We start from the raw sequence: 72,089 nt of genomic DNA on the forward strand, positions 1-72,089 counted from the left end.
CCATGGAAATAGTGGATGCATTGGTTGTCACCTTCCAAAATTCTATAGATTATGGAACAGTTCCTGCAGATTGGAGGGTGGCAAATGTAACCCCACTATTTAAAAAAGGAGGGAGAGAGAAAACCAGGAACTACAGACCGGTTAGCCTAACATCAATACAGGAAACTTTGGTTTATCCGAAGGTTGTATGTCCGGAATACTCGATCTAACGGCAAAAATCAGGAGCCGTTTTCTATACGTTTTTTTAGTTCTCGTTCTTTTTTTTTCCCAGTCAGGCACTGCAAGGTCTGTAGCTATAGCAACAGCTTCAGCTAGAGATGCTTGCAGCTGCAGCCGACTCTTTAGAAGCTGTTGCTAAGCAACAGTGTTTGTTGTCAGATACGGAGATGAAAACCTCCGTATGCTTCAACATTAACTTTGTATGTCCGGCAGTTTTGATAGATTGGCAACACGCCGGTCCCGTCGGTGCCGGATATCACAAAGTTTCCTGTAGTAGGGAAAATGCTAGAGTCTATTATAAAGGATGTGATAACAGGACACTTAGAAAATATCAACGGGATTAGACAAAGTCAACATGGATTTATGAAAGGGAAATCGTATTTGACAAACCTACTGGAGTTTTTTGAGGATGTAACTGGTAGAATAGATAAGGGAGAACCAGTGGATGTGGTGTATTTGGATTTTCAGAAGGCCTTTGATAAAGTCCCACATAAGAGGTTAGTGTGCAAAATTAAAGCACATGGGATTTGGGGTAATATACTGGCATGGATTGAAAATTGGTTAACAGACAGGAAACAGAGAGTAGGAATAAATGGGTCTTTTTTGGGGTGGCAGGTGGTGATTAGTGGGGTACCCCAGGGATCAGTGCTTGGGCCCCAGCTATTCACAATATATATCAATGATGATTTGGATGAGGGAACCAAATGTAATATTTCCAAGTTTGCTGACGACATGAAACTAGGTGGGATTGTGAGTTGTGAGAAGGATGCAAAGAGGCTTCAAGGCAATTTAGACAAGTTGAGTGAATGGGCAAATACATGGCAGATGCAGTATAATGTGGATAAATGTGAAATTAACCACTTCGGTAGGAAAAACAGAAACATTTAAATGGTGATAGATTGGGAAATGTTGATGTACAGAGGGACCTGGGTGTCCTTGTACACTAGTCACTGAAAGCAAACATGCAGTTAGGAAGGCAAATGGTATGTTGGCCTTCATTGCAAGAGGATTTGAGTACAGGAGCAAGGATGTCTTACTACAGTTATACAGGGCCTTGGTGAGACCACACCTGGAGTACTGCATGCAATTTTGGTCTCCTTACCTAAGAAAGGATATACTTGCCATAGAGGGAGTGCGGCGAAGGTTCACCAGACTGATTCCTGGGATGGCAGGACTGTCGTATGAGGAGAGATTGGGCTGACTAGGCCTGTATTCACTAGAGTTTAGAAGAATGAGAGGGGATCTCATTGAAATGTATAAAATTCTGACAGGGCTAGACAGACTGGATGCAGGGAGGATGTTTCCCCTGGCTGGGGGTCTAGAACGAGAGGTCACAGTCTCAGGATACGGGGTAGGACATTTAGGACAGAGATGAGGAGAAATTTTTTCACTCAGAGGGTGGTGAACCTGTGTAATTCTCTACCACAGAAGGCTGTGGAGGCCAAATCACTGAATATATTTAAGAAGGAGATAGATAGATTTCTAGACACAAAAGGCCTCAAGGGGTATGGGGAGAGAGCAGGAATATGGTATTGAGATAGAGGATCAGCCATGATCATATTGAATGGTGGAGCAGGCTCGAAGGGCCGAATGGCCTACTCCTGCTCCTATTTTTCTATGTTTCTAAAAAACCCTAACAGATTTGTCAAACATGATTTCCCTTTCATAAATCTGTGTTGATTCTGCCCAATACAATTTTTATTTTCTAAGTGCCCTGTTACCACGTCCTTAATAATAGATTCTAGCATTTTCCCTTCGACTGATGTCAGGCTAACTGGTCTGTAGTTCCCTGTTTTCTCTCTCCCTCCTTTCTTAAATAGTGGGGTTACATTTGCTACCTTCCAATCCACAGGAACCGTTCTAGAATCTATGGAATTTTGGAAGACGACAACCAATGCATCCACTATCTCTATCGCCACCTCTTTTAAAACCCTAGGATGTAGGCCATCAGGTCCAGGGGATTTATTGTCTTTCAGTCCCATTTATTCCTCCAGTACTATTTTCCTATTTTTCTACTAATACTAATTTCTTTCCGTTCCTCATTCTCGCTAGATCCTTGGTTCTCCACTATTTCCGGGAAGTTTTTTGTGTCTTCTTCCGTGAAGACAGACACAAAGTATTTGTTTAATTTCTCTGTCATTTCCTTATTCCCCATTATAATTTCTCCTGTCTCAGCCTGTAAGGGACCCATGTTTACTTTTGCTAATCTTTTCCTTTTTACATACCTATAGAAGCTTTTACAGTCTGTTTTTTATGTCTCTTGCTAGTTTACTCTCATATTCTATTTTCCCTTTCTTAATCAATTTCTTGGTCCTCCTTTGCAGAATTCTAAAATCCTCAGGCTTACTATTTTTGGCAACATTATAAGCCTTTTCCTTTGATCAAATACTATTCTTTAACTTGTTAGCCACGGCTGGACCACTTTTCCTGTGGGGTTTTTGTGCCTTAAAGGAATGTATATTTGTTGTAAATTATGCATTAATTCTTTAAATGCTAGCCATTGCTTGTCTACCGTCATAATGTAGTTTCCCAATCTACCTTAGCCAACTCACCCCTCATACTTAAGTAGTTTGCTTTGTTTACATTTTTAAGACCCTAGTTTCTGATTTAACTAAATCACTTTCAAACTCAGTATAAAATTCTATCATATTATGGTCACTCTTCCCTAAAGGCCCCTTTACTACAAGGTTATTCATTCATCTTTTCTCATTGCACAATACTAGATCTAAAATAGTCTGTTCCCTAGTTGGTTCCTCAACATACTGATCTAGAAAACTATCTTGTATACATTCCATGAATTCGTCCTCCACACTATTACTGCAAATTTGGTTTGCCCAGTCTATATGTAGATTAAAGTCCCCCTTGATTACTGTATTACCCTTGTTACATGCACCTCTAATTTCCTGATTTATACTCTGCCCTACATTACAACTACTGTTTGGGGGCCTATTAGCAACTCCCACCAATGTTTTCTGCCCCTTGCTGTTTCTTAGTTCCACCCAAACTGATTCTACTTCTTGATTTTCGGAGCTAAGATCCTTTCTCTCTACTGTCTTTATCCCAGCCTTTATTATCAGGGCTACCCCTCCTCCTTTTCCATTTTGCCTAACTCGTCTAAAAGTTAAGTATTATGGAATATTTAGTTCCCAATCTTGGCCACTTTGCAACCACGTCTCTGTGGGGAAGCTAGATAAACACATGAGGGAGAAAGGAATAGAAGGATATGCTGATGGGGTGAGATGAAGTAGGGTGGGAGGAGGCTCGTGTCCACGCCATAACTAAGACCGCCTATTACCACCTCCGTAAAATCGCCTGTCTCTGCCCTGCCTCAGCTCACCTGCTGCTGAAACTCTCATCCATACCTTTGTTACCTCTAGACTCAACTATTCCAACATCCTGGCCGGCCTCCCATGTTCTACCCTACGTAAACTTGAGGTCGTCCAAAACTCGGCTGCCCGTGTCCTAACTGGTACCAAGTCCCGTTCACCCATCACCCCTATGCTCGCTGACCTACAATGGCTCCCAGTCCAGCAACGATTTTAAAATTCTCGTCCTTGTTTTCAAATCCCTCCATGACCTCGCCCCTCCCTATCTCTGTAACCTTCTCCGGCCCTACAACCCCCCGAGATCTCTGCGCTCCTCTAATTCTGGCCTCTTGAGCATCCCTGATTTTAATCGCTCCACCATTGGCGGCCGTGCCTTCAGCTGCTGGGCTCTGGAATTACCCCCCTAAACCTCTCTCTCCCTTTAAGATGCTCCTTAAAACCTACCTCTTTGACCTGTCCTAATTTCTCCTTATGTGGCTCGGTGTCAAATTGTGTTTGATAATCGCTCCTCTGAAGCGCCCTGGGACGTTTTACTACGTTAAAGGTGATATATAAATACAAGTTGTTGTCGTTGTGTGGCGCATAAACACCAGCATGGACCTGATGGGCTGAATGGCCTATTCCTGTGCTGTAAATTCAATGTAATATAATCTATTGAACACCTTCCTCTCACTGACCTCCTGCTTGAGAACAGCCAACTGCTTGGTGATGATGCAGTCTCTTTGTTGCCATGGATCTTACACCCAATCAGATGCATTTATAGCCTTTCTTTTTCCCTTTACGTGCTCTTCTCTTCTGAGAGCACTGACTGATGCTGGGTGTAGTGTATGTAACCGTTCCACCTTTAAGAGAACTATTTTAAGGGTTGCACTACTTTATCTTGGCTGCTGTATACTGTAATACTGGTGGTGGCCACACCGGTATATAAGTGCTGCGTAATGATTTATTGGGCAGTTCCGCCCTGACCTTCGACTAGTAAAGACCTGTTAAAATTTACTCTTGTGGTCTGTGTAGTAATTCTCACTATAACACACAGACTTAACAGTGGCGACGAGTACGATCTTACCCTGCGGCAGAGATACATCCAAGGCAGTTGACGGGCGTTGAGAGGAGGCATCCGCCCTCATCATCCTGCTGAGAAAAGACGCAGGTCTGAAGAGCAAAGGAAGAGTCCTGAAACGAAGTCTTCCATCAGCAACAGGCAGTGATCATCCCTTCTATCACGGTGGTGGGTAAGCCGATCAGCGACGAGCAGCAAGTCGGCCACGTTGGCTGTGAAGTAGGGGAGGGAAAAACGGAGGATATAAGGGCGGAGAACTCGACCACGGCCGGGGAAAAGAGCCGGACAGAAGTCGGGGCCAGAGGCGCTGAGACTGGGGCAGCGTAAGGCACGGAAGCCGCGGTGAATGCAAACGCAGCCGGTGTGAGAGACCGGGCTGCAAGCGGGCTGGGAGACGCAACAGCGTCGAGAGAGAGCTCGACCGCGACCGGTGAAAAAGGCCGGGCAGCTACCGAGGCCGCGAGGCGCAGCGACCGGGACAGCGTAAGGCACGGGAGCCGCGGTGAACGCAAACGCAGTCGGTGCGAAAGACCGGGCTGCAAGCGGGCTGGGAGACGCAACAGCGTCGAGAGAGAGCTCGACCGCGACCGGTGAAAAAGGCCGGGCAGCTACCGAGGCCGTGAGGCGCAGCGACCGGGTCAGCGGAAGGCGCGGGAGAAAATTAAAAAAAAAAAAAAACGCGGAGAACTCAGCCGCAGCCGGGGGAAAGGACCGGACTGCAAGAGGGGCTGGGAGGCACGATTTGAAAACCGCTGGGGAGGGCAAACGCAGCAATACGGCAATCGTCATTACAGCCAGCGGGGGAGAAAGGCAAACGCGGGAAGCCGCCATTTTCGTAGGCGGGGGAAGAAGACAAGCGCGGGAAACCGCCATTTAAAAAAAAAAAATAAAAGAAAGATTTCTTTTTGTTTCTCAAGAAGATTGCGAGGATGCCTAAGCGTGGTAACATCAACGATTTCGATCCCGATGTTGAAGATTGGGCCATGTATGTAGAACGCATAGAGATATATTGTAAGGCAAATAAAATATCAAATGAAGATAAAGCACTAACCTTACTAAACTCAATGGGTGCGAAGACATACGGGCTATTGAAGCATCTTCTATCACCAGCTAAACCGGCGGATCAGACTTTCGCTAATATTGTTGCTGTTCTGAAGAATCATTTGAACCCCACACCGCTGATGTTAGCAGAACGATTTAAATTTTATGCGAGAACGCAACTGAAAGAGGAAAGCAACGCGGAGTATTTAATTGAACTGCGTAAGCTAGCGAAATGCTGTCAGTTTGGGGAAAGACTGACAGAGGCACTGAGAGACAAATTCGTGTATGGATTGTCGAAAGAAGGAACACAAAAGCGGTTGCTTGAAGAGAATGATCTTACACTTGATAAGGCTGTCACTATTGCAGCATCGCACGAAGCCGCAGCGAGAGGCACTGCAGAAATGCAGCTGAAGGCAGTGGTACTCAGCGTAGATCAAATGGCTTTGGGTACAACGAAATGTTATCGTTGTGGAAAGACAACACACGATCAGAACCAATGCTGGTTTAAAAACCAGGAATGTAGAAAATGTGGCAAGCTTGGTCACATAGCTAAAGTATGCCGGTCAGGAAAGAAGACCGGCAACAAAAAGTCACCGCAGGAAAAGTACAGAAAGGTACATAAGGTGGCTGAGAAGAGTTCGGATGAACAGAATTCGGATTCAGACTCCAACAGCAAGGAACTGGGTAGTCTGAGAATTCACAATGTGAGTAAGGAAGCTGACCGACAAACTATCTGGGTCACACTGCAGATAGCAGGAGTCCAAGTGAAGATGGAATTGGACACCGGATCGGCGTTGACGGTCATGAATAAGCAAGATTACAAAAGGTTATTCACACATATTCCCCTACGGGATACGGAGATAGTATTAAAGACATACACGGGGCAAAGAGTATACCCCATCGGAAAGATAAAAGTCAAGGTGGTACACAAGGGCAAAGAACACCAAGGAATGGACATATATGTACTACCTGAGGGAGGTCCACCACTTCTGGGACGGGAGTGGATCAGGAAAATAAATATGGACTGGCACTCCCTAAAAGCAATAACGGTAGATTACGGAAAAAGAAAAAATGTCAAACCTGCACGATTGTCCAGAATATTGGATGAGGGCATATGCAGCAGTGACAGTGACAAAGCCGAGAGTGAGAACTCGGTGAAGACAATCAGCTCAGACTCTGGAACTGATGATGGTAAGACCAACCCATGTGCAAAAGACAAGTCTAAAATGGACTTGCAGACTAATGATGGAAAAACGAAGGAGTGCATAAATGCTTCAGAAGAGAACAAAGTATCAGAACAGAATTCCACTGAACAACAACAACATAGTTTGACAGAGAATTCTGAGTCTGTCCAGTCTACAGACATGCACATTTCTGAGGAACACCGGGCTCGAACTCAACTCAATTTCAAACTACAACAGCAATTAGAACAAATGATTTGCCGTTTTGAGCAAGAGATGAATGCAAAGAAAAAGTTCTTTGACACAGAGTTGGAGAATCTGGGAAGACAGCAGAAGCAGCTGATTGAGAAAATGGATCAGGAACACACAAACCGTCTGCGCGATGAGGCCAAACGAATCAAAGCTGAGCAAGAAAGGGAATATGTCAAATTCATCGATCAGTTGAAAGCTAAGAAGAAAGAGCACCCTTTTGTGAGCAGTGTCAGCAGTAATAAGCCACTCAGGGAATTGGTGGCAGAGGCAAAAGCTGAAGTGATGGTGGAAATAGAAGACAATAGAGAAGAAGCAGAAGATGATGACTCATCTGAACCATTATCACCCCTACCAGGTCACGCACGTGGTCCCTCCGAACTGAGCCAAATCAGTCTGGAAGCAGAAAAACTTCCCAAGGTACTCGAGCCTTTAGAAGTCAACAATGCTGGTTCTGAAGTTACGAAAGTTCAAGCTGTTAAGTCCAGTGAAGGACTATTAGATGAGTCACCCCAGCAACGAAAACCTACTACACCACCGAAAACTACTACACCACCGAGGCGTTATCCGGACCGAGTCAGGAAGCCTCCAGAGAGACTGAATCTGTGAACTGTTTTTACATGAAGTTGTGTATATATGTTATGATGTTATGTTTAATGGGGAATATATACTGTTAAGCTAAAAAGGGAGGATTGTAGTGTATGTAACCGTTCCACCTTTAAGAGAACTATTTTAAGGGTTGCACTACTTTATCTTGGCTGCTGTATACTGTAATACCAGTGGTGACCACACCGGTATATAAGTGCTGCGTAATGATTTATTGGGCAGTTCCGCCCTGACCTTCGACTAGTAAAGACCTGTTAAAATTTACTCTTGTGGTCTGTGTAGTAATTCTCACGATAACACACAGACTTAACACTGGGGTACATTCTGCAGGGAACAGTGCCCTTCAATAACCCACCTAAGTGGACATTCTTTGCGGGTGAGCTCAGTCAGTGAGGAAATAACAACAGAAAATGCTGGAAAAACTCAGCAGGCCAGGCAACATCCGTGGAGAGCGAAACAGGGTTAACGTTTCAGGTCGAAACCCTTCTTCAGAACTGAGAAAAAAGCAGGAAATGAAACAGATTAAAAGGCCAGTTTGGGGGCTGGGAAATGGGGGAGGGGATGAAATAAACAAAAGGGAAGGTCTGAGAGGTGAAGAGACATTAAGAGATATTCAAGACGAGACGAGATGGTAATAGGACAGGTAAAGAGACAAAAGATGGCTCTAGATGAAGTGTGAAATGCGCTGGCAGAATGAGAGACAGCTGCCATGTGGGAGAGAAAACAAGGAAAAGGCACAAACCCAAGGTGTGGATAAAAAATATATAAAAATATAATAGGGGCTGAGGTTATGATCTGAAATTGTTGAACTCGATATTGAGTCCGGAAGGCTTTAAAGTGCCTAATCAAAAGGTGAGGTGCTGTTCCTCGAGCTTACGCTGAGCTTCCGTGGAACAATACAAGAGGCCGCGGATGGTGAGGTCTGAGTGGGAATGGAGCGGTGAGTTAAAATGACAGGCGACCGGAAGCTCGGGGTCCCCCTTACGGACTGAACTGAGGTGTTCCGCAAAGCGGTCACCCAATCTGCGTTTGGTCTCCCCAATGTAGAGGAGACCACATCGTGAGCAGCGAATACAGTATACTGGATTGCAAGAAGTACAAGTAAATCGCTGTTTCACCTGGAAGGGGTGTTTGGGGCCCTGGACAGTGGGAAGGGGGAGGTATAAGGACAGGTGTTGCATCTCCTGCACTTGCACGGGAAGGTGCCGCGCGAAGGGGAAGGGGTGCTGGGGGTGATAGAGGAGTGGGCCAGGGTGTCTCGGAGGGAGCGGTCCCTATGGAATGCTGAAAGGGGAGGGGAGGGGAAGATGCGTTTGGTGGTGGGATCAAGCTGGAGGTGGCGGAAATGGCGGAGGATGATCCGCTGAATGTGGAGTCTGGTGGGGTGAAAGGTGAGGACAAGGGGAACCCTATCGTGGTTCCGGGAGGGAGGGGCAGGAGTGAGGGCAGAAGTGCGGGAGATAGAATGGGCACGGTCGACGGCCATGTCAACCATGGTAGAGGGGAATCCTCGGTTGAGGAAAAAGGAAGACATGTCGGAAGAAAGTTGGACCACGGAGGGACATTGCAGCGAAGCTCGATCTTCACCTCATCTCGTGTCTGTACGTGTGCTCCGTCCAGCAGGGTTTACTGGATAGTGACCAGAGCCGGGAACCCGGGCTAATCCTCCTCTCCCCAACCCAGGGATGCTGAACAATGACATAGAAAGAACTTGCATTTCTATAGCGCCTCTCACAACTTCAGGATGTCTCAAAGCACTTTACAGCCAATTAAGTACTTTAGCGCAGTCACTGTTGTAATGTAGGAAACGCAGCAACCAATTTGCGCACAGCAAGATCTCATAAGCTGCAATGAAATAAGTGACCAGATAATCTGTTTTAGGTATTAGTTGAGGGATAAGTATTGACCTGGACACCGGGGAGAACTCCCCTGCTCTTATTTGAAACAGTGGCCGTGTTATTTTTTAATGTCCATCTGAGACGGCAGACAGGGTCTCAGTTTAACGTCTCATCCAAAAGACGGCACCTCCGACAATGCAGCACTCCCTCAGGACAGCTACTCCGACAGTGCAGCGCTCCCTCAGTACTGCCCCTCCGACAGTGTGGCACTCCCTCAGTACTGCCCCTCCGACAGTGCAGCGCTCCCTCAGTACTGCCCCTCCGACAGTGCGGCGCTCCCTCAGTACTGCCCCTGACAGTGCGGCGCTCCCTCAGTACTGCCCCTCCAACAGTGTGGCACTCCCTCAGTACTGCCCCTCCGACAGTGTGGTGCTCCCTCAGTACTGCCCTTCCGACAGTGCGGCGCTCCCTCAGTACTGACCCTCCGACAGTGCGGCGCTCCCTCAGTACTGCCCCTCCGACAGTGCGGCGCTCCCTCAGTACTGCCCCTTCGACAGTGCGGCGCTCCCTCAGTACTGCCCCTGACAGTGCGGCGCTCCCTCAGTACTGCCCCTCCGACAGTGCGGCACTCCCTCAGTACTGCCCCTCCTACAGTGCAGCGCTCCCTCAGTACTGCCCCTCCGACAGTGCGGCACTCCCTCAGTACTGACCATCCGACAGTGCGGCGCTCCCTCAGTACTGCACTGGAAGTGTCAGCCTAGATTATGTAGACCGCCTAGTTGGAATATTAGCCAGATCAGATCTGTGCTGTGGGCCTGTGTGGGTCAGTACCACACTGGGCAGTGCAGAAAGAATGGCCGATGAAAGCTGAAGAAATAGTAATTGATGACCAAATGGTTTAATAGAAAATGTCTTTCTTTTAGGTGGAGTGCATGAACCAGATTTTTAAAAATATATAATTAATACATACACCTAATAATTATGCTTTATTAACAGCATGCAATTTCATTATGTAGTTGTAGATCCTGTGCACCTTCCGCCCACACTCCTTTTTTTTGCGGGGTGGGGGGGGGGGGGCAAGTGGCTGGCGCTATTTTCCCGGCGTGGCGGGACACCGTGGCCTTCGCCTCTCTTTGTGTCTGCGCTCCGCTGAGCCGCCGCACCGCGCGGAGGGAGCGGCTGGGCTGAGGGCGCGGTGCCCGGCACTTGTTGCGGGGAGGAGGAGGGACGGGGGGGGGGGGGCGCTCCGTATCCTTCCGCCGCGCTGCCTCGCCCCTCCCCTCATCTGCGCATGCGCGCGGCCGCGGCCAGCGAGGGAGCCGGAAAGAGAAAAAAAATAGTGCGGAACCGCATTACCGCCGGAGCCCAGGGGGGGAGGGGCCCGGCACTACGCTCTCACCGTCCGCCATTTTGGCAGCTGCTTGGCGGCGGGTGAGTCGACGGCTTCTCCATCGCTCTCTCGCCTCCGTCCCTCTCACTGGTGTCTTTTTTTAAGCGAGTTTTTTTCCCTCCCCCCCAAAAAAATCTCCTTTTAGCGGTTTAAAAAACAAGCCTCCACAAACCTCCCCTCCTTTTCCCTTCCCGGAGAGAAAAAAAATCAACGCAAGCTCAAACCCCCCCCTCAACACACACTCACAAAAAAAATCCCCCCGTCGAGCGCATCAGCTCCCCCGCCGGAGAAGATGGAGGACCGCGAGGACCTCGTTTACCAAGCCAAGCTGGCCGAGCAGGCTGAGCGCTATGACGGTAAGTGATGGGGTGGTGGTGGGTGATGTTTAGTGAAGGTTTTTTTTATTCTTTCCCCCCCCCTCTCTCCCCTCTCCCCTCTTCCCTCACTCTCTCTCGGCCGCCGGCTCCTCTGGCTTCACAAAATGGCGCCCGGGCCGGCGGCCGCTCGCTGCCCGCACTCTTCCCCCTTCTCTCTCTTCCTCTCAACCCCCTCAGGATTACCCCCCGTGTGTGTGTGCGTTAATGGGGGTCTCTTCCCCACCCCCCGGGGGTTGGTGGGGGGGAGAAAGGCAAGACAGTGTGAGGTAAATCCCAGCCGCCTTTCTTCACACCGACCCCTCCCTTTTACACCATGGAGAGAGGGAGAGGCGCATCCGCTGCGAGATCCCCCCCCCCCCATCCTCTTCTCGCTTTAAATTTCTATCTTAAATGTAATTTTCTCTTAAAAAATAATTTCTCTCCAGTTACCGCCTCACAATCAGTTCAGACTGATTCCTTGCCTCCCCTGCAGAATGGCATTGGATTGCCCCCTGGACCCAGGGGGAGTTTGGGGTTAATGGAAGGAGGATTATCCCCCCCTCATTTAATTTGTATTTTTAAAGGGTTTTAATGGGGTTTGTCTCTTGAGACCCAGTGAATGGGCCAAGCCTCAATATTTGAATTTATATTTTTTTATTATATAAAATCAAATTTCCAGCTGGAAATACAAAGGTTGGGATATTTTAATCTTTACAATTTAGTGTGTTTTTTTTTGTTATCTGCCCAATGGGATTGAGGGTGATTTTTCTTTCATTCTGCTGAGGCGGAAGTTGCAGGTCACCCTTAGCGCACACATGCTGAGAAATGAGGCAGGGTGGAGGCGAGGAATTCCTCTTCTCAAACCCAACAAGATGTTCATTTTGCTTCTCATTGCGAAGGTTTTTTTCCCCCCCTGCCTCCTTTGGCTCATGTGTCGGATGGATTTTTATGTGAAGGTTTTGGTGGGCCATTTGTTTTTTTGGGTGCGCTCTAACCTATTTTTAAGTGTTCTGCAGTTGCAATCCTGCATATGTACAGCTTTGGAGGTAGAGTTGTGACAAGAAAATTTAATCCTTCAATATTAAAACAATTTCAAGTTATTTGAGTCTGGAACATCTGTGATCACATTACTGTATTTCTTTGATGTTATCCTTTAGTATCTCTCCCACCCCCCTCAAAAAAACTGAACCCTATCTTGCTTACCTAATTGGTTGTTAATGAATTCTGTTCATAATTGAGAAAAAGCACGACTACTGTCATTTTTAAAATCAGTTCCCTGAATCTAGACATTCAAATTATTCATTAATATACCGTTGGTTATAAATCGAGCAGTGTCATGCTACTGTTGCAGTATATTCATTTTAGTGCCTCTATGGTACAAGGCCAGGTTTTTTTTTGGGAGGGGGGCTTGTTCCTGTTTGCAGTTACCAGGTAGGGAGGTTTTAGCAGATTACTGTAATTTACTGCATTTGTGATGTGACATGTTTGCAACTGTATTGCAATGACTGCAATGGTATATTGTAATATTCCAAAATCAGCTGTGAAAGGATCACATTTTTTAATTGTAACAGGGACCTGTGCCTTGTAACTCTGTTTTGAGAGAGCGAGAGACTCCCTAGGTGCTGGCCTGTAATTGTACATTTAAAAATCTTAAAGACTGAGACTGGCAGCAGCAGAGTGTTGGGGGCCTGGTTTCAAGTATTCAGACTGAACTGTGGGATTTGGAGTGTTTTTCTCTCAAATTTTAGTGCTTTTGGTTGGTTTCACTAAAATTCTCCTGCATATATTTTGTTCCTTAATTGTGCATTGTTGGTAGAATTGCACTATAATCTTTGCCAGTGCTACCATTATTCTGCTACGTGGGCGGCATAAGCAGAGTACAGCTGCATCTACCAGGCCACTGTTTCCCAGGCAGCGTGTGGTACAATGGCCAGAAATGGGATCGGTTTAAGATTCTTCGAAGATGTCCCTTCTGAAGGGATGAGGATACCTGAACAGTTGAGTCTTTCCCATCCTGGTGCATTATGCTGACCAGACTAATAAGATTGCAGTGCTTCAGACATGATCTCATTGAGTATTCAGTGGCTGAAGGAAATCTTAAGCTATAAATGTGATTTAACTAAGTAAGGTCTTTTAACAGAAGGAGGAATGCTAGCTTTTTCCAGCAGGACCCATCTGTGTGTTAAAACTATCTAACCTGGGGGCATTTTAGCAATTCCACTCTGCTGAAATGCTGAGCTAAATCCAGGTTTCTCCCATGTTAGCTAGCCTAAAATTTCTGTTTGAGACTACAAAGCTATGCCCTGTTAACAGATGTTGTCAGTACTTTGGTGTTGTAGATTTAGGTTGGATAACCTGCATGAAATGATGGGGAGGAGAGAACTAGAACATTTGTGTGGTAAACCCTTTTTTTGCAACAAATAAAACTGATTTGTAAACAAGTCTTCCATGTGTTTTTTTTAAACCTATTGTAGCAATAAAGCTGTGACTAGAGCATTTGTCACCCTGTTTTTGAAAATTTTTCAACATTTAAACAATCAGTGACCAACTGTTGGTTCAACCACATACTCCATTGTGAGGGGTGAACATGGAATGGGAGGTTGAATTGTTTGTTGAAGAATTTTTTGGATACTTCTGATCTTTGGACCAGTCAGTATAGATCTTCCTAATCTGTTTGCATAGACTCTTGTTTCTATTCTGTCTTTTCTGCAGTTTCAGTCCTATCTGCTTACTCATTTTCTCTTTTTGTTCTGGTCATGCTCCACGCCCTTTACCCGCCCAACTCTCTTCGCCCTCGGCCATTTAGCAGGTGTGACCGTTGCTAGGAGTTGGCAGGTCGTGACGGCTCATCAGATTGAAACATGCCATAGATGTGTGACTAAGACATCCTCAGTTGCTGCCTGCCAGTCATGTGGGCGGGACTTCTGCATTTTCATTCCAATCATTGACTCAGTTGGTGCTCAGGAGTACAGGATTTGTTTGGAACATTTGACTTGGTGTGTTTGAAGGATGATGTGGAACCTCACAACTGTAGAGTTTTTAAACAAAGTTTTAAAAACTTGATTCCAATTTTCCTATATACCCACAGCCAGACCCTCTTGGTACACTGGTCAAATGGCCTAATCCTGTCTCATTTAAGTCCACGTGCTGCACTTTCCAGCAGGGACATTAAACGGTGATCAGAATCGGGAATCTACATCGCCGAGAGGGCAATTGTCGCACCCCAACTTCTGGCGTAACTAGGATCAGCTAATTACGTACAGACTGGGAATTGCAGGTGGCACCTTTTGCTTATGCTGTTGTGAAGAATGAATGAAGTTTATATTATATAGTGTAGTAGTATTACATCCTCAACATCCTGAAGTGCTTTACAACCAATGACTTGCCTTTTGAAGTCCAGTCTTTGTTAGTGTAGGTAAGTGGGGCAGCGAGTTTGATACAACAAAGTCCTGCAACCAGCAAATAAATGAATGACCAGTTAATCTGTTTTTGGTGGTGGTGGTTGAGGGAGGAATGTGGGACCAGACACTGGGAGAACTCCCTGCTTTAATTGTGCCATGCCCACCTGAACAAGCAGGTGGAGCCTTAACTTAAGGTCTCATCCAAATGATGGCATCTCCAACCGTGCCGCACTGCATTGGTGTGTTTGCCCAGAGCCAGTCTGCAGTGAGGTGCAGTCTGGCAACCTTCTGACTGACGGAGTTCTACCAACTGAACAAGCTGACTCTGGGGATGCCTTTACCAAGCATGCCATCAGGGGGGCTAAAAAGCTGCTGTTTTAATGGAAAATTGGTATAATGCAGATGAAGGTTTATGCTTTTGAGTCCTTAAGTAAAACGACAAACTCTTCAATTGGGAAGGGTTTCTTATATAGTTTAGGAGGCTTTGATAGGAATAATTCCTGGGCCTTAGTTATAACAGTGGCACTTGTAATTGATCCAAGCCATTTATTTAAAATATTTCCTTAGCTGAAATAGTTGCCAGCATGGTGGAATTTTCCAGTTAAATGGCTAAGCGACTATTATCCATTTACTATTGCTGCTTTTTTGCATGTATATAAACCTTAGTGCTGTGCCTTGCTAAGTTTCCAAATCACCATAGAGTTTGGGTCATTTTGATCCTGATTATAAAACACCAGCTTCTGTACCCTGTAACTGCTTAATCTAATGTGAGAATCTAGTCATCTGTTCACTTCTAGTTAAATATCTGACACCAAACTCTACCAGTTAAGTTGATACAGGGAATCTAGTGTCAAAATTCTTCAGATTATTAAAAGTACAATATAGACAATAGATTGACACCAGAGAGGCTTAGATCTGGCCTCGTTGTCTTTTAATTAATAGGGTAGGTTCCAGCGTGCCATGATCTTTGAGAAACTAAAGTAAGTGTCAAAGTTCAGTGCAGGACATTAAGGTTGAAAAGGAATGAGATAAATCAGGAAATGGAGATTAAAGATTTTAAATGTTTGAAGATTGTAGGAAGGATGAGAGACTGACAGGTAAGAAGTTTCTCAGTTTTTTGAATCCTGAGAAAGGCAGGAGTTAGTTTCTGCTTGAGGTCAGAGGAGAGATAATGAAGCGATAGATAGTGAAGGGGGGGAATAGAGTCATCCAAGGTAAGAGGTGGAAGCCCTTGGTTAAATTGGCGAGAGGCATGAAGAGACTACTTTGGAGAATCGAAAGCATACGGATTTTCACTGCTTATGTAAGGCCATTAAGATTTAGATGCAGTGATTCAACAAGATTGGAGGTTGTGAGCACTGAGGAGATGCAATCTGAAGAAAGCTGATGAATGTAGAGTTAAATTATCAGAAGCATGATCGCATTTGACAGAGGGACGTTCAAATAGTGGGAGAAATCCAAGCCCTTGTGGAATAAGTCATCAAAACAAATTGATAAAATGAAAGTTAGATCAAAGATTGTATAGGACAGGGATAAGTTTTGGGGCACATCTAGTGGACAATCGGAGGGATATGATCAAGGACAGAGTCCTTGGTGTCCAGAGAGATGATCTGCCCGACCTGTTTGGGATAAAACATGGTCGTCATGGCTAAACAGATGGAACAATGGAGGTAGGTTAGCGTTGGAGAAAAGTGATCGAATGAGACAGCTTGATTTCGTGGGGTGGGGAAGAGCTAACAACTGTACCATTAGGATGGTAGAGGGGTGTGCAGTCCCAGAATCAGAATTGTGCAAAAGATGTCCATTTGGCCCATTATACATGCTAGAGCTCAGAATTGTCTATCTGGTTGTGCCCATTTCCCATACTGTTAAATTTTTCTTTCAAGTTTTTATCCATTATAGATTCTGCTTCCACCACTGTTTTTGGTTGGACATTCTACAGCCTAACAACTGAGTTTTTAAATTAAAAAAAAAAAAAAAAAATCTAACCCCTCCCTTCTGTTCTGGTGGTAAATTTATGCCTGATAGTTACCAACTAGTGCAAGTAGCTTTTCCTGCCCTTATCAAAATTCCATAATTCTTCCTCCTAACCTCTGCTTCATATTTATTGCTTCATTCTCTACTGAATGATTCCTAGTTTCTATAATCTCTTATAAATGTAATTCAGAGTATTGTGAATCTCTTTGGCACCCTTTCCATGGCATTAATGTCCTTCCTAAAGTAAGATACCCAAAACTGGCTGCAATTCTAACTGCACCCGAACTGGCTATTCATATAAGGTTAGTATTATCTCTTCTGTACCATGTGCCCCTATTGAAGTTAGGAGCCTAGTGTTTTGTATTTAACAACTTCTGCACCCACCCTTAAAAATGAGTGTCTGAGCTCCTAGGTTTTGCCAATTCGTATATATGCCGTCTGCTCATTCTTCCTCCCAAAATGTACCCCCTCGCCTTTCTACACACTGAATTTCATCTGATGTCTTTTTGCCCGATATATAAACTTGTGCATGTCCTCCTGAAGTTGCTTACAAGGACTCCTAGATGAAAGCTGGTTAAGATGCTAATTGGATATTCGTTTTCCCCCGAGACAAAGCAAGCAATTTGTTAGCTCATTTAGGTAATTGGGGATGAGGAACCCTCATCCCCTTCTGTTAAACCTTTTTTATTTCTGTGAGGAGGGGGATTTAAAAAAAAACAAAGGGAGAAAGAGGGCGCTTTTGGGTACTGGGATGCTGCATAGGATAGTCGGAGAGGATGATCTGCCCTGGAAGGGTTCTAAGTAAGACGACCCACTGAAGTGGGGTAGGGTGCTCACTTTTTTATATCGTAACCTGAAAATGAGTTTTACTGATGGAATTAAGTGAATCTGATCAGTTGCTCTGTATCTTGCATCTAATAACTTGGTCTGCCATCCGAGAGATTGCAGTAGTACACCTACGAAATGCGCAAGTATCTGGTCTAGAGTGATAATCGTTGCATCATCCAAAGTAGATACAAGACAGTGAGTCGACTTCCGTAAAAGTAAGATGCTCTATTCATGTTGTAACATGAAAGGGTGCTGGCAGATAATTGTGCCGTGTGCCCTGCCTGTTGCATCATTGTTGTCCAAATAACTACTTGGTGAACAATTAGTGCAGCTATATGGTTTTCACCCGATGGATCAGTTTCCCATAGCGCTACCAGTAGTTTCAGACCCCTAATGGTTAGCTGGTCGTGCTGCGAGCCATGCTTTGGACCACAATGCCTCCAATGAAAGCAAGCCTTCTAATACCTCAAACAGTGGGGTAGAGTGGAAGAGGAAAATGAGGAACAAAGTGGGTATTAGGATAGAAGTGAAGTTTGTGTGGCTAATGGGGAAGAGGAAGAGATGCTGTGTGAGAGACTAACCATCCCAAGATGTCTCCTTGTGGGACTTTTAACAGCCTGAGAGCTGGTAGTGGCATTACCCCGGGCAGTCCGAGGATCTACCAGATGGCAGGTGAGTGTTTCGGTGCACCTGTTGCCTAACTTTGTGTTCTAATGTAGAATGCTGTTTATTGGCTGCATCATTGCAGCTTACTATTTTTTACATTTTTATAAAAGGTTGCCTATTCCTTTTATGCCAGTTTCTCCCTTGCCCCCAAGAGTGCCTCCTACTAAAGGATGGTCCCACAGTTGCCAATCCAGTAGTCTTACTAGTCTAGATAGTGGGGGCTTGGGAAGCTTTTTGATTGCCGGCATCACAACTGAGCCTGGCTGTGTGCCCTTCCATCAGAAATCGCTGAATGACTATCTGGATCCTGGCTGACTTTTCTCCTCTCTCTCGCTTTCTCTCTCTCTCTCTCTCTCTCTCTCCACTGCCTCAGCAACCCTTCCTAGCCCAGGGAAGCCTAGGCTAAATATAGTGTCCCTTCCCCCAGGGGCTGAAATTGGCTAACTGAGCAAAGCACAAATAAACTCAGTCTGTGTGCTCCTGTTGCATGTTGATTTGACCATTTAGGAAGCCTCTTATCTAGGCTAATCTCTGCTTTTTATGAGCTTATGAAAAAGAAAGGATAGTTGGTTTGGAAACTATTTAGCTTTGAGAGCCGTTGCCTTATTGAAGCTAATCATTCAGGAAGGAGACTTGGGTATGACCTCTCTGGACCAGATTGTTATTAGAAAAGGGAAGAATGCGGTTTCAGTGTTCCATTTGGAGCAGGGAGAAGGCGAGAATTGAGGCCAACATTTCCTGTTAAAATGCACACTTCAAATTGGATACTTCATTATGTTTGACAGTAGAGATTCTGCTACTCTGTTAAAATTCTCCCACCTACAGTTGTAGGCAGCTATTTCTGTGGTGTATTTGAGCAATTTTCCAAGTTACAAACAACACTGATCTTCCTGTAAATGAAGTATTGGATGCAGGGTGGTGCTACACCAAGACCATTTTGAAATTAATGTTATTGTGTAACCATGCTCAGGTATTTTATATAGTTACTAGTCCATGATTGTAATTTCTGAAAGTATTTAGTCTAGAAATGAAGTTCCACCATCTTTTGAATTTGGATTTGTTCTATTTATAATTCTTACCTCAACATTACTCTGAAAGGCACGCCGTCTTTTTAAATGCTTCTGTGGGGGGGGGGGGGGGGTAGTTTTTTTTGGCTGAGTTGGCATATTAATATTTGCGATTGCAATAAATGTATACTACATTTTCAGCCTTTTGTACCTGTAGCCACCACAGCATACTGCACCCCTAGGCCTTGGTTAATCCCAGTCCAACTGGCTACAAGTTGTGCAAAACTAGCTGTCATTGCTTCCACCCTAATATTAGGAGTCTCCTTAACCTGAGATCAGGAGCTTTCTGTGTTGGTATCCGGTATAAAACCTGTACCCGAGCACTCCCTGATGCAAGCATTTAATTCTACCACCTAATCTGTGTACAAACAAGCCTGTTAAAATTTCAGCCGTTAATTGTCCCACTTTTGTATTGATGCATAATTAAAATAGTAGATTATTCTTAATTAATGGCTATTTTGCATTTTCCCAGAGATCATTATCTGAGCCCTTTTTTGGCCCTGAATACCCCATTAATAGTTTCTCTACTATATAACTTGTACTACAATATCACATGTATTCTAACATTTTGTGCATCAAACTTCAAGCAGTTTCTTTTCCTCTAGCAATTGCTAATGACTATTCAAACTATTTTTCCAACTTGAAGGAAACTCATAATGATGTGGGCCTGACCAGAAGTAATAGCTGTACTTTCAGAAGGGGCGGGTGAGAGAAAGTATGAGGGCAGGACATAAAGTACATTTTGGTGAAACAGTTTACCGATGAGAGGTGGCCACTTGCTCCATCCAGCAAGCCTGCTCCCTTTCAGCTGATCTCAGCCATTTTATCCCAGGGAATTCAAATTATTCAGCCATGGCAGTTTCTAAACTCTTGGTAAAGTGGGCTAGTGGATTAACGTGGAGCTGGTAGGAAGAGGCAGTGTTTTTTGGGATTAGGGATATGGAAATGGGCACCTTTACAGAAGTGGCTAAACTTTTTGTTCATTTGGTTAAAGGCATTTCCTGAAAAATTTTGACTGTATATAATCTGAAAGCGTGCAAGTGCTTGGAGCTATGACTGTAAAAGGGGAGTGCAAGATCTAAGGCTCCCTTTAAAGTATATCCAAGATGTTGCAATTGATTTTTTTTTATTTGTAATTATCCTCACTTATAGTTTCCATGCATCATTCAATGTGCTGCCATGCTCCCTTGTTTTGAAACTTTACAAAACGCATCCATGTCATATTAAATTTACACTTGGATCCTATATACTACTGATATTTTAAAATGTGAATTTATTTTAAAGCTCAATCCAAACTCCTGAGTGATTCTGCTTTAATTAGTGACTCCCTTTTACAAAAGCGTTGGTTATGAATATTGCAGTGATCTACCTAATGAAAAACGTACCCACAAAGAGCAATTAGACAGCTTATGGAAATCCATTAATAGTCTAATTGAAATGGTGGTGGGCATTGGAATTGAGCTTTAAGCATCAACCTTTCTTTATAAATGTATCTGGTGTTAAGCATGTCTTTGCATTTGAAATGAGTGGTGTACATCACTAGATGCAGCCTTTGAGTGGTAGGATCACAAGCTGGAATGCTTATCAGGGAGTGATCAAATGTTGGTCTAGTTTGCCTTTCAATTTTGCTATCTAGTATAGAAACCTGCCAAGTTACTGATAAAATGTTATCTTACCATAAGCTTTACTGTGGCTCTACTATGATCCAAATCCTTGATGTACACAAACATATTTTTAATCAGTTTAACATGCTTCTGTTCTTTTAATGTTGATGCTCTTCCAGTTTCTGAATTCAAACATCAAATGATTCAGAAACTCCTGTTGCTGTAGTCAAAAGTTTGCTCTAATACAAGCCTTGGAACCCCTACTACCTGGGAAATGTATTTTCCAGATGAGCATTCTTACAATGTCAACACCCCTTACAGCCAGCAGAAACAAACCTAGTCGATCAGTCTGAGCTGGATTCAAACCCAGTTCCCAGAGGTGGTGAGCCTTTCTATTGCAGCCAGTCCCAATGTTTCTTTAAAAATCCTTGCTGTGCTCAAACAGTTTGTGATGCCATCAACTAAGAAGGAATATTTGTGCGGTAAAATCCTGCACATTCAAAACCAGTTCAGTGAATTGGATGTGTTGTAAGTTTCTAGGGTCTGCCTAAAGGATGCACAGTGCTGTGGGTCTGTTTGTAACCGTGCTTGGCTGTAATTGTAAATTTAGTCTTGCACAGAAAGTGAACAATTTGAAAATCATCATTTAAAAACACCCATTTCTAGCTGTAAAAGCGAGTGCCAATATACCTGGATGTTTGTCATTCAGCAGCCGCGACACATTTACTTGTAATTGCATGCAAATATCTCGCGGTTATACATTTAACCAACTACAATCAGTTGGACCCAGCTGCAATGGTCTTGCAGGTAAGTTATTTCAGTCAATGTTACTGGGCTTTTTAATGGCGCAAATCACATTTAAGCCAGTACACTTCAAAGCTGTGTTACTTTTAATCCATCACCAAAATGCTCACACCAATATTGCAGTAGTATTGAATTGCCCAAAATATTCTCTCCAGGATTAACCCAACCCCCAGGACCCATTTTTTCCATGGGATGCTTTTCTGTGTTAAAGTCACACAAATTTCATGTCCATTTTTTCTTTTGGACTTCAATAAAGCTTAATCGATCTGAGATTTTCAGGCATAAGAACATAAGAAATAGGAGCAGGAGTAGGCCAATCGGCCCCTTGAGCCTGCTCCGCCATTCAATAAGATCATGGCTGATCTGATCCTAACCGCCAAGCCACGATCACAGAACCATCTCCTGAATCTAACAGAATTAGACACACGAAATAGGAGCAGGATCAGGCTACACGGCCCCTGGGCCCGCTCCGCTACCCACAGGGCCATGACCGATCCGAACCTAGACTCATGTCCAAATTCCTGCCTGCTCCCCGTAACCCTTAATTCCCTTTACTTCTAGGAAACTGTCTATTTCTGTTTTAAATTTATGTAATGATGTAGCTTCTACAGCTTTTTGGGGCAGCATATTCCATGGACCTACCACCCTCTGAGTGAAGTAGTTCCTCCTCATCTCAGTTTTGAAAGAGCAGCCCCTTATTCTAAGACTATGCCCCCTAGTTCTAGTTTCACCCATCATCTGGAACATCTTCCCCGCATCCACCCGATCCAACCCCTTCACAATCTTATATGTTTCAATAAGATCGCCTCTCATTCTTCTGAACTCCAATGAGTAGAGCCCCAATTTACTCAACCTCTCCTCATATGTCCATCCCCTCATCCCCGGGATTAACCGAGTGAACCTTCTTTGTACTGACTCGAGAGCAAGTATGTCCTTAAGTATGGACACCAAAACTGTACGCAGTATTCCAGGCGCGGTCTCACCAATATCTTGTATAACTGAAGCAATACCTCCCTATTTTTATATTCTATCCCCCTAGCAATGAAAGCCAACATTCCATTGGCCGCCTTAATCACTTGCCATAAAAGCTGTGACAAACACCCAGCAGTCTTCAGTTTGACCATACAAATTTAGTATGCTTGGAAAGAACATCTTTGACTTTATAACAGTGAAGTATTGTCTGCTCATGATATACAATTTTAGCAATACTTGCAGACATCCCATCACAAGAGCCAGTGAAGTGGCAGTTTATTGACACCATTAAAGGTGAGGGCCATGTCTATGCAGTGCCTGGTCACAGATGTTTGTCTGAGAGCAGGCTGTGTGCTGGATGGACGAAGGGAGTGAAAATTTTATGGGGGGCAGGGATTGGGAGAAAGGCAACTTAAAACCAGAAATACATAAGAACATAAGCAATAGGAGCAGGACTAGGCCATTCGGCCCCTCGAGCCTGCTCTGCCATTCAGTAAGATCATGGCTGATCTTTTACCTCATCTCCACTTTCCTGCACTGTCCCCATATCCCTTGATTCCCTTAATATTCAAAAATTATTGATCTCTGCCTTGAATATACTCATACTCATGAAACAGTTGTAAGAATTGTGTTGTGAAACTCAGCAGCTGGTAACAATGGTAATTGTAAGTTCTGATCTCAGTGAAGGCTTGTAAACAAAATGGCAGACAAATTTCTGTAAAACCTAATTAACTTGTGGCTTAAATATTATTACTAGTAAAAATTGATTTAATAACTTCTTTTGATCTTAATTTTGTGAATCTTTGTTAATCCATCATTTGTTAAAATAAAAAATCCTCCCATGAAAAATGGCTTTTTGTTTGGAGCTTTAACCCAGATTGGGGGTGGAAATAACAAACAAATTTAAAGAAATATACAGCAAATTAGTCAATTCCTTCATCGTCGTTAGGTCAAAATCCTGGAATTGCCTACCTAACTACAGGAAACTTTGCTATCCGGCACCGACGGGACCGAGCTGTTGCCGCTCCCTCAAAACTGCCTGGCAACAAACACTGTTGCTTAGCAACAGCTTCTAAACAGTCGGCCGTACCTTGGAAGCATCTCTGTCGCTTAGCAACAGCTTCAGAGAGACTTTGCAGAGCCTGACTGTTGGAAAAAAAAAGCCACGAGAAGGAAAAAAACCTACGAAAAGAAAAAAAACCTAACAAAACTGCTCCTGATTTTTGCCGGTGGCTCGAGCTTGCCGGACATTTAGCCTCCGGATAACAGTTTCCTGTACTGTGGGAGTACTTTCATACGTACTGGAGCGGTTCAAGAAGATGGCCCACCACCACCTTCTCTAGGGCAATAAATGCCAGCGCCGCCCACATCCCAAGAATTAAAAAAAAGTTTCTGTAAAAAGATCCAGTTAATGTTTTGGCTGCATATCCTGCAGTTTTTTTTTTGACATTTCAAGGAGTTAATGTTAATTTGAAAACTTTGAAACTCGTCTCTCCATCCTCCCAAAGAGCAATCATTACAGAAGCCATTAAGGTAGTGATAGGCCAATAGACAAAATATATAAGTTTAAAATTCAGAAGAATTGCACTTCCAGTTTGTGACCGGTTTAATGTATCAAATGATGTAGCCATTGTATAATGTGCTTACGCTGAGCATCAGGCAGTTATTGGAAATACAGCTTCGTTTCCCAAAGATGCGTGCTGCATCCATGCTTTTATAATGCGTTCACTGAAAGGGAGGCGAGATCTTGAAAGTTGAGATTGAGCTAGATTTGGGAGGAAAGTAGTTGTTTCTAATTGAAGATTGTGAGGTATCCCATTTGTTGGTATTTTTAAGCTCTTCTCCCTCAAGGTGGTGGTTGTTGCTGGCAAGCAGTTACACATTTACCACCAGCATTGTCCTAGTGGCCACTCCATGTGTAAGGCCAAAATAATTGCAGACTATCCAATGGTACAGAGCATCACAGTGGAGCCTGATATTGGGTGCATTTTCCAGCAAGAGTGACTGATTAGCAATTAGGAGCAGGAACTCTGTTTGTTTCCCTCCACAGCTTTGGAGCACTGAGGACGATTTGTAGAACCCTCAATATTGCCTCAGTTGAGATCAACTAACAGCGCAGTCTACAAATTGGAGATTAGGCTTTCTAGTTTGTGTGGCGTAGTGCTACACTATGCAGTGTCCAGACACTGCTGGGCTATCAGAGGAGCTGTTAAGCACATTTGAGTAAGAGTTCTGTTTGCTATTGCTCTCTGGAGCAGTGCACATTATTTGGAAAGGAGGAGTTACTGCGCATGTTACTGCTGATGTGAACCACTCCGATTGTTCAGTGTTAGTAGCTGTTGGGCAGGCAGATATTTGTACTGTACTTCATTTTTCTCAGTGACTAGCAGATCTTTGTGGCATTGTTCAGAGTCAGAGGGTATGCTGTTTTATAGTGAACTGTTAGTACACATGTACTTCCTGTAACACAGCTATGTGCAAGGACTTTTAGATGTATATTAATAGACTTAAATGATTCCTCTTCTCCACCTCCCAGAAATTGAACATGCTGAATAAACGATCGCTGCCTTAGTTTGTCAATTGAATCCCATTCGTGTTATACTTGCATCCATTCTTTTGATCAGTATGCAAAAGCTAATCACAATCTGCCCAGTTGAGTAGCCTGTCTGAATCATTTTGCAACACTTCTGCATCCTCTGTTTCTGCTAGTCTCTATTATAATCTTGACCAGCTTGTATTTAGTTTTGATAACCATTAATGCAGATATAATGGTGACTATTCCCTCCTTGCATTTGGGAGATAGTTTTGCTGCTTACTATGATAATCCTTCACATACTGTTTCTTGGGGGTGAAAAGACTGAATTAACAGCTGTGCCAATTCCAGGCTCATTAATTGCTGAGAATCGCATTTGGATAGCTAAAGTCCCCGGGGAGGGGGGAAATATGTAAAGTAGGAATACATTGAATAAAAGTGCCGGTTTGGCTGCTTTGAATGATAACCAGTTATTACAGAATTCCAGCCTTTTAGGGGTTAAATTTATATTTTCCTTGTATCGTCAGTCGCCTTGCTATTTGAGCAGAAAACATTAATTTAACTCAATCTGGATAGGCTTGGGCCCATGTGCAGCACATAGAAGTTTTGATTGAAGTATAAAATCTGTCTGATTATTAGGCTTATCCTCACTGCAGCAATGCCAGCAATCTCTTGCAGAAGGCCAAATGTCACTGCTGTAGTCTGCCAGAGCATATTAGCTTCATGACCAGTTGGTACAAGTTTGGTTAGTCACAGTATCAAGCAGTTGGGCGACAGTGGAGATGTTCTCTGTTAATCTGTCAGAAACTGGCACTGTTGAGGAAAAGCATACCATTTCTCCTTTTTGGTGTGACCAGCTTTGTGTGCACCTCTTATGATTTTTGTAATAAATTAGAATTTATATTGGAGCAGCCAGCAAGAGACTTGACTGAACTCTGAAGGCACCAACATATCCCCATTTGACTGAACAACAAAAATGAAATTGGCATTTATGTGGAGGACTTGCTCAATAAGAATGTTCCCAGGTTTGAGTTAACCAGAATCCCAGCAAGGACTCGCTGGCTTTAAAGGGATGAGAAAGGGAAGAAAAGAAAGAAAGAAATGCATACACAGTGTGGACTTCCTTTTGAAAGTGAAAACTTTCTCCTTTGTTCAAATGGGAAAGCTATTGCAATAGCGGAGTCAAAAGTGACAGGTTTTCACCATGTGCTAGTCAAATGAGGGTCCAGCATAAGGTTTGAAATTTGCAGAGAATGTAAATTTAATCTTCACTTGCCAAGAATGGTTGCAGTTATCCTGCTGCTTGTCAGTGGGGAAGTTGAGCCCATCCCAGGCAGTTTGCATTTGCCCTGAGGCAAGTGAGCGTCTGGGAATTGAACACTTATTTTCAACGGTCATTTCCTTCCTTAGCTGAGCAGTGTAGTGTTGCAAGAAATACCAGTGCGGTGTCAGCCTGCACTTTGTGCTGGTTTGGAGGAAGGGTGTGTGTGGACTGTTCGCTCTTTAGGGTCTTTCAAAAATTAGGTTTCCAAGTTGGGACCAGTGATGTTATGAATTGTGCTGAAAGGGGAAAACAGGAAGGGTGCTATTAATGTAAGGTGCAAGGTGGGAGCGTAACTTATCCCCGTATCAAACAGAAGATGTATTTTTGAGATTGCTGATAGAACCCCTAATTTTGCCATTCTGCTAAATTACCAAGTGTGTATATAATATAAAATATATACACACATACAAAGAAATGTACTTGGCTGCAGCCACAGGAACCATTTTAAATGTGGATGGGTTGAGCGAGCTGCTGCTGCTGTTTTCGGCACCTGTAGCCTGACCACCCATTTTGCCAGAGCAGATGGTAATCTGAAGTTCACCTGATGCAGAAACGGGCTGGCAGAAGATGAGTCTTGTACATTTGAAGGATTTTGACACATTCTCCTGGATCTGGGTGCAGAAGAAACATGCTGGTATTTAAAGGGAGGAATTGGATTTAGGTGGGAAGAGATTTATGTTCAGATTAAATTTTCTAATTCATTTTATTACAAATAACTGCTAGCAGCGTTCTAACAATTGTTTTTGTATGAGTTCAAAAATGTTTTAATTTTACTGAATTCAAACCTGATTGTGAATGGAAATCACCAAACCCTTGATAAATTAGAGAGATTGTGTCTGCAGAGAATTATTTTGGCTGTAACTCGAGTGTTTCAGGTCTTTATGTTGCTAGCTTTTTAAGAATGTGCCGGAATCCCCATTAATGCTGTTTGACTGTGTTATAACTGAAGTTGGTTCTTTGACAGATTTGCTGTAGGGTATGATAGAGTTTTCTTTTTTTACTTGCAATGTGGGTGAAGTTTCCAGAGGTTCAGGTTTGTGGCTTCTGGTTACACCTATACTAACGCAGCCCACAATCAGCATGCTATTTCCTTGGCACTCCGCAAGGTATTCTTTTGTATCTTCTCTCCTGAGTTCAAAGCCAAACTGAGTTTGTAATCCGCTTTCTGTGAGGACAATTGGGGCAGCTTGTTGAAACGGGGAGTTTACAGGGTGGTTTCTGAATGTGGTATTGCAGTTTTGTTGTTCCAGGGAGTGGTAAGGAACACAGGTTTGGAAGTGCATTTCTGCGGGTGATTGGCTGTGTTGTCGGGGAGAGGCTGCTTTCTAGCTTTAGGCTAGGAAAGAAGATTCAGCAGGGTTCTGGCTCCTGATCACTACACAGTGGTTCCCGGTGCTAAGTGTGTGTGTGGGTGGATATCGAGTGAGGAGATTGTGATTTGTCTTCCCACTGAACAGCTGAAATTTGCATTCCTAAAGCCATCATTGCATGGCCCAGTGGCCTTCAGTTACACGGTGATGCCCCTGCATCAAGTCTTGTAGCTGGGTTTTTTTTTAGGTTACAAATCTTAAAGGCATGAGACCAATGACCAAATTGAATGAGAACTGCATTTTGGGCTTCGCTGTGATGTCAGATTGACAATACTCAGTCAGTATTTTGGCTCGTACATAGATAATGGGCACTTGAGCATGGTGCAGGAGGACAGCCAGCACCTGTGGGATTCTGTTGCAGCAAGGAGTCGCTTGTCTGAGGGGTGGTGGAGAGGGGGTTGATTGGCAGACAAGGGAAGGGGAACAATTTTTTAAACTAAGATTTCATGTGCTTGATGCCCTAAACTGCCTCTTCTGTTCATTGATTTATATCTCAACACAACTCTCGGCTTGCATCAGCTTTGGGTTCAGTGTAGGAAGTTGAGTATTAAAATGAAGGCTGCATTGTATCCTACAGTGTGTTGGGACAGGAAATAGTGCTGCTTTAGCAATAGAATTATTGTCTGGGCAATTTGGGGATTACAGTGCAGTAAAATGAGGAAGTATCCTGGACTGTTGGATTACTTTAATTCTGCCTGTTAGCACTTAGTCATAGGGCGGGGCATCCACAGACAGCAATGAGTGGTTACGAATTGGCTATGCAGATCTCTTGTGACATTTGTTTCTATAGAATGCACTAATAAACTAGGGTGTAGTTATATTTGAGTATTCCAGTCACTTATTTAGTCTTTGTGACAGCACAATTTTATCTTGGGGTTAACGCACCTTTTTGCCTTTTAATCGGATGCAACTTTGTAGGTTTGCTGCACCACAAGGAAAATGTCACCCACCTCGTTACCTTTACAGTTTAGGGCAGCGGTTCCATCTTAATGTCCTGTTTTAAACACGTTAAGGTGATCTGGGAGCAGACACTTTACATCTCTTGTGTATCAATATGAATGGGAACAGTGATTGTGGACAGCACACTCCCATGTATAACAAGGTTATGGTTAGTTCAACAGAATGTATTGCATCAAGTATTTTTTACGGATGCATTCAAAATGAGCAATACAAGTGGCCAGCATTGTTGTTTTTGTATCTTCGCGCTCTTAGGAAAACCATGTGAAGTAGTGGAAGGATTCGCAAGCGGATTAACAGTCTCTCAAGCCATGACGTGAATGCTCCTACCGTGGCCGTGACCATCTTTATACCAGCCGAGGGATAAGTCCTATATGGTGGTAGGGTTTTAGGGACGAGGGTACCCACACCTACCGAATGAGTATTCTACTGAGTAATGTTAAATATTTTCTCACTCTGCTTTGGTTAAAGTATGTTTACATTTAGAGCTAGCTAGGTTTCCAGGTGGCCTGAGGAATCTCTACTAGGCGTCTGTCGGTGATAGTTTGGTCTCGTGTGTTTGGAAGCAAGCCAGCTCTTCTTTGTTTATCCGTCCTGTATATGAACCCAATAGAACTACAGTTAGTGTCTCTGGCTCAAATGCAGAGTTATTTTTAGCCACATATTCTAGATATTTAGTTACACACAGCCACCTTGGGTTCTGATGCAGTACTGGATTCATGCTTTGTAAATACTGAACTCTTAAAATATTTGTGAAGTGTGCGGGTGACACCAAGTGGTAATTAAAGCCTGTTGCGTGAATTTGCAACAGTGTTATTGCCCCTCTCGTCAGCTTTGGGTCAAATCGCTTTCTCCCTGACTTGCATTATATACTTAGTCTCGTGCAGTAAATTTGAGGTGGGATTTATTGGTGAGCAATATTTTCCCCCTGTAACTTGTATCCAAACCTTTTGAGGTTTCATGTCTTCTAGCAGTTGTAACTAGTCGTGTCCCATCTAAAATGTTTGCCCAATAGGTAATGTTAGAAATAAGACCAGAAAAATGTCACGTGGATATATACACTGCATTGTATGATATTGAGCGAGAGAGAGCAGGACGATCCCAGGTTGCATTCCTGGTCCCTCCTGAGTTAGCTGATCTGGGCCAGACTGGTGTTGGCAGCAGAGAATGCTACATCTGGACTTGGTGTCCGATTAGCTTGAGAGGAGGGTGGGGGTGCAGACGAGATTAAAGCATTCAGGATTCACTTTCCTGCTTACAGTGGAAGAATGCACAGAAGAGACTCTCTGATGCCAGGGCTATGGTGGGGCTTTATTTATGAGAGGCTTGAAAAACTAGGGCCCTTTTCATTAATGCCGAGGGGGTTAAGAGAAGACCTGATAATTGTGAAGGTTTTTAATAACTAAATCGGTGCGGGGGGGGGGGGGAACTTTCTACTAGTAAGTTACGTTAAAAGAACCTAAGGGAAAGGTTAGGGAGGAATTCTTTTGAAGTAGAGGGTTAACCCGAACAAGTGGTGGAAGCAGAATCTGTACTAACAAAGGGAAGGGGATAAATATTTGAAAGAAAATTTGAAAGGATGTATAGAGAAATGGGACTAAGTTGGATAGCTGTTTGTGTTGTAACAGGTACGATGAACTGAATGGTCTTTGTACTGTAAAACTTTGATTGCATGATCCCATGCTGGAAAGTGAATGGGTGTACAGGAAACTCTTTACCAGCACCCAAATAACTGGAAATCTTTCTTAATCGGCAAAATTCAGGAGTAGGTTCGGGTAAGTTTTACTTCATATTGGTGGCCATGTAACCGGGGTTCCTGGAGCTGTGGCCGTGTAACCGGGGTACCTGCACCTGTTGCTATGCAACAGGGATGCCTTGATCTGTGGCCGTGTACGGGGCTCTCGTACCTTAGTACAGGAAACTCTATTACATGGCACCGATGGGACCGGCGTGGTGCCGGTTGATCAAAAAGTCCGGATTTACAGAGAGGTATACTTACCACGGTACGAGAGCCCCGTACACGGCCACGGGTCCGGGAGTCCCTGTTGCACGGCCACGGGTCCGGGAGTCCCTGTTGCACGGCCACGGGTCCGGGAGTCCCTGTTGCACGGCCACGGGTCCGGGAGTCCCTGTTGCACGGCCACGGGTCCGGGAGTCCCTGTTGCACGGCCACGGGCCCGGGAGTCCCTGTTGCACGGCCACGGGCCCGGGAGTCCCTGTTGCACGGCCACGGGCCCGGGAGTCCCTGTTGCACGGCCACGGGCCCGGGAGTCCCTGTTGCACGGCCACGGGCCCGGGAGTCCCTGTGGCACGGCCACGGGCCCGGGAGTCCCTGTGGCACGGCCACGGGCCCGGGGGTCCCTGTGGCACGGCCACGGGCCCGGGGGTCCCTGTGGCACGGCCACGGGCCCGGGAGTCCCTGTGGCACGGCCACGGGCCCGGGGGTCCCTGTGGCACGGCCACGGGCCCGGGGGTCCCTGTGGCACGGCCACGGGCCCGGGAGTCCCTGTGGCACGGCCACGGGCCCGGGGGTCCCTGTGGCACGGCCACGGGCCCGGGGGTCCCTGTGGCACGGCCACGGGCCCGGGGGTCCCTGTGGCACGGCCACGGGCCCGGGGGTCCCTGTGGCACGGCCACGGGCCCGGGGGTCCCTGTGGCACGGCCACGGGCCCGGGGGTCCCTGTGGCACGGCCACGGGCCCGGGGGTCCCTGTGGCACGGCCACGGGCCCGGGGGTCCCTGTGGCACGGCCACGGGCCCGGGGGTCCCTGTGGCACGGCCACGGGCCCGGGGGTCCCTGTGGCACGGCCACGGGCCCGGGGGTCCCTGTGGCACGGCCACGGGCCCGGGGGTCCCTGTGGCACGGCCACGGGCCCGGGGGTCCCTGTGGCACGGCCACGGGCCCGGGGGTCCCTGTGGCACGGCCACGGGCCCGGGGGTCCCTGTGGCACGGCCACGGGCCCGGGGGTCCCTGTGGCACGGCCACGGGCCCGGGGGTCCCTGTGGCACGGCCACGGGCCCGGGGGTCCCTGTGGCACGGCCACGGGCCCGGGGGTCCCTGTGGCACGGCCACGGGCCCGGGGGTCCCTGTGGCACGGCCACGGGCCCGGGGGTCCCTGTGGCACGGCCACGGGCCCGGGGGTCCCTGTGGCACGGCCACGGGCCCGGGGGTCCCTGTGGCACGGCCACGGGCCCGGGGGTCCCTGTGGCACGGCCACGGGCCCGGGGGTCCCTGTGGCACGGCCACGGGCGTCCATCGTAAAACTTATCTGACCCTACTCCTGAATTTTGCCAGTTAAGAGAGTTTCCTGTAAGTATACCTCTTTGTAATCCGGACTTTTTGATCAACCGGCACCACACTGGTCCTGTCGGTGCTGGATAAAAAACGAGTTTCCTGTAGTTAGCTGTTAAGTGTAAGATTGGACTGGCCTGTGATGTCCCATCCCACAATTGAATAGATTGCTGGCACTAGTGTCATAGTTCATACATAAAGATTGGCCATTTGGATGGTATACTCTGGCTACTGGGGCCGTTGTCATACCTCAGCACATATGTCTACCATCACCAGAGGAAAAATTGGAGACTTAGTTTTCAGTTTACTATATTTGCATGTCTAAAATTTTTTGGTGTGGGTAGGGAATGTGGAGCATTGCACTGATTGTCACTAGGATATCAGTAAAGCGAATTGATGACTGTTGCTACCTGATCTGTGCCGTACTTGCTTTGTTTCCCTTATCTGGTTTCTGCTACCGATGTAGGTTGAGAATCTGTTTATCCTAAAGGAGGTGTTTGCACACATTTAACACTACCAATAGTGTAATAGGTCATTGTTGGATCAGACTTGGGCCCAGTAACAGCTCTTCATTAGTCACTTTTCTGCTGTCCTTCGTTATAATCTTGTCTTCACCGACGTTTACATGTGGCTGGCGCATGAAGTGGCTAAGATCTACTGCTTACTTTCCTGGTGTGTACATTGAATGTTAAGTAGTTTTATATTGCTTGAGGCCTGTGCAGTAGCAGCTGCCATTACTAGCATGGGTCTTCATGCAATATAAAAACCGAAAACTGTAGGAGCTGCACTTTGGTCAGGTTGGTGATTGGATGCTAGGCCAAGAAGTCAACGATTCTGGCACCTTGAGTTTGAATCCAGCCATCCCAGAGTGTTTTTCGCTGGCTGTTGTAAAATATCATTGTCGGGAGTTCACTCCACATAGTTCCAATTTGCCGTTGACACAAATTGATAGTTCAAGATTTGCCTCTAGTTTGGATCACCCTGTAGCTCTATATACATTGGTACTAGAAGTGGCACAGGTATAACTTGCTCCAAATTCTCTTCATATATCCCTAATTGCCCTTGAGAAGGTGGTGGTGAGCCACCTTCTTGAAACGCTGCAGTCCGTGTGGTGAAAGTACTCCCACAGTGCTGTTAGGGAGGGAGTTCTAGGATTTTGACCCAGCGATGATGAAGGAACGGCGATATATTTCCAAGTCAGGATGGTGTGTGACTTGAAGGGGAACTTGCAGATGGTGGTGCTTCCATGCGCCTGGTGCCCTTTTTTTATATGTATAATGTGTATATATATATACACACACACATACACTGTGGAATGAATTTGACCACTGGGACATTCTGCTGAGGGCTTTCCCTGGCGTTGATGGAGGGTCCATACAAGGCAACCGAGTACGTTTCTGATCCATATGGGTGACCTCGTGAGGACAGAATTAGGATAGTAAACCCATCACACATTTGCAGAAGGACTACTGCCTATCCAAAACCAGGTTCATTGTGACTTTGATGCACTTCTGTATCAAAGCATCATCAATAAAGATTGGCAAAATTAAAACCATTTATGGCTTTCATAGACAGACATGATATTTTCTTAAAACATTGGTTAAAAATCTCAATTCCGTGTAATAATGAATGATACTTATTTGGCCATTATAAGCCACTGGATCCAATTATAAAGTGACAGAACGTGATCCCCAAACTGTTGGTAAAAATCCATGCCATTTAACTAATTGTCACTAAATCAGTGGCCCTAATTACAACTTTTGAAGTGCTTTTCAGCATATCTTCCTTGGCTGTATGCAGCCTTGGGGCAGATGGATAGCCCATTCCAGGCTTCTTCCAAGCATGCTCCTGTTCAATGCTTAAAAACCGTGGAGCCAGGTGGTTGTGTGGGGAGTTGAGTGTGTTTTGGGAGTGGTTATATTTGCTCAATGACACCGCTAGCTACACTTTTATGTATTATGTTCACTTCAGTTCTCAAACGGCACTTAATGGATTTTTTAAAAGCTGTTTGCAGCAGGGATACGGTCTAGTGCTGTGTGTTTTAAGTGGAAAGGCTAGCCTATCCAGCTGCATTTGCCACGGAAGAGCCTGGTATGTGGGAATATTACTGTGTAATTGTAGTCTGGGGTGGAGATTTAGGGAGGAATGGGTGGAAGGTGTAACCTCGGGAGCTTGATCAAAGATCAATAGTGGAGCTGTTATGTGTGCTGAAGCAAAGTAGCTGCAGGTACTTGACCAACATGGGTGTGGTGCACTCAGCTTTTTATGGGTTTCCAATTGTGCAAATGCCTGTCCGGTCTAGAACTAATGAACTGCAGGCAAAGATTGGACATGCTGCTTAAATTGCATAGGTTACGATATTATTGAGAATTCTGTACTACGGGAAGCAATCAAGTTCAAACTGGCCGAAAGCCAGGTACAAACTGATTTTGTTAGCATTTGGTTTAGTCGGATATATGTGGCAAATTTTCCTTTGTCCATCTTGCTTCCGCCTCTCGTATTTTTTAACGTTCAAGCCAATGCAACTTGAAAGGTTACTGCTTCTCGTGCAAGTTAATGGAAAAGTTTCTCATTACTGGATAGTAGTTCAGTTAAATGCAACAAAAAAGTAGAGGTTGGATTATATTTTTAGTATTTAAAATGGAGTAGAAGCTGTACTGTAGACTGCGTGGGCTACTAAAATGGTATCGAAAAATAAATGAAATTTGAGCTGACAAACAACAAATGAATTGATTAGCACCTTGAGTTTAGGAGTTCCTGTGGAGTCAGGGGTGTGGAACATTAATCTAAACCTGCTTTGTTACTCCTGACAGGAAGTCAGAAGTTGGGGCTCCAATACCATTTGCACTTCGGTTCTATTAATTCTTCCTACTCCCTCCCAGAATAATGAAACTTGCAAAACCCAAGTATTGACCCTTTATGCATTGGCCATCACTAGTTACTATGCTGATTTATATTTCTTTTCTGTGACAGAAATGGTGGAATCAATGAAGAAGGTAGCTGGAATGGACGTGGAGTTGACGGTTGAGGAAAGGAATTTACTGTCTGTGGCCTATAAAAATGTGATTGGAGCACGGAGAGCGTCCTGGAGGATAATCAGCAGTATTGAGCAGAAGGAGGAAAATAAAGGCGGAGAGGACAAACTAAAAATGATCCGTGAATACAGACAAACGGTAAGGCCAAATGTTTTCTATCCCATACAACCTTACTATACAGGAAACTTTTTTTTTTTATCCGGCACCGACAGGACTGGCGTGGTGCCGGTTGATCAAAAAGTCCGGATTACAGAGGGGTATACTTACCAAGGTACGAGAGCCCCGTACACGGCCACAGGTTGCAGGAGCCCCGGTTACACGGCACTTGTGCAGGAGCCCGGTTGCACGGCCACAGATCCAGGAGTCCCTGTTGCACGGCCACAGGTGCAGGAACCCCGGCTACACGGCCACAGATCCAGGAACCCCAGTTACACGGCCACTAATATACAGTAAAACTTACTGAACCTACTCCTGAATTTTGCTGGTTAGAAGAGTTTCCTGTACTGTGTATATATAGCAGTCAGTTTCCAGGGAATAATTCAATCGTGTTTCTTGGCAATAGGGTGATTTCTGAGCCTCCAGTCAGATTGACAGTGAGTTTAAGGTGGTAGTTAAAAAAAAATCCTGTTCCATGTTGCTTTCAGCATACCACAAAAACATGCATTGCAGAACGTGCGGAGACGAGAAACCGTAATCTGCCAGGTAATGTGTTGGAGGGAGCCTGCCACCACTGCCTGATCTGACCTACACTGGACTCCTGTCAAATGTTCCCTGTAAGCTGCGCGGTTGCAGAGTGCTCCAGGGATCCCGCGCAGCCGGCTTTTCAATAGAAAAACTGCGCAGGCGTGTTATTTTGAATGGGCTGCGCGGTCCGAAAAAAATTACAGGGAGCATTGCTCCTGTTCCATACTATGTGGGTGACACTTGCTACACTCTCGAGGTGGTCTGGGAAGCCATTCAGTTGTCAAGGCAACTGGAGGTGGCAATAAACACAGTCTTGCTGGCATCCACAAGGCTGAGAAAGGAAGAGCAATAGACGAGCCTTTTCTTACCATTGAATTATGTTCTACTCTACTTATGGAAGTGGTTATATTAGAGTGTGATAACCAAATATATAGAATCTAAACTCTGGGCTGCAATCGTGTTATAATTTGGGTAGATTACTAAAACATATACCACAGTAATGTGTCCTTGTGCGTGAATGGCAAGGCAGTAATATCTTTGAGACATTCAGCTAAAGCTCTAAATGGAGCATTGAATCTCAATTAAGTATTCTGAGTCTAGAGATTGAATTGGTGCTCTTGAAATGGTTGTGCCAACTTAAAATGCAAGCAGGATAGTACGTTTTTGTTCTTTTGTAGGGAGATTGTGTTTTTCCGATCCACTTCGACTGTGGGAGTCTGCTTACACGACTGGTTTAACCAATTTTGTTGTAGGACCTATCGTCTTATAGGGTTACTTTTTAAAAGCAATCAGAAATGAACCCATTCATAGGAACAATACATGGAAAAGCTGAGACTTCTAATGCTAAAAAAAAATTCCATTAATATGTCTGGAAATCTGTGTTCTTGGATGAAGCAGTGCTGTTTCTACATCACAAAGGAGTCCACTTATAACTAAAGAATAACAGTTTTCTAATTTCCAGCAAATGTTACTGATTTGTAATTTATTTTATCCATTCCCAGCACCACACCCCCCCCCCCCCCCCCCTCTGGATTTGGAACACTAAGCATTTCATTCACCAAGTTTAAGTTACCATGTGTTCAGTTGAATAGTGGCTCCTTTTTTTTTAAAACCCCTAACTTTTCTACCTTCCGAGGTCAGTATGCACCCTTTCTACAACCATGGAGACTGTACTGATTCTGGGTGTGTCTCCATGCCACTGTTGAATGGCTTGCATTGTCCGAGCCCTTTTCTCCTACAATGAAACTGGTTGCTTCTACTCTGCACCATCCCTACTACCTGGCCAAGATCTGCAGCTTGGTATGTAAAGAATTTGAGTCAGTCAAAATGCTGGAAACTAGCTGCTGACTGGGATAGTACGGGGATGAGACTGATTCCTATGGTTGTAGTACAGACTGCCAAGGAGTTGATTCATTCAACACCAGTGACTTGTGGATGATTTGGTCGGTGTTTTTTATATACAGGCCTCAGTTTAAATTGTGAAAGAAAAAGTCACTTGTTCTTTGAGGAAATCAATTGGATCGCAATGAGTCGATAATGATGAGAGCTGGCAAAGGTGCAATGGCACTTCCATCTCCCGTGTAGCAAAATTCTGTCATTCTGCATGGCGAGTGAATTGTTGCAAACAGACTTTGCTGATCTCTTGCTCCCCAACTTAATTTCCATTAAGATCTCTCCACAATGCAGGGGGTCCTTTGTATGTGGTTAAATGGCAGTGCTGTATGAAAGCTTTGGTCTATACTAATCCCCACACATTTTTACTTGGACAAAAATAGAGTGCGATTCTGTTGAGGGAGTTTCCCTTTCTCCCTCAAAAAATGTTGCTGTGAAAATTTTCTAAAGACTTGCTTTTTTACATCCAGATTGTTTGTTTCCAATTTCCCATAGTATTAATGTGCCTTTATAGAGCGCAGAGTAGCCTGAAGGACTCATCTGTGTGCAGGCCTGGGTTTTAACGTGCCCAGAGAGCGTCATGCTCTCCTGAAGATTGCATAAAAATGTTGCAAACCTTTGTTGCAAATCCATTTTCCCCCTCATTTTAAAAGGTGCTGATTTGAAGTGGCTGAGAAAAAGCTGCAATTCATGCTATTTTGGGCCGATTTGTTGCCTCAATAACTTGTTCCCTTCCACTGACACCTTGCTTAAAAATCCAATACAGGAAACTCTAGTTTAAACGGCACCTAAATATCCAGAATTCTCTCTTAACCGGCAAAATTCATACTCCGAAAACAACACCTCAATAACCGGAAATGTTGCCGAGTCTGTCTCCCCCTCGGTGGCCAATTAGTCAGTGGGGGTAGTTCTCCAAACTGCCACTACTCGGCTTCTTGGTGCTGTCGGAAGTCCGAACACCTCAATAACAGGAGTCTGACTCTCCCGTGCTGCCGGTAGTTTCTTTCGATCCGCCATTTTTTTGTTTACTGTATAAATTTTGTTTTACTGTTAAGTAATTAGAGTTATGGATTACCCTCAACTGGCAGTACTGTACTTAATCAAGCATCTTCCACCATCCATTTAACACAACATTCTGTAGGCGAGTACCCAATTACTGTATACTGCACATTTCTTGATTTTTAAATTTTTGTTTGTTAAAAATAGCCTCGGTAGATAACCCTCTCCGTCATCCGGAATTTTTAATCAACCGGCACCAAAGAGTTTCCTGTACTTTGACTTGTTTCCATGGACACTTTTACTGGTTGCTGTAAATGTGGCCAGCAAAATTTTTCTTTAGCTTGTGAACCCAATCCAAATCAGAACCTGATGACTAGGATAATACAACGACACAGATCCTGAGAAGTGGAGCCGTGACCTGTAACTGTTTTGCATGTGGTTTGAATGCTGTCTAGCAAAGCTGAAAATAGAGACTGTCCGATGGCTTGATGGATGCATGCACTACCTGGTGTGGGACTGAGACATACTGACCAAGAATGTCGTTATAGTAACGAGCTGCTGCTGCGCTCAAAATCTGAAGTTAAATTTTCGATGGAATTTATTCCCCTATTCCTTCTGCGATCTGTTCCATTTTCTGATCTAATTAGAATGGTATTTGAGGGGCTCGGCTGTGATTCAATTCATGACATCAGTGAAACTCCATTTGGAAGGGAGAAATAATTGAATTATCCGCAGACTTCAATTTTGGAAATTCCTTTCACTTGTCAGGGTTTGTTCCCCTTTAGGAATGCGGCATGGGAATTTTGTTCTAATTCCCTGTCCAGTAAATGTGAAAATACCAAAAGGATTTGGATCAATCTAATCCAAGTTTGAGGCCCCTGTGTCTCGTGGAAAGTGTGGGGGGGGGTTTAACTCCTTCTGCCTGTTAGAAATCTGGTGGAATGGAAGTTACAATCGAGCGGCCCTTTTCCCCCCTCTGATAGCTACCCGAGGCAATTTTACCGGTGGGCGGTTGAGGCGTCCACCTGGTTACTGCATTCTAATCTGCACCTGTTGCTCACAAGACCCTGGGGCGATTTTAATGGCCTACTGGCTGGAGCGACTGCTGTGCTCACTCTAACTACTGAAACCCGCTGGACACCCAGGCCTCGAGGAAAGTCTGCAGCCCCTGGTTTCCCAACAAGAACCCTGCCAACATGCGTACCTAGTGACTTACTCGAGTGCTGGAGGGCGGCATCTGGGCTACAAAATGTTGAGACCTGGCCATTAAAATCGATTGGGCCTCCTGCGGCAGCACCCAGCACAAGTCCGGCTCCTCTCCCATGCATTCCACGTGGGAGTTAAAATCTACACTCTGGTGAACGCTAAATGGTCCGTCCCAGGGGTTATACTGTACGAAAATGTTTCTGAAGTACTTTTTATTTCAGAAAAGCACCAAGCTGTACATTTTGAAATCTGAAGCAATTCTGTAAATGTGCTTTGCATTGTACACAAAGGAGAAGTAAATGTGGGCAATGAACCGGCTGTAATAAAACCATCATGGTACACTTCTGAACACCAGTGGCTTGTGTTGGTAAAACTGCAGTTGAAGTACTGAATCTTAACTTTTAGTGAATGGCAGGCTCTGAGTCCAGCTCGTTTTGAGTTTTCAGCTTGTGCTCAAATCAAACAGTTGTTTGAATCAGAGTTTTTCTGGGATTATGCTACTTACTCTCTTGGGAAGTGGAAACAAAATTGCAAAATTGGTCTGTGATTGAAAGCTGGCTTCAAGGTCTGTGTTTTTTCCATCAATCAAAACTCAAGACGTGAAACTTTGCCTGGTAATGTCATTGAAGTAGTCAGTTCAACATTTTGTACATAGGAATGTGACACATGGTGCATCAGGCATTCTGTGCAACACTTGGCACAGGAAACGTTTTTATGCTGCTAGGATAAACTTTCTTATGCCTAGGAGTACTTTTAAAATAAGTTTTACTACTAATACCAAGCTAATCAAGGTTTTTGTCTCCAGTCCAAAAAAGGCAGATGGTGAGTTTTGATCTCCACCATGAATAGCTCAGATGTTTGCCCACATTGGAAGGGGACGAGAAGGGAAAAATCTGAGACCTGCCCTGGGATGCTTGTTATAACCCCAGAAAATGGATTGGAATAGTGCTGATAAAGGCCTTGGAACTGTTCATCAGCCTGTCCTCGGCTGGTGGCTGCATGTGAGCAAAAGTAAACTGAACGCACTTTGTCGCTACTGTCCTTGCTGAATTGCAGGGTCAGAGCTTCATGGCTCATGTTGATGGTGTCTCTCCAGCCTTCTATACATAAATATATTAACAGGTACAGTATTGAGGTCAATGTTCACACACTTACACTTTTGGCTACTCTGGTATGTGGGTGAAGTGTTGTTTGCATTTATGTATGTGAGTAATTTATACTGCCACTAGAGAGTGACCGTGCTGATAAGTCTAATTACAACCTTGATCTGTTGAGTGTTAGCTCTCTGATTTGTGATTTTAAATGCTGTTGTCATTTCAGGTCGAGAACGAGCTGAAATCAATTTGTAATGACATTCTGGATGTACTGGATAAACACCTCATTCCTGCTGCCAACTCCGGAGAGTCCAAGGTTTTCTACTATAAAATGTACGTACTGGGCATTTCAGGGTATGGGTACATTTCACTGCTGGGATCTGATTCCATAAAAGATTACAGTTTCATGTTGGGGTAGGGTGATGTCTAACTCATTCTAGGGAACAGTTCAATGGGCAGTGGTAGCCATTCCTTGTGTGCCACTGTTGCTCCCCTGTGGGTGGGGGTGCTATAGCAGGGGTTATGGACAAGGACTTTGGCTTTTTCTCTGCCAGCTAAAGAAGAGTTGACTAAGAGAACAATAGTGGATGCTCCCAGAATGGCCTAGGTAAAGCCACTGCTTAGTGTGGTACTGAGCCATTCTGACCTTCAGGTCCCAGGTTGGATTTCTGGTCTGTGCTGAGTTAGCTGACCTCAGTCAGAGCAGCATTTGGGATACTGCAGTTAGCCAAGTGCCCTGGTTGAGAGGGGAAAGAATAAATCAGCCAAGATCACTGCTTCTGATCATTATCGAGTGACCCCTGATAGAAAGTGCCTACGTGTGGATCTCAGGGAAATAAAAGATCAGATTCAGCTGTGATTTTTATTTCCTGCTATCGCCAGTCAAACTATACCCCAGTTCAGAGTCGGAGACGAGGAAGAAAGATAATGCTAGTACCATATAAATGTAAGTTCTTTCTTTACTGTGAGTATTAAATCTTTCTCATCAGGTTTCTTGATATTGCATTCACTTTTTGGGGGCGGGGGGAGGGTGCGGTGGGTAGAAGGTAAGCGAAGGGGAATGGGCGACTCATCAGCTGAATCTTTGCTTTATATCAAGTTATACCAGCGTTCAGAAGTGAACGATTTGTGTTGCTGGTCCTTGCTCTGTTTTCAGTTTTAAAGCTGCGTTGCAATGAAGAAGCCGCTTGTTAGAGTTGAAACCATTCTAGTGACATGGCCAGGGATTACTGACTCCTTTGTCCTGATTACAGGAAAGGTGATTACCACAGGTATCTGGCAGAGTTTGCGACAGGGAACGACAGGAAGGAGGCAGCAGAGAACAGCCTGGTCGCATACAAGGCGGCTAGTGATATTGCAATGACAGAACTTCCGCCGACGCACCCCATCCGCTTAGGCCTTGCTTTGAATTTCTCCGTATTCTACTATGAAATCCTCAACTCCCCTGACCGTGCCTGCAGGTATGTACAGGATACGCAAACTGGAACAATGGGTACAAGGTTTTTTAGTATGAGTGAGAAGCAGGAGTTTAGACTTGCGGTTGTAGCCTCCTCTACTAAAGTTGCTGGCCCACATTAGAGATGCAATTCCACAGGTCCCAGGAGCCCTCTGGTATCTTGTCTGAATGCCCCCTTGTGAGAGAGCCTGGACAATGCATCAGCCAGTGTTTCAGCTGTGGAGGGCAGAGTGTCAGCTGGTCTCGGTTCAGCACATTCAGTCCCGAGTCAGAAGCTTTGAGTTCAAGTCCCACTCTAGGCTGATACTCCAGTGGAGTACTGAGGGATTGCTGCAGTGTTAAAAGAGGCTGTGCTTCGAATGCAATGATGAAACTGAGGTCCTGTCTATCTATTCCTGTGGTTCAGGTGGATGTTAAAGATTCCATGGGATATTTTCATGGGACTTCTCTTAGTGTCCTGGCCAACGTTCCTCCTCACCTAGTGCCGCCAAAACAGATGAGCTGGTCATTCATCTCCTCGCTGTTTGTGGGAGTTTGCTGGCGCTGAACGGCTGCTGCTTTTACCCAGTGAGCCACTACTGAAAGCAGCAGACTGAATGTCAGCTGTTTGGTACTTCAGCATCTCAGTCTCCAATCTGGACTGTCAAATCTTACATTAGGTCAGCTGAAACAACAAAATAAAAATCCTTTCCACCCCACAGATTGGCAAAGGCAGCATTTGATGATGCAATTGCAGAACTGGACACCTTGAGTGAAGAAAGCTACAAGGACTCTACACTCATTATGCAGTTGTTACGTGACAACTTGACACTATGGACTTCAGACATGCAGGGAGATGGTACGTAACCAGCTAAAGCTGTCGATTTGCAGGGATCCGTGTCTTATTTTCATGTCATGAATGTTTTGCCTCCTAATGTTCTTCACCCTCACCCCACTGAAACCAGAGAGTTGGAGAGGGCAGGTTGTGTTGACTTGAGGTGTTTACATCTCCACCCCAGTAGCTCTGTGGGGCACCTTCAGTACAAATATTGCATGGATCCCCTGCACCCAATTGTCTACACTCCGCAAACTACTGCAGCCAAAGTAATGGAGGAAGTCTTTTTCCTATATCATTGTGTGGGTGTATTCGCGGTGATGTGTGCCTGAAGCCACGTTACACCACTCGGGTGCCCAGCACTGGCGCCCTGTATCAGGATATTGCGGGTCCAGGCGAGCAGGAGAGCACTCATTGGCTGACCAACACGGAGTTGACGGTGTGCTTTGTTTCATCTGCTGGATGGCACCTCGGGGAGCCTCCAGCATCGCTTCAAGATTTCTGCCCAGCGTCCTCTACAGCTGGATGTCTTTACCAGAATAGGTTGCAGTAAGGATGCTGTATCTAGCAGCAGCAATTCTGTAACTCATGCTGCTTACTATAAGACTAAAACCTTTAAAAAGCCAAAAAAAAGGAATAGTAAAGCAGCAAATCACAATTCATCTCCGCCTCCTCTGGGATAGCGCAGTTAAGGTAGCTTTCACTGCACATCGATCATGGGACCAAACCATTCTTCTGTTTTTGATCTGTGATTAAACTCTTAAATTCAGCTCAGTTCTGTGATTTCACTCTCGATGACTAGGAGTTGATGTGTAGATCTGAGTCTTGATGTGCGGCTGTACATAGTGTGCTTTTTCTGTCCCGATACACCAGGCATTGCTGGTAGTTTCCATCATGTCCTGTACTCACTCTCTCTCTCCCTCCCTGGGTCTAATATTGCGTCAGCCTGGCCTGTCTGAGATATAACACTGGTTATAGCTTTAATGGCATTAAATAATATACTGTCTGCACTCGGTGGTGTCTCCAGTGTTGGTTGCTGGGTGAATGATCACTTTCTAAGCCTAGGTGTTGCGAAATAATCAGGCTCTCTCGGTATAATCATTAATCTCTCCATTGCATTGAGGAATCTCTTGCTGTTATTTATGTGCCCTTCGTTATATACTATTAAATTTCCCTCTGTGATTCTGCATTCACTCTTCCTGTTTTTTTCCTTCCATTCCTTTCTCCTTCCTGAATAGATTCCTAAAGGATATGAACCATTCATTCCCCCTGTAATCTGTACTTTGTAAGTCATTCACAGTGCCAAGTAGTTGTCGCATCTCCAAGATGTCACAATACCATTTTAAAACAAGTTTTTAATGATGCATTGTTGTGGATTCTGGCTTGCAAGCAGTAAATTATGTTGCAACTGTTGCTAATTCTGACCCATTTCGTGATTCTTGCTGTAAACTTCAATGGCATGAGGTTATAATTAGCTCTGCTATATTGAGGGAGTTGAGCCTTGGCCTCAGGGTACACTGGCTCTGGTTGTCCATGCTGTACTTGGCTAACTGTTTGGAGTTGGCAAGTGAAGACCAGATATCTCCCTGTGCTGGTGCCCTCTGTCCTAGAATTATAGAAATTTACGGCACAGAAGGCTATTCGGCCCATTGTGTCTGTGCCGGCCGAAAAAGAGCTATCTAGCCTAATCCCACTTTCCAGCTCTTGGTCTGTAGCCTTGTAGGTTACAACAATCCTAGCAGCTACTTCAAAATGGCACAGCAGGGGGAGAGGGCAAGTGCTTGCTTGCCCTTGGCTACAGGCGGCACTTAGATTTGGGAGAGAATGCAAGCATTAATAACTTCACAAACAAACAGCAGCACTCCGTCCTTAACTCTAACTCCAGGGAAACCATCTGGGCCAGCAAGGGGAGAGAAATTGCAATCTTCAAATTGGATTTGTGTTTTTCATCTATCTCTGATGGTATTGTGACATCTGCCCTATCCTTGCATTAATCTGTGTTGCTCTTCTCACAGCTGGGCCTGTCCCAGTCGCTCTATTAGAATTGGATGTAGTTGGAGGAGCTGCATTTCAACCTGTGGGCATGCTCGGACTTCTTTCTGTCTGATATGGTTTCAGCCACTCTTGTGTTTCTGCTGTAGTGTGTAATCCCTGCTAGTCATGATCAGGGCAAGCAGTTGGGAAAGCTGTAGCCCTGCATCATGGGCAGCTGTCTTCATTGGGGGTCCCTGTACTTTCACTGTGTTGTAGGAAGGGTAGTGTTGTGTCCTGAATCTGGGCATGCTCAAGACAAGCACTTCTGTTTTATATTTAATCTGCTCGTTCCTTGCTTGGACTTGTTGGTGTGCTTGCTGTTCTTAAAGCTGTAGTGTCTATACAAACTAGTTTTGTGTTTATCCTATTTTGTACAGACTAGTGATTTGTGAGATTGGGCAAAATATTTGAGGTAGGTCCAATCCCACCAGAACTATTGCAATCGTCCCATCCCTCCCAAAAGGAGGTTACCACCAGTGCAATTAAACAGATGGTCTAAAGACAGAGAATGCGGAGTCGGGGGACAAGTAGCAGAATGGATAGCTGGCTGGCTTCAGGACAGAAAGCAGAGAGTGGGGGTAAAGTGTAGCTATTCAGAGTGGCAGAAGGTGGGTAGTGGTGTTCCACAAGGGTCAGTGCTGGGACCACCTCTGTTCACAATTTATATTAACGATTTAAACTGAGGAATCAAAAACACAATTTCTAAATTTGCGGATGACACCAAATTGGGGGGGGATAGTTAATACCGAAGAGGACTGCAACAAGTTACAGGAGGACATCAATAAACTTGCAGAATGGGCATATAATTGGCAAATGATGTTCAACACAGATAAATGTGAGGTATTACATTTTGGTAGGAAGAATAGGGAGATCACATCACTTGGAGGGTGCAAGTCTCGGTGGGGTAGAAGAACAAAGGGATTAAGGAGTACAAATCACAAAGTTGTGACACAGGTTAGCAAGGCCATAAAAAAAGCAAACCAAGCACTAGGGTTTATTTCTAGAGGGATAGAATTGAAAAGTAGGGAAGTTATGCTAAACTAGTACCGAACCTCAGTTAGACCACACTTAGAGTACTGCGTACAGTTCTGGTCTCCATATTATAAAAAGGATATAGAGGCACTGGAGAGGTTGCAGAGAAGATTTACAAGGATGATACCAGAAATGCCAGGGTATACATATCAGGAAAGGATGAACAGGCTGGGTCTCTTTTCTCTTGGAAAAAGAAGGCTGAGGGGTGACCTAATAGAGGTCTTTAAAATTATGAAAGGTTTTGATAGAGTGGAAACATTCTCTCTGTATCCACTTGTGGGGAAGAGCATAACTAGAGGCCATCAATATAAGATAGTCATCAGGAAATCCAATAGGGAATTCAGAAGAAACTTCTTTACCCAGAGAGTGGTGAGAATGTGGAACTCGCTACCACAGGGAGTGGTTGAAGCGAATAGTATAGATACATTTAAGGGGAGGCTAGACAGGCATATGATGGCAAAGGGAATAGAGGGTTACGCTGATAGTTAGATGAGGAAAGACTGGAGGAGGCTCGAGTGGAGCATAAACGCTGGCATGGACTGGTTGGGCCAAATGGCCGGTTTCTGTGCCGTATATCGTCTATGTAAAATCACTAATGGTTAATTGCAAATGATATTTGCATTAATGGCACTCCAGCCCTCGATGTGCACTGCTCGCAAAAGCTTCTGGTGAGCACGTGTATGCCCTGGTCGTTCATGTGTATACTAGAACTACAAACTGGAGCAGGTAGTCAGGCACCCTCCTCACCGTCCTTTGTCAAAGCTGGGAGTTAAAACCTACACTTAATTTCCATTACCTATGTGAGTAACTCGCAGTGTGGTGCAGCATGGATTACAGCAGGCTCCCTCTACACAGCATCTACTACATGCCCTAACTCACCAACTTTACAGTACCCTTTTGTACCAATTTGACACTTCCTACCCACACCAGCCATCCTTAAGTTGTCGGGTTAGCCTGAAATTGTGGAGAGTCTTGTGCTGTGCACTTCTCAGCGGTGAGGCTACACTGACTAGTTTCATGTGCAAGACCTATTTCCTCCATTGTGTTGGATTAGATTTAAGCTCAGGCCCCAGAGTTGAGATGGTGCTACTAGCCCACTGTACCGGCCAATCCCAGTGCTACATGGGTGCGCAGACCTGCAGTATCAGCTGTACCCAAACTTGTAGATTCGGAGAGTGGACTACTTGGTCTTCCCTTGAATCACTTCCCTCAGTCTTTCCAATACAAATTGGAAGGAGTTCTAGTCCATGCACTGCCTGTGACATAACGGATTGGCACTTGATTTGGGCACCAATGGACCTGGTATAGTGCAAGGGGTGGTGCAGCATGCTACTATGCATAATGCCTCTTTTCAAGCTGCAGTGCTTGCTGTTGGCCTAATCTTTCTACTACCTCTGACCTATTTTAAGCTAGTTTTCCTTTTTGGCTAAAGGTATGTGTTTTATGAAATACTGCAAAAGCTATTTACATTAAAGCTATGCAGTTCAGCAGCACTGGATTGAAACCAGAGAAATAGCCCGTGCAATACAGAAATCTATTTCCTTTCACCTGAGGAATAAATGTTCACAACTCTGACCTACATTCAAGAGCTGTATTATTGGCGGGAGTGGAATCAGGCAACAGATTTATCAACCTCGGGACTTCCTGCAGCTCAACGTGGCATTGGTGCATACTGCAGAATGGTGCAATCTCCAACTGACCCAGAGATAACGCTTAATAACCAGATCATTCTAGCAACTGTAGCCTTTCACTATTGTCATACAGATGCTGGGTGGTTAATTGGTGAAAACATGGTGCTTAACTGCAGTTTGGATTCTTGCTGCAAGTAATATTTCCCCCCCCCCCCTCCTGCTGCAGGGAGATTGCCTTTATCGATTTTGAATCAATCACCTGTTTTTACTCCAGGGTCAGGCATCACAGCAGTATTTAAGCTGTGGTCAGACAGCTAGCTCTGAGTAAGCACGGTGGCATAGTGGTTAGCACTGTTGCCTCACAGCGCCAGGGACCCGGGTTCAAATCCGGCCTCGGGTGACTGTCTGTGTGGAGTTTGCACATTCTCCCCGTGTTTGCATGGGTTTTCTCCGGGTGCTCCGGTTTCCTCCCACAGTCCAAAGATGTGCGGGTTAGGTTGATTGGCCATGATAAAAATTGACCCTTAGTGTTTGGGGGGATTAAATACGTAGGGTTACGGGGATAGGGCTTGGGTGGGATGGTTGTCGGTGTAGGGACCGGGTGCTAGGGTTTGGATGATCAGCCATGATCTCGTTGAATGGCGGAGCAGGCTCGAAGGGCCGAATGGCCTACTCCTGCTCCTATCTTCTATGTTTCTATGTAAGCTACTCAACATCTGCCGTCAAATAAATTCTTCCTAGGTGGTAATTCTGATCGTGTCGCCCCTCCCCCAAGATAGTTATAGATTGGAAAGGTTGACTGGAATCCAGGTCATGCTGTTGAATTGTGGAACAGTTTGAGGAACAGCTATTCCTGATGTCTCACCATTTGTACATCTTTGGCTAGAATAAATGGGAATGGGACTTGTGAACCAGTATAACGAATTACAGAAACTGTTTCCCAAAGGTAGTGAGTGACCCCTTAGAGAATAATCTTATCCTGCTTTGGCCTCGTGGTGTGGGATACCAGAGTACGAACACATTGTGTTTATATGTAAATCCTTCCTGTGCTATTTTAACGGGCATTAATCCATTCTAAAGTAAGCCGGCTAACACCCATGTTAAAAGTAACGTGGGAGTGTTGGGCATTTTATATGCTGGTATTTTGAGGTCTCTATAGTCACGTGATTGTATCTTACATTTGCTTATGTCACAATACTTGGAAGTGTAGCATTCACCAAATGCTCCAACCATGTGGTCTGTTACTGGTCTGAATCCAGGCAAGGTGCCAGGAATTTATAACTGATCGTTTCCTTTGTCTCCTCTTTTATGCTTTCTTGTGGTGTTGCTGGATACATATTCTGCAAAACCTTCTATTGGATGTAGTTTAATCAAATTTATGGTTCCAGCATACTGTAACCATGATCAGGCCCTATTTATTTTCACGATAGCAAAATACTGCAGATGCTGGAAATCCAAAATAACAAAATGCTGGAAAAACTCAGCAGGCCAGGCAACATCCGTGGAGAGAAATTAGTGACGTTTCGGGTCTAAACCCTTTTTCAAACTGGAAAGGAAATAAAATAGATCGAAGGCAGGGCTGCGATAGAACAAAAGTAGTAAAAGAAACATTAAGAGGTATTCAAAACCAGACGAGATGGTAATAGGACAGTGGAGACAAAAGGCGGCAAGATTAGGTGTGAAGTGTACTGGCAGGGTGGGAGAGAGAAAAAAGGAAAGCGGGGGGGTGGGGGGGAGATCCAAAACAAAAGGGTGGAAAAAAATATATAAGTAAAAATGTAATAGGGGCCGAGGTTATGATCTGAAATTGTTGAACTCGATATCGAGTCCGGAAGGCTGCAAAGTGCCTAATCGGAAGATGAGGTGCTGTTCCTCAAGTTTACGTTGAGTTTCCGTGGAACCATGCAAGAGGCCAAGGACGGTGAGGTCCGAGTGGGAATGGAGCGGTGAATTAAAATGACAGGCAACCGGAAGCTCGGGGTCACCCTTACGGACTGAACGGAGGTGTTCCGCAAAGCGTTCACCCAATCTGCGGTTGGTCTCCCCAATGTAGAGGAGACTGCATCGTGAGCAGCGAATACAGTATACTAGATTGCAAGGAGTACAAGTAAATCACTGTTTCATCTGGAAGGGGTGTTTGGGGCCCTGGACAGTGGGAAGGGGGGAGGTATAGGGGCAGGTGTTACATCTCCTGTGCTTGCACGGGAAGGTGCAAGGGGGAAGGGCTGTTGGGGGTGATAGAGGGGTGGACTATTTATTTTCAGTTCTGCCTTGACACGCTCTTCCAACTGAGAAAAGGCTTTGTCAAATGTTTGTTTCTGCAGCATATGCAGATATATCCCTGTTGTTCCGTGACCAGGCCCTGCATGCAGATGTTCTCACTTCCTCCTTAGGTTTTGTTGTGGGTGGTTTGGGGTGGGGGAGGGGGGAGGAGACTTCAATCGTCTCACCTCTTTTTTAAGATGAAAGCTTGCTTGTCAGCTGAACAGAATTGGAATCTGGCTCATTTATCAGAATTGAAGAACGGTGAGGCCATATGTGGAGGATGGATTGGGGCAGATTGCCCGTGGCTTCAGTGGCTGGAATGCGACAGCTAATCTTTAGAAAGCTGCATGTATCTGTGAAAAGTGCTGCTGTGGAGGCTGTCGCTGGTGTGTTTAGATGTGCTGCTGCTGTGTAAATTGATTGTCTTTTCTCTTGCCTCGTTCCTTTCTGCGCAGGTGAAGAACCGAGTAAAGATGTGGTGCAAGATGTTGATGACGACAATCAGTGAGAAGACATGGCAAATGAGAAGACCCTGTCTGCCCCTCTCCTGTCCCTCCCCACAGTCCTAGTCCAAGCTGAGAACCAGTAAATTTGATGTTGGTACTGGACCTCAGAATTAGCTATGTGCCCATTTGGGTTCCGAGGATTATTTTTGTTTTTTTTATTTTTATTTTTTACTTGTTTAAAAAAAAATCTAAAGGCAATGCTGGCTCTCTATGGATGTTTAACTGGGACCTGCTTTCTTTGACTAGATACCACAATTCTTTGGAAATCCTTTTGAATAAACTGTTCAATTCTACCTAATACAGCTTTGTGAATAATTCACGCCTCCACCTTTTTACCAATCGAGATCTGAGCAGTGTATTGGAATTGGTGGTCAGTCATGAATCGAAATGATTTGATAACCGAGCCCAGCTCCTTTGTGTGCTGCGAAACCCTCGGCCCTTTAAATGTTATGCATTTACAAACTGTCTTAACCCTCTTGGTGACTGCATGCTCTTGGTTTGCTTTACTATTTTTTCCCCCCAAAAAATGTACGCGCATCGACCAGTGTGGCTAAACAAATAAAACTCTGTTCTTTGTGAGCAATTAAATAGCTTGCTCTGAAAGTCTTTGAGCCTAATGTGCACGGTGTTTTCCTTCAGTGTGCTAACCCTGAAGATAGCAGTTGACAGTTACAATCCATAGATAGTCCTTTGCTGTTATTTTTTGTCCATCCTGGCAGAGCAGGTCGTGTTTGAGCTGCTGTTGAAGCCTGCATGCTTTGTTAAAACAAGTTTTTGTTTTTTTCTTACCCACTCCTCCTCTTTCCCCGTCCCCCTTCTCTTTCTCTCTTTGTTCAGTATGTGTAACTTGAAGCTAATTTGTACTACTGGATATATCTGACTGGAGCCACCGATACAGATCTGTATCCTTCTTACTGAAACACAGCATGGATTAATATTAAACTTAAATAAACGAACCTAAATTAAGATCTGTTTTGCTGTTGATCCTGTCTGACTGCGCACCCGGTTTGTTTCGCAGGCATTGAGAGGGAGGACAGTGAACAGGCAGACTCATTGAAGGCGGGGGGGCGGGGGGGGGGGGAGGGAGGAAAGAGGGTTGCTGTTCAGTATCCTGCATGTGGAGTTGTCAGTCTTTTGGTGCCAGAATTTGAAGCAAGATTGTGGGATGTGAGAAAAGTTAGAACCTTGGCACTATTACAGAATCTGATAATTAAACGGACTTGTAGCAAATTATTCTTCTGGCAAACTAGTACTTTTATCGTGACAGCAGTTTTGGATATTGCCATGATTTGTGGAATCCAGTGCAGCCGAGCCTCCTCATATTATATCCTAGCTGTTGTACAAGGTTGATCTTTGTGATTTTCCATTCCTGGAGCCATTCACCAATGCTGCTTTCGGTTCTATAGATGCCAGCAGCCCTTCACTCAAATGATTCTTGAGTGTATACAGTGGTGTCAATTCTGCACATGTCCACAGATTCTACAGCAGCTGCTATTAGATAGTGATTTGGAGTGGGTTTGCTTCTTTCCTTAGCTGAACAACACTACTGGCCTCAGCACCTTAGCCAGACCCCACTCTTACTCCATATTCATTGACCCCTGCTATGTGTTTGTGACATCTGAGGTCATTTCTCTTCAGCCAGACACCAATGGGGTCCTATAGAAGCATGGGCAGTGTCCTTCAATGGATTTGTTCTGTCTGCATTGTAACTCCTTAAAAATGATGTGATGTCCCTCTCCAGGACTTGTGTTTATTAGATTTAAGCTACTAAATCAGACCCTGCATGTGGCTGCCAATTTGCGATTAAGATCATATCACAACAAATGTTGAATTATGAAGGGGGGCTTGTTTAACCCACACAGTTAATCTATTTAGAGGGAAAGGTTAAGTAATGACTTGTACGGAACGAGACACAGCATTGGGTGCAGCAATTAAAGAGCTGTGGTTAATTGTTGAGCAAACTGTCTTCAAAGGGGAGCAGGTCAGTTGGTGGCTAGCGATGTGTTGCTTATCGTGGATTTCTGGGAATGAAGAGCCTGTTCCTGATGGGTAGGTGGGAGTGCAACATTAAAAAAATGAAGCAAGCGCACTAAACCCAGACTGAGAACACACTGGAGACTTCCCCTGAGCCTAGTATATGAGTTTTCTAAACTTGCAAATGATATAGTCGGTGAAATACATGGATATAGTTATACGGATGAAGGGAATCGCCATGGCAAGGACCATGTTAGCTGGATGTTCTGGTAAATTGCAGAGATGAGGAAAAGTAGATTTAAAGCAGTGTGTTCTAAGACACCTGAGAACCTTTCATCTAATGAGGTCAAATATATGTAGTAAATAATAAACTGCAGTATTGGTCCACTTAAAATGGGTAATGGGCAGCAGAAATATCTTAATATTGAGGAAGTGGAGGGAGCAGTGCCTAAGTTGAATATTGATTTTTCAGGAAGAGCTCAATTATAGATCATCTGATTTCATCTCTTGGAAAGTCTGAAGTGCTTCACATAATTAGGAAGTATTCAGAACTGAGGAGGGAACAGTGTAGAGATACAGCTAGATAGTAAGATTAGATACAAAAAGATGCAGGTCAATTGTAAGAGTAAGATGGGAAATGGAAGTTCACAAAGTTTGGGAGATGTGCTGGAGAATTGGTAAGTGACCCTGTTATTTTAAGGGTTGATCTGTGGAAACTATAGACTAGTAAATTAAATATCAAACAACTTAAAAATTACATTTTAAGGGATTGAAAGGGACAGCCAACATGGATTCAGGAAAGAGGTTACATTTAAGCTGCTGGTTTGAAGATATGGTAGACCAGGGGATTGCAGTTGAGATATGCTTGAGTTTTAAGAGCGCTTGGCAAGGTTCCACATGATAAATGTCATAGATTAGGGAGGTAAAGTATAAATGGGAGCTTTTCAGGCAGTGAAAGAGTTTGATCTCGAGACTCTTACTATCGATGAACATTGTGTTTCTGTAAAGCATGCCGATTTGCTCTGATTTCCCAAGAACTTTAAACACTTACTTGCTGCACTGTCTTTATACATATCTGTGAATTCCCCCTCCCCAGTCCTTCCAACTACCATAGAATTTTACAGCTCAGAAGGAGCTCGTTCAGTCCATTGTGCCTTTGCCAGCTCCTGACTGTCCAACTGGTTCTGTTTCCTTACTCTTTCCCCAGTTCTTCAGACCATTGACCACTTCTTATTCCCTACCTGAACTGCAGTTCATTTCCTTATTTTTTTTTTAACCTCAATCCCTTCCTGTTCACTGGTTTCTTTTTCTGACATGGCCACAACCATGGCCTTTCCTATTGTTTTAATTCTTTCTGGGGCCCTGGCCCCACACGGCCTCCTCCGGCATATTGCAGGCAAGGCCCAATCCTTGCAGCACAGCGAGCAATGCCACTGGAGATCCACTGTAGTACATTGTATAACACTTCTGTAATTAAATAGCATATCCTCCAAGTTCCTGTGCACTGTGCTGAAATTACTGTATGTGTATGTAAATAAGTTTACAGATACCAAAATAATGAACGTCAAGGCCGTAAGATTAAGGAGGATTTTTATTTTTAGGTTGTTAACTATATATAAACTGTATCTGCCACCTATTGGCTTAAGTATAAAATAAGGGAGCAAAAAAAATGCAGTACATGTTAAATGGAATAGGATCCCAGAGTTAGTGCTAAATCTGAACATGTTAATCAGCTAGTGTAAGGCTGTACTTAAAAATAAATTAAAAAATCAAATCGAGGCAAGGCATTTGTAGTGGGGTAACTACAAGTTGAGGGAGGGTTACATTGCTGCTGTACAAAGGGTTTTACCCGCTGCGAATACTGTGTACAGTTCTGAGGTTGCACTTCATTTTGCTCTTGTAGAAAGTTTGAAGAAAACTTTTTAACTAAACTTAAACCAACCCAGTACTTCAGAGTCTAAACAGTGCTTTTCTCTAGCAAGAATATAACCAATGTGCATTTTCACACTATGCCTCTGCTGATGTAGGCCAAAGTTTAATTTGCTTTTAAATTTGGCCTCTCCCTCACAGAAGGGATGTCATTACCCTTACTGGGGTGGGTTACTTTTTTATTCATTCCTGGGATGTGGGCGTCGCTGGCTCGGCCAGCATTTCTTGCCCATCCCTAATTGCCCTCGAGAAGGTGGTGGTGAGCCGCCGCAGTCTGTGTAGTGAAGGTGCTCCCACAGTGCTGTTAGGGAGGGAGTTCCAGGATTTTGACCCAGTGAAGATGAAGGAATGGTGATTATTTCCAAGTCCGGCTGGTGTGAGACTTGGAGGGTATTCTGCGACACCTGACTCTTCAAAGCCTCTCCCATGTCTACAAAGCTAGAGTGCTGGAATACTCACCCCTCGCATGGATGGGTGCAGCCGCAACAACACAAGAAGCTCGGCACCATCCAGGACACAACAGCTCACTTGATCAGTACCCCACCACCTGTATTCAATATCCACTCACTCCATCATTAGCGCACTGTGACTATACATGAGCAACAGGGTGCGCTGCAGCAACTCGCCAAGGTCCCTCCGCCACTGAGGAGCAGCTATCACTGCAAGGACAGCAGCGGTTCATGGGGAAGCCCCACCAGCAAGGAGGATTGAGCAATAAACATGGCGCTGCCTGAATCGCCCACCTGAGACCAAACGGGGTTTTGGGGGGGGGGGGGGGGGGGGGGGTAGAAAGTGGAACTGCTGCGTAGAGCCTGTTTGAGGACATTGCATAGTACATTCTAACAAAGTGTTTCGTATATAAAGATTAGCAGCGTACAATAAACCAGGCTTAGTTGAATGAAAACTTATTACAGATTATACTTTGCTGTAACTAGAACAGGTGTGGAAGCTGCTTGGTCTGGTACGGAGTACAACTCATTCTAACTGTTCAGACTTAAGTGCAGGGTTCGGTCCATCGCACTGGATGCCATCAAAGCTTAGGAAGAGTAAGAGGTGATGGAAGTTGCTGGTAAGCTCTGGGTTTAAAAACCCTGTGTAGGAAGGTGTTTTTATGCATTGATTGCTTTTTTGAAACACAAGTTCAAGTCTGTATAAAAACACAACAATAAAGCATAGGTGTAAAAAAAAAAGGGCATAATTTCAAGTTGAGGGGATTTGAGGAAAAACTTCTTCACCCAGAGGGTGGTTGGAATCTGGAACTTACTGCCTGATAGGGTGGTAGAGGCAGGAACCCTCACAGCATTCAAGAAGCATTTAGATGAGCACTTGAAACACCATAGCATACAAGGCTACGGAGCAAGTGCTGGAAAATGGGATTAGAATAGACAGGGCTTGATGGCCGACGCAGACACGATGGGCCGAAGGGCCTCGTTCTCTGCTGTATAACTGAGTTCGTCTGGGAAAGAGAGTTGCAATGAGTTGGTTTCAATCCTAGGCTGGAGAAGTGGGAAGAGCAGCTGAGGAGGAATGTTCAGAACAACGCTGACCCTAGTACTAATGGCAGCACTGACCCCAAGAGCTGATGATGAAAGCTCAGCTGGTCTAGTTTCCGATGCCAGTGCAGTGCTCTGTGGCGATCCAGAGCTGGCAATACTCTCCATTGGGAGTCACCATATCGAAAGAAGGGAGATCAGTTTTTTCATCTCACCGCTAACTTGACAGCCTTGGAACTTCCATTTCAAGCAACCGAAATCGGCCTCCTCCACTTTGTGCTTCTCCCGGTGCTTCTCCGTTCTCCATCCTGGGCAGTGGAAGAAAATGTTTCACCAAATTTGCCATATAGATGTGTGGCTGGTGTACATGTCCTTATTTTTCTGCATTTTAACAGCTCTTTATTGTAAACCCATTTCAGCTCACAGCAGTGCCACGAGTGTGTGTCGGGGTTGTTCTAATTGTCCACCTCCCTTCACCACACGCACATTGTCTGACTTTAAGAGGATAAAGTGTTGAACCACTTTGAGGCCCCAGCAAGCCCCTTGTATCTTGTCCTCCTGCCCGTTCCAGGACCATGAAGGAGTCCACACAAAAAACCTTTCCTGTAAAGGTCACTAGATTGGCAGCAGAAACACTGGCAGTTTCCTGTTCTTAGTCTGGGCACTGAGGCTAATTGAACCACCTCAATTGCTCCCTGGATGAGCAGCTAACTCAGCAAAGCTGGAGGGTGCAAGCCAGGGGCTTCCTATGGGGACTATAGCTCAGTACCACAAGCAGTGCATTGGGAGGCGCTAGCCTTCATTCCCATTCTTAATTAGATATCTCTTCAGCTTTTATTAAAGGAGTGGTTTATTGGAGAAAAAAAATACCTCCACTTTTCCCTTAAAGGTGTTGTATCTCACTGGGGTACGGGTTCCACACACACTGGCTCTCACTGAGGTATGAGCTTCATAGGCACTGATTCCCTGGGGTACAGCAGTCACTGGAGCAACTCTCACTGAGGGGCAGGTTCCAAGGGCTCAAACCCTTGCTGGGATATGAATTACATAGAATATACAGCACTGAATCAGGCCACTCGGCTTAACTAGTTTGTGCTATGAGTTTCACGGGAGTGATTGAGGGGAGCCCCAGTTAGCCTTTTTACCCCTCCCTATTGCAGAGACATTAAGGCCAGTTGTAGCAGTCCTTTCACCACCCAACTCTGGTGCAGGACTGAGCCACCTGCAGTGTAAATTCAACACTTTGGAAGCAAACAAACATTTACTCACTCAAACAGGTTGTAAAAGAGGCGTTCGGAGAGAGCGCAGACTGGAAAGAAGAGTTTATATGTGAATTTGGTGCTTTCTTCAGCCAGGAAGATGCCCGTCACTTGACGAATGTGCTGGGAGGTGATGGCGCTGGAGTACAAGTCCATCAGTGCTTTCTCCATTTCCTAGGAATGAATGCGTTACACAAAGTGTCAGCCATGGCTCAGTGGTAGCTCTCACCTCTAGGTCATGAAGGTTGTGGGTTCAAACCCCACTCCAGCAACTTGAGCACTCCCAGTGCAGTACTGAGGGAGTGCTGCACTGTCTGAGATGCCTTCTTTCGGATGAGCTGTTAAACTAAGCCTCTGTCTGCTCTCTCAAGTAGACGTAAAAGATCCTGTGGCCACTATTGGAAGAGGAGCAGGGGACGCTCTCCCTGGTGTCTTGGCCAATGTTTATCCCTCAATCAAAAGCAAATTATCCAGTCATTATCACATTGCTGTTTGTGGGATCTTGCTGTGCGCAAATTGGCTGCTGTGTTTCCTATATTAGCAATGACTACACTTCGGAAGTACTTTATTGGCTGTAAAGCGCTTTGGGATGTCCTGAGGTTGGGAAAGGTGCTATAGAAATATGCAAGTCTTTCTGTTTTCAGCTCATGCATGTGGCAAAACTGCTGCAAATAATAACAAGCAGCAGTCTGATAGATAGTAACCCTTCAACAGTCCCCATTCCAGCACAATCGTAACACTAGTTACTAAGCATCTTGCCCTTTGCCCCATGAATTGGAGTCTGTTGTCCGTCCTGGACCTTGCCCACGATGGGAGTTGAGACGGTGAAGGCCAGCTGGGTATTCAACAGATTGCAGGGAGGAGGGGCTCTTCATGCCCAACCCCCAATGTGACCTCTGCACTCACTGGAGCAGTCACTGAATTGTTCAGTTACCAATCATAGTGTCCTAGCTGTTCCTGCCCAGGTGCCTCAGCATTATAACAATCTCCACTTTCACCCTTCTAAAAGTGAGCACGAAGCTGTCGGATTGTTGTAAAAACCCAACTTTTTTTATTCGTTCATGGGATGTGGATGTTGCTGGCAATGCCAGCATTTATTGCCCATCCCTAGTTGCCCTTGAGAAGGTGGTGATGAGCTGCCTTCTTGAACTGCTGCAGTCCCATGTGGTGAAGGTACTCCCACAGTGCTGTTAGGGAGGGAGTTCCAGGATTTTGACCCAGCGACGATGAAGGAATGGCGCTATATTTCCAAGTTAGGATGGTATGTGACTTGGAGGTGGTGGTGTTCCCATGCGCCTGCTGCCCTTGTCCTTCTAAGTGGAAGAGGTCGCGGGTTTGGGAGGTGCTGCCGAAGAAGCCTTGGCGAGTTGCTGCAGTGCATCTTGTAGATGGTACACACTGCAGCCACGGTACGCCGGTGGAGGGAGTGAATGTTTAAGGTGGTGGATGGGGTGTCAATCAAGCGGGCTGCTTTGTCCTGGATGGTGTCGAGCTTCTTGAGTGTTGTTGGAGCTGCACTCATCCAGGCAAATGGAGAGTATTCCATCACACTCCTGACTTGTGCCTTGTAGATGGTGGAAAGGCTTTAGGGAGTCAGGAGGTGAGACACTTGCCGCAGAATTCCCAGCCTCTGACCTCTTGTTACCACAGATGTGGCTGGTCCAGTTAAGTTTCTGATCAACGGTGACCCCCATGATGGTGGGGGATTCGGCGATGGTAATGCCATTAAATGTCAAGGGGTGGTGGTTAGACTTTCGCTTGTCGGAGATAGTCATTGCCTGGTACTTGTGTGGCGCGAATGTTACCTGCCACTTATCAGCCCAAGCCTGAACATTGTTCATGTCTTGTTGGATGCGGGCATGGACTGCTTCATCATCTGAGGAGTTGTGAATGGTGCTGAACACTGTGCAGTCATCAGCGAACATCCCCATTTCTGACCTTATGTTGGGGGGAAGGTCATTGATGAAGCAGCTGAAGATGGTTGGGCCTAGGACACTGCCCTGAGGAACTCCTGCAGCAATGTCCTGGGGCAATGATGATTGACCTTCAACCACCACAACCATCTTCCTTTGTGCTCGGTATGATTCCAGCCAGTGGAGCGTTTTCCCCCCAATTGACTTCAGTTTTACTAGGGCTCCTTACTGCCACATCCGGTCAAATACTGCCTCGATGTCAAGGGCAGTCACTCTCACCTCTGGAATTCAGCTCCTTTGTCCATGTTTGGACCAAGGCTGTAATGAGGGTGAGAGCCGAGTGGTCTTGGTGGAACCCAAACTGGGCATCAGTGAGCAGGTTATTGGTGAGTAAGTGCCACTTGCTAGCACTTTGCTGATTGAGTGTAGACTGATAGGGCGGTAATTGGCCGGATTGGATTTGTCCTTTTTGTGGACAGGGCATACCTGGGCAGTTTTCCACATTGTCAGATAAATGCCAGTGCGTGACATCGGGATGTTGTCGGGGCCCATAGCCTTTGCTGTATCCAGTGTGCTCAGCTGTTTCTTGATATCACGTGGAGTGAATCGAATTGGCTGAAGACTGGCTTCTGCGATGGCGGGGACCTCAGGAGTAGGCCGATATGGCACTTGGCACTTCTGGCTGAAGATGGTTGCAAACGCTTCAGCCTTGTCTTTTGTACTCATGTGCTGGGCTCTGCCATCATTGAGGATGGGGATAGTCATGGAGTCTCCTCCTCCCGTTAGTTGTTTAATGGTCCACCACCATTCACGACTGGTTGTGGTAGGACTGCAGAGCTTTTGATCTGATCTGTTGATTGTGGGATCGCTTAGCCCTGTCTATAACATGCTGCTTCTGCTTTTTAGCATGCACGTAGTCCTGTGTTGCAGCTTCCCCAGGTTGGCACCTCATTTTTAGGTACGCCTGGTGCTGCTCCTGGCATGCTCTTCTGCACTCTTCATTGAACCAGGGTTGGTCCCCTGGCTTGATGGTAGAGTGAGGGATATGCCGAGCCATAAGGTTACAGTTTGTGGTGGAATACAATTCTGTTGCTGCTGATGGCTCACAGCGCCTCATGGATGCCTAGTTTTGAGCTGCTCTATCTGTTCTGAATCTATCCCATTTAGCACAGTGGTAGTGCCACACATCACGATGGAGGGTGTCCTCAGTGTGAAGACAGGACTTCGTCTCCACAATGACTGTGGGGTGGTCACTGCTACCAATACTGTTATGGACAGATGCATCTGCGACATAGATTGGTGAGGACAGTAGGTTTTTCACTCACCACCTGTCGCAGGCCCAGACTGGCAGTTATGTCCTTCAGGACTCTGCCTGCTCGGTCAGTAGTGGTGCTACCGAGCCACTCTTGGTGATGGACATTGAAGTCCCCCACCCAGAGTACATTCTGTGCTCTTGCTACTCTCAGTGCTTCTACCAAGTGGTGTCCAACATCAGCTGAGGGAGGGCGGTAGGTAGTAATCAGCAGGAGGTTTCCTTGCCCATGCTTGACCTGAAGCTATGAGACTTCATGGGATCCGAAGTCAATGTTGACGATTCCCAGGGCCACTCCTTCCCGACTGTATACCACTGTGCCGCCACCCCTGCTGGGTCTATCCTGTCTGTGGGACAGGACATACCCAGGGATGGTGATGGAGGAGTTTGGGACATTGGCTGGAAGGTATGATTCTGAGAGTATGACGATGTCAGGCTGTTTGACTAGTCTGTGGGACAGCTCTCACAATTTTGATACTTCACTAATGTCCGTTCGGATAAGGACGGCAGGTTTCCTTCCCTGTCTGGGCCTATAGGTGACTCCAGTCCCATACCAACATGGTTGACTCTTAACGGCCCTAAGCACTGTGGGAGCACCTTCACCACATGGACTGCAACGGTTCAAGAAGGCAGCTCACCACCACCTTCTCGAGGGAAATTAGGGATGGGCAATAAATGCTGGCCTTGCTAACGATGCGCACATCCTGAGAATGAATGAAAAAAATTGTTCCCAGGAATAGTCATAGTCTGGTACGTATATGATTTAATATGTTAAAATTTGCCTGAGTTAGGCTATTTCTCTGAAAATATTCTTCTTCTTAGGCAGTCCCTCAGACCCGAGGATGACTTGCTTCCACATTAAAAATGAGCTCGCATGTGACTGATTAGCCCAATGTGGGACCTACAGTCTCTGTCAGAGGTGGGGCAGACGGTGGGTGGGGTGCTTGGGTTGACGTGCGCTTGCTCCCGGCGAAGAGACTCGAGGTGTTTGGCGCCTTCCCGGATGCTTCTCCTCCACTTTGTGCGGTCTTGGGCCAGGGATTCCCAGGTGTCGGTGGGGATGTTAGGCTATTTCTCTGAGAATATTACATTGCCATAGGGAGACTGTACCTCCCCTGTCTCCCGGAGATTACTTGTCTGTTCCTGCTATCCAGCTGTAGGCCTGCTGACTGGTCAAGGTTTTGAAGTCCCTTTTCTCACAGGGGTGGTTCGTCCTGCGTCACGAACAGGGTTTTCGAATCTCCCGGGCACTGCTGCTAAAAGCCTTTGCCTCAGCTTACGACGTCTGCAAACGTGTGATCAGAATGTCAAATGGTCAACCCTTCAAGAATGCCTCCAAGCACAGACGGCAACCCTACTGTGCATGAAAGTCTGTTTTCTGCCAACCTTGACCATACTGCCCCACGAAGTCCCACCTCCTTCCAGTCAAACCGAAGATCATCCTGGAGAAAGGGGTTGGTCTGCACAAGCTCGGGCCAAAGACTGTCAACTACAGTAAGGATCCAAAGCAGATCAGAGTCTATGGGCCTGGGAACAAGGAATTACGGAGAAGAGAAAGACTTGCATTTCTACAGCGCCTTCCATGACCTCAGGACGTCCCAAAGCACTTTACAGCCAATTAATTACTTTTGAAGTGTCGTCGCTGTTGTAATGTAGGAAACGCAGCAGCCAATTTGTGCATAGCAAGATCCCTCAAACATCAATGTGATAATGACCAGATAATCTGTTTTAGTGATGTTAATTGAGGGATAAATGTTGGCCAAGGACAGGAGGGAGAACTCCCCTGCTCTTCCAATAGTGCCGTGGGATCTTATACGTCCACGTGAGAGGGCAGACGGGGCCTTGGTTCGGCGTCTCATCCGAAAGACTGCAGCACTCCCTCAGAACAGCACTGGGTATGCCAATAAGGAAGGAAATAGTTAATGTGGGAGAGCTCTAACAGACACTGCATTCACGCCACACCACCCCCATTTGAAGGGCGTGTCTGACGAGTTCAGGCCTGAGAGTACATGTCTATGGAGGACTTCTGGTGAGTGACAGTATGAAGGTAAGGTGTGACGGTAATCTTCATGATTACCTGACACGAGAGGATTCTGTCTCTGTCCCTGTCAAATTTATCAAAAGATCTCTTGTAGTGAGCCAGTCTCCTCTTACAGAGCAGTACTTCATCAGGTAGGCCTGAGGTGAAAGAGCTGTAATCACACAAAAAAGGCCCTTAAAATATCTTTAGACTCACTAATTATTGTAATTGCCATCTGAATGGTGAGAGGCACAAGATTTCTCCCATTTTTGTGCTTGCTCTCTCTACACTGTCCCATCAAACACTCCCAGGGCAGGTACAGCATGGGATAGGTACAGAGTAAAGCTCCCTCTACACTGTCTAAACCTCAAGTGAGTGCCCCCTAGTGGTTGCTGTGAATGAGCCATAATCCGGGACCCTTGAAACGAGCAGACAATCATTTTCTGCAGCGCACCCTCAGTGCTGCATTGATGTTATCCTCGATTATGTGCTGAAGTCTTGCAATGGGGTTTGTACCCATGGTCTGCAGAGGTGATGGTGCTACCAAGCGAGGCAAGCTGACAATACAGAGATGATTTTGCAGAACATGCACCAAACTGGGTGAGTGAGACTCCCGGTCCAGGTGCGGTAGTTGGAAACTTCCAGTTTTCTGAGCGTTGCTTAACCACGATTGTGGTGCTGGAAGAGCTGAGTGCGGACGTCCCTTCCAGCAGGCTCATGTCCACGGGCAGCTTGAACCTGCTTCGAGAGCGCGAGGCATAACAGGATCGGGTGGCATTTCTTCCTCTGCGAATTATTGAAACAGTGCATAGTGACAGTCACAAACCTTTACTGAAACTTCCTTTGACTCGGGTTGGTTTTACATAGTGTAATTCTATGTACAGCACAGAAACAGGCCATTTGTGCTGGTGTTTATGCTCCACACGAGCCTCCTCCCACCCTCTTCATCTCACCCTATCAGCATGTCCTTCGATTCCTTTCTCCCTCATATATATCTAGCTTCCCCATAAATGTATCTGTGCTATTCGCCTTAACCACTCCCTGTGATAGCGTTCCACACTCTCACCACTCTCTGGGTTGAGAAGTTTCTCCTGAATTCCCCATTGGATTTATTAGTGGCTATCTTATATTTATGGCCCCTAGTTCTGGTCTCCCCCACAAGTGGAAACATCTCCTCTACCCTATCGAACCCCTTCATAATTTTAAAGACCTCTATCAGGTCACCCTTCAGACTTCTCTTTTCTAGAAAAAAGAGCCTCTGTCTGTTTAGTCTGATAGATTCCCTCCCACCCCGCCTCGTGCAGATTCCATAGTTACCTCTCACTCTGGGGGCCTGTTCTGAGAGGGGCAGGGCTGTAAGCTATTCAACCACGAGGGACCTCACAACTGAGCCCAATCCGTCCCTCACACATCTGCACTATCCAACCAGGGGTCCCTGAACAGTGATTGGGAGTGGAGAACCAGGCTGATTCTCCACTCTCTAACCATCTCTCTCTGAGTTCAGCACAGACTGCGATGGAATCTGGGATCGCCCTGCTCCCATTGGCTGTGTAGTACCCTGATGGAGAATTTACCCACTGGGATGACGGGGGATTAGAACCATAAGACGTGGTTCAGATTGTTTGGATACAATTGCCACCTTTCTGCTTGGATTGGGGGACAGGAAGGAAATGGGGTATGGGGCCCTTCCCAGGCATTCCCTGCTGCCCATCACTCCCTTCCACACCAGCAGCGACCTGTGCAGTGTTGGAGTGACATTTTGGCAGCTCCGTACTGTACAATTGCCTTAGGTCAGCCTGGTCTCAGTCACAGGACCCGCTCCCCCATGGCCTGTAGTGTGTATCCAAGGAGTTCAGCTCTGCGCACAGCTTAATCTGCCAGGTGTGTTGCCGTGACAACCGCGTGTACTCACAGAAGCCTCGTAGCTGGCGATCTCCGACGTGATGCTGGTTATCTCATTGTCCTTTGGAGCTGGTGGATGTCGTGACATCAACTCCTGCAGCGCTGCCTTGGAAAGGGAACGCAGAGAGGTGATCGTGATTCTCTCTTCTGCCATCCAACAGTATCTAACTCTGGGGCATATTCCAACACCAGACTGCCCTGCAGCCTCCGACAATGACTAGATAGGGCCCTCTCCCCCCAGACGCCATTGTTCAGGCATCTTACTGAGCAAACGCAATGACCCAGTGCATTATGAGAATGAGGTGCCTCATGTCACGATAGCCCCATAGGGGGATGGAGAAGCAGAGCATTGGAGTGAAGTCTAATCTGCAACCTTGATGGACCGTCCCTTTGATGGAGAACGACTATTCTCAGCTGAAGCATCACATTAACAGGTAAGGCAGGACCTGGTCACTTCTCTTGGGATGTCCTCCCCTCCCCTCGCTGGGGGCTTCAGTTCCATTGATGCTGGCCAGCCTCCAGCCTCGACAGTCAGTGTCCCGGCCGAGGCTGCCCACACAGATGCCATGTCGGAGAGTGACCAATGCCCATCGTACCCCACATCCACAGGACGGGAGGGGAGAATATCGACAAAAAACAAGGACCAAACTGGATTGAAGTTTGACAATGAAGATCATCACTTTCCTGGTAACGTTAAAACCATACCCGCGGATCATGCAGAAGCGGACTGGCACTGGGCGGCTCGGGTTCTGCCGCAGATTTAGCTTTCCTCCTCTTCACTGTCTTCGTGTTACCTTTCCTCGATTTCTTGCTGACTGCTGCCTGGCTTTGTGGGAACACAAGTTTCATTACATCGTTCACTTGCCAAAGTGCCCTTCCCTCCTTTCACCAGACTGGTTCCTGGTCAGTGTGGGGGCAGTGCGATTAGGACTGGAACCTGCTGGATCCCAGCTATCCACATCAAACCCAGAAAAAGCATTCCATTATACAAGAAATAAAGATAAATCTATAGGAGCAAGCCTGACTTATTCCGACAACCCATCCGCGCCCTCAATCCCCACATCCCATTGTTAGTGTATATCTGTCTCTTCTCGTCTCCGCCCCTGCCTCAGCCCATCTGCTGCTGAAATTCTCATCCATGCATTTGTCACCTCTAGACTCCAATGCTCTCCTAACCAGCCTCCCATCCTCCACACACTTCAGCTCACCCAAAACTCTGCTGTCCATATCCTAACTCGCACCAAGTCATGTTCACCCGTGTGTCAGCGTGCTCCCGTGTGTGATCTGTGCTGACAGCCCCTCCACTGGTCCTATGGAGAATCGATTAGAGATTGCTTCTTTGCTAAACTTGTCATCACCTTGCCTCCCTGGGCTGACCATTTCCTGGTTGTTTTACGAACCATGGTAGTTTCTCTGCGTGATTGAACTCTCTCTACTGGGCCCATCTCTCTCTCACTCTGTACTGGGTTCCTCTCTATCTCTGTCTGTACTGGGCCCGTCTCTCTCTCTCACTCACTCTGTACTGGTCCCTCTCTATCTCTGCCTCTCTCCCTATCTCTCTTGCTCTATCACTCTCCCTTCTTTTGCTTGAACTGTCTGTCAGACACCTGGTGTTTTCCCAGCCTGAAGTCCTGACTCTTTCAGCATGAAGTGGTTTCTGGGCAGTGGCTGTCTGGTTGCTAAGCATGAAGCAGTTACTGACTGGAAGAGTAAACAGAGCACAGGGAGCGGCCTTGGGTGGAGGATAAGAAAAAATACAGAGAAACGACAGGCCGAGGCTCAGGGGCTGCTCAACTTTACTTTAAATCCTCCCTTATTATTGACCTCCGTGCCGCCACCTTAGTGCTCCTGTCCAGTGTCTCCTGTTGGCAGGTGGGAGTCTGTGTGGAAGGGGCAGTGTAGGGTGGGCTCTGACCTCCTGCCCTGTAGGGGGTGGTGCAGGGTGAATTCCGACCTCCTGTCCTGTAGGGGGTGGTGCAGGGTGAATTCCGACCTCCTGCCCTATAGGGGGCGGTGTAGGGCCTCAGGACCACACTGCACCACGTGCCCCATTTAAGGATCTGCACTCAGACACTCTCAATTCCCAACCATTACTGACTTGCAGGGTTGGGATGTGGTTTTGCAGGAAATCAGCCACTCGGCTTGGGACCATTTGCATTTTGTCCTCGGTGGATTAGGAACAGGAGGAGGCCATTCAGCCCCTTGAGCCTGTTCCCTCATTAAATGAGATCATGGCTGATCTGTGACCTAACTCCATATACCCGCCTTTGGCCCATATCCCTTAATACCTTTTGTTAATTTTAAATCAGAGATTGATAGCTTTCTGTTAACCACTGACCCAGCATCAGTTGCCGTTTGCGGAAGAGAGTTCCAAACTTCTACCACCCTTTGTGTGGAGAAGTGTTTCCTAATTTCACTCCTGAAAGGTCTGGCTCTAATTTTTAGACTATGCCCCCTAGTCCTAGAATCCCCAACCAGCAGAAATAGTTTCTCTCTACCCTATCTGTTCCCCTTAATATCCTGAAAACTTTGATCAGATCACCCCTTAACCTTCTAAATTCCAGGGAATACAATCCTAGTGTGTGTAATCTCTAATTCTGCCCTCTTAACTTAACCCTTGGAGTCCGGGTATCATTCTGGCAAACCTACACTGCACTCCCTCCTTGCTCAGGTCACTCAACCAATCAAAACCTTCAGAGGCTCCGTCATTGGCTCAGGAGGCGACACAGACCAAGGAGACTCCCAGAGTCCATCTGGACCGTGCAGCGCTGGCCAGTCTCAATCAGTGTAGCAGTGGGGGGGAGGGGGAGATGCTTCAATTGGCCTGAGTTAAAAGTTTGGATGTTGCCTCGTCTTCTAAACCTGCACCTACCCTGGTCACTGGGCTGAGGGCTCGGGCTGCTCCCCGGACAAACACAGGCAGGGCTCCCCGAAACCTCCGCCTTCACGCAGCTCCACATTTTATACAGTGTTGCTATTTAAAGGGGCAATAAATTTTTATACGAACACTCTCTGGAATTCCCTCCCTAAACCTCTCCGCCTCACTCTCCTCCTTTAAGAAGCTCCTTAAAACCGACCTCTTTGACCAAGCTTTTGGTCACCTGCCCTAATATCACCTTATGTGGCTCAGTGTCAAATTTTGTTTGATAATCGCTCCTGTGAAGTACTTTGGGACGTGTTATTACAAGCGTTACTCTGTCCCAGGAGGGTCAGACAGGGAGTCTTAAGCTGCTGAAACTTTGCCCTGTAGTTACTGATGACTCATCCAGATCCCGTGTCTTTCCCCTTCCATCCTGCACTCACCAACACCCATCTTCATTAACTCGCACTGGCTTCCCATCCCCCAGCACATTGATTTCAAACACCCTGTCACACCCTCCCGTGCCGCAATCCTCCCACCGGCCCGTCTCCCAGTTCACACCCTCCTCACTCAAATGTCTGATTTCCTCCCCCACGACATGTTGTGGAGATTTGTTAAAGGTGTAATTTGAACCGTGCAATTAGTTTAGAAAGAGCTTGCATTTGTCTCACACCCCTCACTACCTCAAGCCATCCCAGAGCTCTTTACAACAACTTGTATTTACATAGTGCCTTTAATGTAGTAAAACGTCCCAAGGCGCTGCACAGGCGTATTTGAAGACAAAAAATCTGACACCGATCCACATAAGGATAAATTAGGGCAGGTGTCCAAAAGCTTGGTCAAAGAGGTAGGTTTTAAGGAGCGTCTTAAAGGAGGAAAGGTAGCGAGGCGGAGAGGTTTTGGGAGGGAATTTCAGGGCCCAGGCAACAGAAGGCACGGCCGCCAATGGTGGAGCGATTAAATCAGGGATCCTCAAAAGGGCAGAATTAGAGCGGCGCAGATATCTCGGGGGGTTGTGGGGCTGAAGGAGGTTACAGAGATAGGGAGGGGCGAGGGCAAACTCCTGCTGAAAAGTGCACGGGGTGTCAGGTAAGGGCACGTTCAGGCTCCGCTGCGACGCCCTCCAGTGTGAGTGACTAGCAGGTTGTTCAACTGTGAAGTCACACCTGAAATCGGGTGAGGTACAGGAGCGACGGACCCTCGCACTCCTGCACAGGAGGGGACTACATTAGGAGGAAAAAAAGATTGCGACTTCTGCTCTCAACTGATGCTAGATGTCAACGAAACTTGGCCCCACCTCATCGCAGATCTGATCCGGGACAACAGTGAATCCGCTGCGACCGCTGGGGGGGCGGGGGTTAGGAACAAGGCACCAGTCCATCTCGATTGGTGTTTATTCCTGAGCACTCTGGATTGGGACATCCTGTCCGGGGCCACCTGCCCTCTGATGGTCGAATCAAACCCGGTGTTAATAATGAGTTTGTTGCACTGTGCAAAGGTCGACTGAAGAGCTGAACTGATCCCACACACAAACCAAGTATTTTGGGAACAGCATCTAAAATACTCCCCCTGGGAGAGCTCGACCGTGACGGCAGTACAGAACAAGGGAATCGACAGATCACTAATACACCCCACGTCTACTTATGGGGCTGAGTGTGAACGAGGGTCAGCGAGAGAGACGGGACACGTGTTTCCTAATCCAAAGATCGATTCTACCCCAGAAATGCAATCAGCCCCCTGGAGTGTGCACAGTTACAGTTCACAATCAGCCCCCTGGAGTGTGCACAGTTACAGTTCACAATCAGCCCCCTGGAGTGTGCACAGTTACAGTTCACAATCAGCCCCCTGGAGTGTGCACAGTTACAGTGCACAATCAGCCCCCTGGAGTGTGCACAGTTACAGTTCACAATCAGCTCCCTGGAGTGTGCACAGTTACAGTTCACAATCAGCACTGGAGTGTGCACAGTTACAGTTCACAATCAGCTCCCTGGAGTGTGCACAGTTACAGTTCACAATCAGCCCCCTGGAGTGTGCACAGTTACAGTTCACAATCAGCCCCTGGAGTGTGCACAGTTACAGTTCACAATCAGCCCCCTGGAGTGTGCACAGTTACAGTTCACAATCAGCCCCCTGGAGTGTGCACAGTTACAGTTCACAATCAGCCCCCTGAAGTGTGCACAGTTACAGTTCACAATCAGCTCCCTGGAGTGTGCACAGTTACAGTTCACAATCAGCACTGGAGTGTACACAGTTACAGTTCACAATCAGCTCCTGGGGGGGTACATGTTTTTTTTTGCTGAGGGGTTTTTGTTGAGCTACTTTAACCCCACTGTGCTCTCTATTCTGCAGCACCAGGTCCAACAGCTCCTAACAGGGTTGTCTAGAAGTGCCAGAGTACCGATGAAATGGGATAGAATAGGTTGGACTCGGAGATGGTGTGAGGAGTCTCTATTTCAACACGGCGAGGCTGCGGCCTGGGAGGACGAGAGTGGATAGCATGGGGCATTCACAGCATTGGGCCAACAAGAGGAGAATTTAGAAGATTGAAGACAAAGTCTGCGCTACAGGGAAGCCTGGCCCACAATAACTTCTGTTGTGACAGATGGGAGCACCGAGAATTCAGGAGGGGAGTAAGAGATGAATTCTGAGTCTCGTCTTTGTTCCCCCAACTCCACAACCAATGACACGAGAACAATAATTTCTCCGCAACATCCCAAAACACACTCATCTCAAACGCTCCTAACAAAGGTGCAGACACAACTAGACAAAGATGGGAGAGCCTGAACACACGACACACTTAGAATCAGCCAGGATCTGGGCTTGGAATACAGGGGGTTCTTAGAATAGAACGCCACCAAGTCAATCTTCAGAGAATTTCCAGCATAGCAGGCGGAAACTGAAAAGGCTGCATCACATGACACCAGAGTACTAGAACAGCGTACTAATGCACGCCAAGTCGAGTACTCGAACAGAGTACTAACGCACGCCACGCAGAGTATTCGAACAGGGTACTACTGTACTACACACCACGCAGAGTACTGGAACAGGGTACAAACGCAAGCCACGCAGAGTACTAATACACGCCACGCAGAGTACTGGAACATAGTACTAATACCCGCAACAGAGTACTGGAACAGGGTAAAAACGCAGAGTACTCGAACAGAGTACTAACGCAGGCCACGGAGAGTACTGGAACAGAGTACTAACACGCACCACACAGAGTACTAACGCAGGCCATGCAGAGTACTAACAAACGCCACGCAGAATACCCGAACAGAGTATTAATGCTCACCATGCAGAATACTCGAACAGGGTACTAACGCACACCACGAAGAGTACTCGAACAGGGTACTAATGGACACCACAGAGTACTCGAGCAGGGTGCTAACGCACACCATGCAGAGTACTCGGACAAGGTACTAACGCGCACAACGCAGAATACTAACGGACACCACAGAGCACTCAAGCAGGGTGCTAATGCACACCACGCAGAGTACTCGAACAGAGTACTAACACACACCACGCAGAGTACTGGAACAGATTACTAACACACGCCACGCAGAGTACTCGAACAGGGTACTAAAACACACCACGCAGAGTACTGGAACAGAGTACTAACGCACACCATGCAGAGTACTGGAACAGAGTACTAACGCACACCATGCAGAGTACTGGAACAGAGTATTAACGCACGCCACGCAGAGTACTGGAACAGAGTACTAATACACGCAACACAGAGTACTGGAACAGGGTAAAAACGCACACCACGCAGAGTACTCGAACAGGGTACTAAAACACACCACGCAGAGTACTCAAACAGAATACTAACGCAGGCTATGCAAAGTGCTCGAACAGAGTACTAACGCACACCATGCAGAGTACTGGAACAGAGTATTAACGCACGCCACGCATAGTACTGGAACAGAGTACTAACGCACGCCACACAGAGTACTAACGCACGCCACGCAGAGTACTGGAACATAGTACTAATACACGCAACACAGAGTACTGGAACAGGGTAAAAACGCACACCACGCAGGGTACTCGAACAGGGTACTAACACACACCATGCAGAGTACTCGAACAGAGTACTAACACACACCACGGAGAGTACTGGAACAGGGTACTAACACACACCACGCAGAGTACTAACGCAGGCCATGCAGAGTACTCAAACAGAGTACTAACACACACCACGCAGAATACCCGAACAGAGTATTAATGCTCACCATACAGAATACTCGAACAGGATACTAACACACACCACAAAGAGTATTCGAACAGAGTACTAACGCACACCACGCAGAGTACTCGAACAGAGTACTAACACACACCACGGAGAGTACTGGAACAGGGTACTAACACACACCACGCAGAGTACTAAAACAGAGTACTAACACACGCCATGCAGAATACCCGAACAGAGTATTAATGCTCACCATGCAGAATACTCGAACAGGGTAGTAACGCACACCACGAAGAGTATTCAAACAGGGTACTAATGCACATCACGCAGAGTAATCGAACAGAGTACTAACGGACATCACAGAGCACTCGAGCAGGGTGCTAACGCACACCACGCAGAGTACTCGAACAGGGTGCTAACGCACACCACGCAGAGTACTAACGGCCACCACAGAGCACTCGAGCAGGGTACTAACACACACCACGGAGAGTACTGGAACAGGGTACTAACACACGCCACGCAGAATACCCGAACAGAGTATTAATGCTCACCATACAGAATACTCGAACAGGATGCTAACGCACACCACGCAGAGTACTCGAACAGAGTACTAACACACACCACGGAGAGTACTGGAACAGGGTACTAACACACACCACGCAGAGTACTAACGCAGGCCATGCAGAGTACTCAAACAGAGTACTAACACACGCCATGCAGAATACCCGAACAGAGTATTAATGCTCACCATGCAGAATACTCGAACAGGGTACTAACGCACACCACGAAGAGTATTCAAACAGGGTACTAATGCACATCACGCAGAGTACTCGAACAGAGTACTAACGGCCACCACAGAGCACTCGAGCAGGGTGCTAATGCACACCACGCAGAGTACTCGAACAGGGTGCTAATGCACACCACGGAGAGTACTGGAACAGGGTACTAACACACACCACGCAGAGTACTGGAACAGGGTACTAACACACACCACGCAGAGTACTCGAACAGGGTACTAACACACACCACGCAG

General features: G+C 46.0%; 1 protein-coding gene across 2 annotated transcripts; it reads left to right on the forward strand.

Moving 5' to 3' along the window:
• Positions 1-10,902: 10,902 nt before the first annotated feature.
• Positions 10,903-51,174, forward strand: ywhae1 (tyrosine 3-monooxygenase/tryptophan 5-monooxygenase activation protein, epsilon polypeptide 1). Of its 2 annotated transcripts, XM_085964631.1 has the most exons (7): positions 10,903-11,266; positions 35,034-35,233; positions 40,697-40,803; positions 41,724-41,930; positions 42,628-42,764; positions 43,979-44,025; positions 50,158-51,174. In XM_085964631.1, exons 1-6 carry the CDS (start codon positions 11,203-11,205, stop codon positions 43,984-43,986), a joined length of 723 nt encoding a protein of 240 aa, XP_085820757.1. In that variant the 5' UTR covers positions 10,903-11,202; the 3' UTR covers positions 43,987-44,025; positions 50,158-51,174. The 2 variants fall into 2 exon arrangements, with proteins under 2 accessions (XP_085820757.1, XP_085820756.1); XM_085964630.1 differs by lacking the exon at positions 43,979-44,025.
• Positions 51,175-72,089: the final 20,915 nt, after the last annotated feature.

This window comes from Somniosus microcephalus, chromosome 22 (assembly GCF_052327205.1).
Source record: "Somniosus microcephalus isolate GS21.2 chromosome 22, FLI_Smic_1.0, whole genome shotgun sequence".
Classification (NCBI taxonomy): Eukaryota; Metazoa; Chordata; class Chondrichthyes; order Squaliformes; family Somniosidae; genus Somniosus; species Somniosus microcephalus.

What these genes read in the sequence shown, in the direction of transcription:
- ywhae1 (XM_085964630.1), top strand. Translation starts at nt 11,203, where the DNA reads ATGGAGGACCGCGAGGACCTCGTTTACCAAGCCAAGCTGGCCGAGCAG. An exon ending in GCAGGCTGAGCGCTATGACG is followed by an intron (nt 11,267 to 35,033) that starts GTAAGTGATGGG and finishes TTTCTGTGACAG; the next exon opens with AAATGGTGGAATCAATGAAG. An exon ending in TTCAGACATGCAGGGAGATG is followed by an intron (nt 42,765 to 50,157) that starts GTACGTAACCAG and finishes CTTTCTGCGCAG; the next exon opens with GTGAAGAACCGAGTAAAGAT.